General features: G+C 44.5%; 2 protein-coding genes across 2 annotated transcripts in view; both read left to right on the forward strand.

Moving 5' to 3' along the window:
* Positions 1-15,283: 15,283 nt before the first annotated feature.
* LOC123347827 (cytosolic phospholipase A2 gamma-like) lies at positions 15,284-51,530 on the forward strand. Its single transcript, XM_044985017.1, has 15 exons — positions 15,284-15,316; positions 15,645-15,749; positions 17,505-17,647; positions 19,283-19,478; positions 21,196-21,313; positions 22,031-22,171; positions 26,501-26,554; positions 32,108-32,227; positions 32,625-32,750; positions 40,210-40,332; positions 41,099-41,224; positions 44,742-44,837; positions 47,450-47,604; positions 48,671-48,839; positions 51,364-51,530. The coding sequence occupies exons 1-15, from the start codon at positions 15,284-15,286 to the stop codon at positions 51,528-51,530; spliced, it is 1,872 nt and encodes a 623-aa protein (XP_044840952.1).
* Positions 51,531-58,305: 6,775 nt separating this feature from the next.
* The window catches only part of LOC123347828 (cytosolic phospholipase A2 gamma-like), a 57,228-nt gene continuing 43,444 nt past the window's right edge, over positions 58,306-72,089 (forward strand). Inside the window, exons 1-2 of the mRNA XM_044985018.1 lie at positions 58,306-58,648; positions 71,065-71,177. Coding sequence (XP_044840953.1) covers positions 58,306-58,648; positions 71,065-71,177 — 456 coding nt within the window. The remainder of the gene's footprint in view (positions 58,649-71,064; positions 71,178-72,089) is intronic.

Raw genomic sequence — 72,089 nt, forward strand, 5'->3', positions numbered from 1 at the left:
ATGACTTGGATTATGGAGTAGAAAGGATGTTTATAAAAGCTGCAGAGGACACTAGGTTGTGATTAGTATCCTAGGGGGAGCCTTCTGAGGTCACTCAATTAGGGTGAATTGCAAAGAATGGGGCAGATAATCCCCAAAACTGGTAGATATTCCAATACTTAGATTTACCAAATCAGCATAAAATAGATTCTATAATATCTCACTGGTTACACAGAAGCCAACGACAGAGCTTAAAGTAACCCAGCCTCAGGCCTCCACCCAGATACCCAATTCATGTATAATGAGGATAAAGGATCGGACACATTACTTCCCAAGGTAAATGAATATTCCAGATCTTACCCAAATACATGCTTACAGCCAATTCTTATTAACTAAACTGAAATTTATGAAAAAGAAAAGAGAGAGAGTGTTGGTTAAAAATCAGTATACATACAGGCCTGAATATAATTCTTGTGGTTCTGATTTATAGCAGAGATGGTGAACTTTGTAGTTGCACGGAGTTCTTTCAGAATTGACCCATAGGTTTTAGTCCAAACTATATTCAGGGGGGTCCATTCAGAGCTGGGATTTCAATCTTGTGTCTTAAGCTTCCCCTGAATTGAAGCATCAAGTAGATCTGAGATGACAGAATCAGGACCCAAGGGTCTTTTATACAATGTTCTAGCAACCACTTGACCATACAGGCCTGGGTGGACAATAGGCCTTTGATGAAATCTGTTTCCTAAACCTCACTGGTGTTGTGGAAAAATTCACCCATGCATCATTTTTAGTTCAGTATCAGAGGGGTAGCCGTGTTAGTCTGGATCTGTAAAAGCAGCAAAGAATCCTGTGGCACCTTATAGACTAACAGACGTTTTGCAGCATGAGCTTTCTTAGGTGAATACCCATTTCATCGGATGCAAGTAGTGGAAATTTCCAGGGGCAGGTTTATATATGCAAGCAAGAAGCAAGCTAGAGATAACGAGGTTAGTTCAATAAGGGAGGATGAGGCCCTGTTCTAGCAGTTGAGGTGTGAAAACCAAGGGAGGAGAAACTGGTTCTGTAGTTGGCAAGCCATTATGGCTTGATAACAGTCTTCACATATCTTAAGGGATCTTATAAGGAAGAGGGGGATCAGCTGTTCTCCATGTCCATGAGTGGTGGGAAAAGCAATAGGCTTAGTCTAAAGCAAGGGAGATTTAGGTTAGATATATGGGAAAACTTTTAAACTCTTAGGCTGTTTAAGCTCTAGAACAGGCTCCAAAGGGAGATTGTGGAATCTCCATCACTGGAGGTTCTAAAGACCAGGTTGAATAAACACTTGTCACCTTTGGTCTAGGTTTGCCTGGTCCTGCCACAGCACAGGGGGCTGAACTAGATTCCTCATGAGGTCCTTTCTAGCCCGACAATTTCTAGGATTATATGACTAGGTGTCAGAAAATTAGTTATGGCTCCTTTCCCCTTTATGAGGCGCTGACCCAGACCTGGCCCCATTGTGGTGCACTGTCTGGCTCATGTAGGTGGGGAATGGGACATGGACCTTTTTTTCTCTACGGGGTGGCAGCTACCATCTGGCCCCAGGGCAGGGCACTGGCTGATTCATGGGCAGACATGCCGAACCCACAAAAACCTACAGAAATCGGGCTTGTTTTTGGCTTAATTGGCTTGTGGGCTGCTTGTTGGCTAGTTTTTGGCTTGTAGCTTGTTGCTTTTTCTTTTTGTTTTGATTGGCTCCTGGCAAGCAGGTGCAAGATTTAGGTGAGAGATTCAGAGGTGCACAGCGGGCCCACCTCAGTCCCAGACTGAATGCGGGGGGCATCTAGTCACACAGAGTGTTGAGGTTCTTAGGGATTGGCTTGCTTTGGTCTTGTTTTGAAATGAGGTTAGCTTGATTTATGGCTTATTGTGAAAGTCGGGCTGCTTATTTACTGCGTGATAGTTGGCAACTGTGCTCATGGGGTGGGGAATTGGTTAAAGGACTTTTCCTGTCACCATTACAATTTGGCCACAAGTTGAGTGGCTCAGTGAGGCTTCGGGGGTGTGTGTGTCAGGAATGTCTGATGAACTTTTGAGTGAGGCATAGCGGAAACCCCTGGGGCTGCCCTGCACCATAAATCCCCTTAATTCCAGACCTCTGGGAGCACTTCATCCTTCCCTCTAATTCCCACCTCAGTTCGCCCTGGCTCCCGAGGTCTCCCTCTTCCCTTCTCCCCAGATGGGGCTCACTCCGTGCCCTGTCCCCTGATTTGCCATCAGCTCCTCATGCCTTTTCACCTCCCAAGCCCCATGATCTCATCCTGCCCTCCCCCTGGCCATTAAACAGCTCAGCGGGATGGGCTTTTCCCCTGCTCATCTGGCCTTTCTCCCTCCTTTGTTGCCAGGGCCTCCAGAGGCTCTTTGTCAATGTTTCCTCTAGCTTCTCCTCCCCTGCAGATTGCAATCAAAGGCTGAAATGGAGCCCAACTGGTCTGAGAGCCAGGAGGAGACAGTCAACAAACAAAGCTAGTCATAAGAATTCCTCAGAACAGGGAGTAAAAGAAAATAACCTGTCAGGTGGACTGGGGAGTGGAAAATTGATAGGGGTTGTTGGCCAAGGTGTGGGCTACAAACTGCTCTCCCGATGCCACTCACTCCTGGCTAACCCAGTCCAAAGCTTTCTCCATCCCCAGCTATGACAGTGCCCTGAACCTCTGTCCCCTGGTAGCCCTGATCTTCTTCCCCCCTTCCCCAACTCTGCTGGCAGCCATCAACTCTGACACTCAGCCTCTTGTTATCTGGGTCTCCCCAGTCCCCACATGTTGAACAGTAAGAGGGTCATGTTAACCCCTATGACTCACTGAGCCATTATATTCCATCTACATTAACATGGTCCTGTGCATGGCAGCAGGTTCGGGGATAAACAAGTGTCAGAACCATAGTGGACTCTGCAGTGTAGACACACCCTGTGTGACACTGCATTAGCCACCCCGTATCTCTGTGCCTAGGTTTAACCCTCTTCAGAAAGGGGTTAAAATCACACTCCCTTTGTCACTGCAAGGCCTTTTGCAGAGCCAGGGGAAAGACCTCCGTGGATTTCCGTGGTTTGCCAAGGCAGTCAGTGAGGGCTAGAGGAGAGGGACCTGGGCTGGGATCAGGCCTTCACCTGTCCCACCCACTGCTGCACCCACAAGGAAATGCCTTCTGTAGGGGATTACTTGGTGTGAGGAGGTCACTCTGTAGGGCTAGCAGAAACGCACATTGAGCTGATCACGGTCTGAGGCTGTGCTGCCATGTTTGCCCAGGGGTGGATTCCAGATCTGAGCTCTTCCTAAGAGGATGAGATGAAGAGTCTTTTTTGGAGACAAAAAACAGTCCTGAGGCAGCAGAGCGATCCCAGAAGACCTGTTCCTGCTTAGCCATTAAGTCTGGTTTGTGGGGAATGGATCACTCTAGTGGGGCCCAGATAAGCGCCTCAGCCCAGCCCCTCAGCCCTGGTTCTGGCCTGTCAGACAGGGGTGCTGGGCCCAGAGCTCAGGGCTTGGTGTGTAAATCAGGGCTCATGGCTTTCATTCCCACTGGGCTGCAGGGTTCAGCTCTCAAGGGCTTCACCTCTCCACACTGATGGGCTGGGGACATACAATGGCCATAGGCTGGAGGGTGAAACCCTCTCATCTGTATCAGACTGTTTGCATTGAGCCCCGACTGACCTGCAGAGCGTATGAGCATGGACAGCTCAATGTGACTCGCACAGTGAAAGGGGCATCCCTGCAGAGAGCCAGGTAGTGAATGGAAACAGTTCTCAGAGTCAGACATTAGGGTGCTCAAGTGGAGCTGTGTGTGGGGATTGAGGAGCCCCAGATAACAGGGGTTTGAGGGTCCGGACAGAGGGCTACCTGCAGAGTTGTGGCAGGAAGGGAAAGGCTGGGCTAGCATGGGAATGGGGGTCAGGAGAGAGGGGCACTGCCCGGGGCTGGGAGAGTCCAGGGCTGGGATAGCAGGGGTGTGGGTTTGGATTGAGTGGCACAAGCAGAGCTGTTTGAAGCCCGCACCTTGGGCAACACACCTTTCATTTTGCCACTCCCCAACCCATCTGGCAAGTTATTTCCTTTTACTCCCAGTTCTTAGGAACTTCTAATGAATGGCTTTGTTTGCTGAATGTCCCCTCCCATATCTCCCTGGCTCCCTGGCCAGCCAGGCTCCAAATAATGGATACCAGAGTGGGAGTAGCCTCAGCCACACTGATTTCAACAGAGATGTTGATCCATCTTTCAGGCAAGGATTATTGGAAGTGACAACCCAACTGGGGTCAGGTGCTGAAGTGTCTCCAATATTCAGCTTCAGGATCAGCAGGTGTTCTTCAGAATTCAAGTCACTAAAGCTGGAGAAGCTTGGAACATTTTGTGCTTATCTTTATTGACTTTCAGATTGTTGATTTTAGACACCCGGGGTGGTTTTCTACTCTCTGTCAACAACAGTTGTTAGGCCTGATGTACTCACTACACTTATCACATTACAGTAGCACCTTTGAGTTGCAAACTGACTAGTCAACCACATACCTCATTTGGAATTGCACACATGAAATCAGGCAGCAGCAGTGATAAAAAAAGAAGCAAATACAGTACAGTAGTGTGTTAAATGTAAACTACTAAAAAAAAGGAAAACAGCATTTTTTCTTCTGCATAGTAAAGTTTCAAAGCTGTATTAAGTCAATGGTCAGTTGTAAACTTTTGAAAAAAAACACCATAACATTCTGTTTAGAGTTATGAACATTTCAGATTGAAGAAGAACCTCCATTTCCAAGGTGTTCATAATTCTGTGGTTCTACAGTATTGTCATAATCTGTATCTAACAAGTGTCACGTACAGTCTAGTATACAAAGTGGTAAAACACAGGTTCCACTGCTCATTGCGTGATGGGCGTACATGGTGTTTACAGAGCAATATAAATAGGGCCTATGAAATTCACTGTTGATTTTGTTCAATTTCATGATCACAGGATTTTTAAAATAGTAAAATTTAATGGTTTCAGATTCCTAAATCTGAACTTACACAGTGTTGTAACCATAGGGTTCCCAAACCAAAAGAGGGTCATGGTCGGGGATTGCAAGACTATTGTATTGGGGTTGCAGTATTGCCACCCTTACTTCTGCACTATTGCTGGTGGTGGCATTGCCTTCAGAGCTGGGGAACCAGAGAGCAATGACTGCTGGCCAGGCACCCAGCTCTAAAGGCAGTACCATTGCCAGCAACAATGAAAAATGAGTGTGGCATTGTATGGTGGGATCCTCATTTTGGGGGGATCAAAGCTGGCCTTATGGGTGGGCAGCCACCCAGAGTGCTATGGTTGGGGGGGTCAACCCCCTTGTGAACTCCCAATACATACACATGCAGAGCCAACCCATGCCCCCTTTAACCGCTGAGTGCCGGGAGGCTGGGCCTAGAGCCAGGGAATGGCAGGGCTGGGGCACCCAGGCCAAGGGCTCCTACTATATGTCATGCTCCAGCCTCTCATCCTGGCCAGGCTGGTGAGATCCACCTCCAGGAATCTTCCCTGGCTACAGGACGCTCTGCGGCTGTTGACAGAGAGCTCAGCTCTGAAGTCAGCAGCACTGCTGGCAGCAGTGCAGATAAGAGTGCCATAGTATGGTATTGCCACCTTTAATTCTGCACTGTTGATGGCTGCCTCACTGCCTTAAGAGCAAGGTGGCCAGCCACCAGCTGCCGCTCTTCAGCCGTCCAGCTCTGAAGGCACTGCAGAAATAAAGGTGGCAATACTGTGAATCCCAAACAATATCCTTGTGCCCCTCCCCCCTCCAACCACCTTTTGGGTTGGGACCACCAGTTTGACAAACGCTGGTCTCCCCCGTGCAATCTGTATAGTGTAGGTTAAAAGTACACAAAATGCCAGATTTCATGAGGGAGACCAGATATCCTGGTCTGTGATGCATTTTTCACGGCTGTGAATTTGGTAGGACCCTAAATGTAAACATATGCTGGAAACCTGTCCTGAAAGTGTGTTTGGCACATGAGGTTGAAGTCACCAAGGCCTAGGCAAAGAATTATTGACCCGGCTGCTCGAATGTGTCTCCAATAGAAATTGAGCCAGGAGAGACAAAGAAAGTATATTTACATAAAAAGGAAAACAAATCCATTAAACTAGCAAGCGTGTGCAGTAGCCACATAACTAACACAATGGCTGGAGGAGATGACAGAAATTAACCTGGTGCAAGTGCCTGGATGGATACAGCAAGCCTGATTTTGAAAACAAAGACAAAACTTTGAGGCTATAAGCAGAGAGAAAAAAGCTATATTTTGCATCCTTCATCTGAGCAGATAAAGAAAGCCAGCTCTTTGAGCTCCCTGTGTTGGCTCCTGGTTAAAGGATGGGCCAGACATACTGGAAGAAAGACTGTGGTTAGAACAACTTCTTTGAACCTCAAACTCTAATCTGTTGAGATTTAGTCTTAGGGGAGTATTTTGACTTTTGTTTGTTTGTAACCATTTCTGTCCTTATTCCTTATACCTGGTTTCACACTGCCCGGAGTGTCTCAGGGGCGTGAGTACCAACCTCAGGGAAGACTGTCCGAAACAGGGTCCAAACCCCAATGGGTTGTGAGTTATATACTTAGATTTCACCAACCAACTCTCAAGTATAAACTCCTCAGGCACTATGACAGCGTAAACATGGTATCACAGACAGTCACCTTGGGCACTCTGGTCTATCTTGCCACCCAGGCAAGCCTGCCTTTCTGATAGATGGGACCTTGCACCATAAATCACAACAATATTCATGTTATTCCCATTCCTTAATTACCAGTCACTTTCCCCAGGTCATTTGCAGTTTAGATCTTGCACCGAAGACACAGCTTGCAGCTCATCATGTGGTAAACTATCTAAAGATTTGTTAACTGAGAAAAAGAAAGAAGAGAGTTATTGACAAGGTTAAAGCAGGAAACACACACACACACACACCACATGAATTCTAGTCTTTGGTTTCAAAAGTTGATAGTTCTGCTCTTATATGGCACCTCTATATCTCCTCTAGGACTAACCCAGGCAAAACAGCCGGGGATTTTCTGCTTCTGCTGAGAAATTTTGTGCTCTCCCAAATCTCAGGCAGCATAGAGATCACAAATTCCCTTGTCAGGGATTTTTATCCCCTTATCCCCAGAGTCCAAGCTGATGGGACGAGTGCTTTTGCATGTCTCTCCTTCAGAGCTGTTGGGGGAGCAATCAACAAACTCCTTTGTTCTCTGAGGTTTCACAATGGGTCGTTTGATGTCTATGGGCCTTCTTTCACTGGGCAGGGGATAACCCATCCTTGGACAAACTAATATTTTACATCTGATATCGCTTCTGGTTTTAGAGCTCCAGAGCAAACACATTTTAATTACAGAGCAAATATATACATATTCCCTTATCACCTGGGCTACAGATGTAATAAGTGAGATAACTGCATGCAGAAATTTGAAAGCATTTCATGAAGTGTAAACACTAAACACCTTTTAATAAATCCAATACCTATTTAAACTATACTAACACAAAGGGGAGCCAGCCTGGTATCCAGCTGTGCACTGTCAGTGTTCGGTTGAGGCATAGAGGCCTTGGCATGAGCTGGCACCTGGTCTGCCAGGGTCACACTTGGTATCAGTTAAACCTGATCCTTTTGAAATAAACTTGTATACTTTTGCCATATACATGAGCTCAGTGGTTTGATTGCAGAAGAGGGTTTATCAACTTAGTAAAGTTTATAAGCTGCTGAGAACCACCTCTTTAGAGCAGCCATGGACTTGATACGGGTTTTTTTTTTTTTTTTTTGTTGGAGATATACCAGTCTCCTAGAACTGGAAGGGACCTTGAAAGGTCATCGAGTCCAGCCCCCTGCCTTCACTAGCAGGACCAATTTTTGCCCCAGATCCCTAAGTGGCCCCTTCAAGGATTGAACTCACAACCCTGGGTTTAGCAGGCCAATGCTCAAACCACTGAGGGGATGAGCACTAGCAGAAAGATGTTTTTGGGGAGAACTCAGGACCAGAAGGGTGCTGGGGCCACTTTGCAAGGAGTAACCAGGCTGGTAGAAGCCAGGGGAAGGCCATTATGGTGCAAGCAGTTGTTGTGTCAGGGGTCTGAACCCAAGCTGCCTAGCACAAGGAACCCCGGGTTACAGGGTAGGCAGTGACACAACCCTGCGCTTGTGTGGATTGAACCCCAGAGCATCACACAGAGCAATTCTCCAGTTTCTCAAGGTTCTTTAGAATTCTAATCCTGTCCTCCAATGTGCTTGCAACCCCTCCCAGCTTGGTGTCATCCCTAGACTTTATCAGCATACTGTCCTCTCCATTATCCCAGTCTTTAATGAAATCATTGACTAGTACCAGGCCCAGAACAGAACCCTGCTAGACCCCACTAGATACATCCTTTCAGTTTGAAAGCAAACCATTGATAACTGCTCTTTGAGTTCAGTCTTTCAAACCAGTAATGCACCCAACTTAGAGTAATACCATCTAGACCATATTTCCCTAGTTTGCTAATGAGAATGTCATGTGGGACTGTGTCAAAAGTCTGACTAAAATCAAAATATATTATGTTGACTGATTTCCTCCATCCACTATGCTGATGACTCCATGAAAGAAAGAAATTGGCTTGGTTTGGTATCCTTTGTTCTCACCAACATAATTATAAACAATATAACTAACGCACACTAATTTCCTTCTCTTGTGTTGGTTCAGTGTCTGCTCCACCAGGCTCCTGGTTCTGTGTCTCCATGCAGCAGAGATGGAAGACCTGCTAAGGAAAAGGAAAGAGCACAGTATTGTTTGAGTGTGAAAAAATAAAGAATTCCACTTTCTTAGGGGCTGCATCATGGCAAAGTCACAGGATGATACTTTTATTATCTGTTTGTTTGTTTTTTGCACTGGCCTGTTCAGAAGATCCAGGAAGTCATGGTGCAAGCCCATGCACATAATGGTAAGACGTTCATACTACATTCATTTAAAAATCTCCCTAAAAATGATCACCCTTGTGTTTCCTATTGAAGGCTCTGCTACTTGCTTCAGTTTTAACAACCTTTCAGGCAGTACATGCCTCGGAAGACATAAATGTGCTAGTGGGGCCTGAGTGGAGGTGAGAGCTCTTACTCCAGACCAATGGAGGAGTGTCATCGATCTATGCAAAAGAGACTTTTGGGCATCAGGTGACTGACCACTGCATCTATGAATGGAGAGGGCTTGTGAGCTAGGTGAGGTGGTCATAATAAGTATGCCCTGCCCAAAATCTAACTGACCATCTAGAGTGACTCCTCTGTGGGACTTCAACAGGGAGTGGGTGAACAGTCATGCCAAAATCAATGAGATGTTAATATAGGATGGAGATGACTTACAGTCACTTTATAACTGCCCTGCAGTCCTGCACAGCTGGGAGCAACATTGACCACCTGGACAGTATACCATGATCAAAGAGGGATCCAGAAGGCTAGCTCCTTGCTCCACCCATGAGTCCTGTTCTTTCACTACCCTATTTCATCTTTTTCTTCTCGCTCTCCTTTTTTTTCTTTCTGTCTAATAAGAGTCTGCCTTAGCTGGCCAAGACTGCATATTTTGCAACACTGCTGTGAACCTGTGACCATAAAGGCAGCTAAATGGATTGCCCTAAATGCCCTAATTGCATTCTCTTCAAAGCGGGGTTAAAATCATACCCCTTTGTCACTGTAGAGCCTGTCGCATAGCAGGGGAAAGACCCCCAGTGGATTTAATTGGGTTGCCAAGGCAGGCAGTGGGGGCTAGAGGAGTGGGACCTAGGCTGGGATAAGACCTTCACTTCTCCCACTCACTGCCGCACCCACAAGGAAATACCCTTTTCCAGGGGATCCCTTGGCATGAGGGGGTTGTGATGTTACATCCCATATTCTTCATAGAAATATGGTTATGATATAAATATGGCATAATTAAGATATACTTTATGCAAGACGGCTCATGTAAGATATCATTGGAAAGGTTATGATTTACTGAATGTGATTATCCAATTTGTATGTATCCATCATTTCTATATCTATATTTAGGAATATTGAATATGTAACAATTACAACTGAGTGTGTATTTGGGAGACACCCACCAGACAATGAGCCATCACAGCGTTGATGGGCCATTAGGGAAAAAAAACAGTAAGACTGTGAAGATACTAATCTCTCTACTTCCTGAGAGGCATCCTGGGACCTAGCTGTGACACTACCAGGTCAGGTGATAAGATCACCTAATACAAAATACTACCTTGGACACTGCTGGTAGTTTTCCTCTGTAGGGGGATGGGAATCAAACAAAGTTTTCCTGCCATAGGTAAATCCTTTTTATGGCTGGGGAGGGGGTTAATCTGGACTCTACTCCATTGCCTACCCAAGAAGAAGCACTGCTAAAAGTACTTGAAGGGACAAAGGAACTAACCTGAGGGGAAAGGCAGGGATCAGTCCAGACTGAGACAGGGGTCCAATCTGTAAGAAGAAATAACTGGAACTCTAAGCTACAGAAACTCTTCAACTTGCCTAAAATAACATTCAGAGTGAGAAATTACTTTTTGGATCCACTCTCTGTAAGATCTTAAGTTTAGTATGCATGTTTTGTTTTATTTGCTCAGTAATCTGCTTTGTTCTCTTTGCTATCCCTTATAATTACTTAAAATCTGCCTTTTACAGTTCATAAATGTATGTTGTGTATTATTAAACCCAGTTTGTGCGTGATAGGGGGGACAATAAATTGTGCATATCTCTCTTCACATTGAGGGAGAGGGTGAATTTTTATGAGCTTGTGCTGTGCAGATCTTTCTATATAGTGCAAAACAGTATTATTTTGGGTTTATTCACCAAAGGGGATGTGCATGTGAGTCCTGGGTGAATCCTCTCACACAGAGGTGATTTCAGTCTGTGTCTGCATCTGGGTGTGGACCTACCTGTGTGTGTGTGCTGCAAGAGGCCGGAGAGCCTAATTCAGCAAAACAGGGAGAAGGAATCCAGGCTGGTGGAGCAATAGGGGCTCAGTGAAACACCAATACATCCAGGTGGCATCCCAAAAGGAGGATCCAACCCATCACAGGGGTATCCCTGCAGGGCTGGCAGAAACACCTTTAGCTGATCACGGTCTGGGGCTGTGCTGTCATGTTTGTCCAAGGGTGGCTTCCAGCTCTGAGCTCCTCAGAAGAGGATAGGATGAAGAGCTGAGCAGAGAAGGAAATGCTTATGAAGGCAGCAGAGTGTACCAACAAGACCTATTCCTGCACAATAACAAAGGCCGGTGTGTGGGGAATGGATCACTCCAGTGGGGCCCAGACAAGCTCCTCAGCCCAGCCCCTCAGCCCTGGCTCTGGCCTGTCAGACAGGGGTGCTGGGCCCAGAGCTCAGGTCTTGGTTTGTAAATCAGGGCTCATGGCTTTCATTCCCACTGGGCTGCAGGGTTCAGCTCTCAAGGGCTTCACCTCTCCACACTGATGGGCTGGGGACATACAATGACCATAGGCTGGAGGGTGAAACCCTCTCATCTGTATCAGGCTGTTTGCATTGAGCCCCGACTGACCTGCAGAACGTATCAACATGGACAGCTTAATGTGACATGCATAGTGAAAGGGGCATCCCCGCACAGAGCAAGGTAGTGAATGAAAACAGTTCTCAGAGTCAGACATTAGGGTGCTCAAGTGGAGCTGTGTGTGTGGGGATTGGGGAGCCCCAGATAACAGGGGTTTGCGGGTCTGGACAGAGGGCTACCTGCAGAGTTGTGGCAGGGAGGGAAAGGCTGGGCTAGCAAGGGAATGGGGGTCAGGAGAGAGGGGCACTGTCAGAGCTGGGAGAGCCTACGGGTGGGATAGCAGGGGTGTGGGTTTGGATTGAGTGGCACCAGCAGAGCTGTTTGAAGCCCGCACCTTGGACAACACACCTTTCATTTTGCCACTCCCCAGCCCATCTGGCAAGTTATTTCCTTTTACTCCCAGTTCTTAGGAACTTCTAATGAATGGCTTTGTTTGCTGAATGTCCCCTCCCATATCTCATTGGCCACCTGCCTGGCTCGGCTCCATATAATGGACACCAGAGCAGGAGGATGCTCAGCAGCTTTCATCTCAGCAGGGATCTGGATCCATCTCTCAGAAAGGAGTTCCAACCCAGGACAAGGTGAGTTAATGACCCAGCTGAGGTCAGGTGCTGACGGGTCTCCAGTGTTCAGCGTGAGGGTCAGCTGATATTCTCCTGAATTCAAGTGGCTAAAGCTGGAGCAGCTAGGACACAGAACTCCTGGTCTTTATCCCCAGCTCTTGGAGGGGAGTAATATCTAGTAGTTAGAGCAGTGGTGGGGCTGAAAATCAGGACTCATGCCTCTAAAAAAGAATCTGTCATCTAGATATTCAAGCAGAGGGCTCAGCAGACCCCACTGTGATTCCTCTATGGACTATAGGAGGAGTTTACACCATTTCAGATCTTACCTCTGAGCTGCAGAATTTCAAAACACAAAGCAGGTGAGAGGGGTTGTGACAGTTCATGCAAAGGGAGGCTCAGAGCTCAGGCTCTCTGTTCATTTTAAAGTGTCTCTTTAAAGGGGAATAAAATAAAGAGGCTGGGTTGGGAGGACACAACCACCATGAGGCGACATTCAGTGTCCCATGCTGTGCAAATCTGGGTTGACCATCTGACCAGCGCTACTTGCGTCCCCTGAGTGATACTTAGAATACACTGGAGCCTAGTGCATGAGCTGCTACTGCTGGAGGACCATGGACAGGATTTCCTAAAGCCCAAAAGGAGTTAAGGGATCTGTTAGAATCATAGAATCATATGGTCACTTAATCTAACCCCATGCCAACATGAAGGATTTGTTGTGCCTAAACCATCCAAGACAGGTGCATATCCAGCCTCCTTTTAAAGCCTCCATCGAAGGAGCTTCCACGACCTCACGAGGCGTCTATTCCATTGTCCTCTTCTTCTTACAGTAAGGAAGTTTTTCCTGAGATTTACTCTAAATCTGCTTTGCTGTAGTTAGAACCCATTGCCTCTTGTTCTGCCTTCTGTGGCAAGAGAGAACAACTTTTCTCCCTCTTTTTTATGTCAGCCTTACAATTATTTGAAGTCAGCTGTCATGTCCCCCCTTAATCTCCTCCTTTCCAAACTAAACATACCCAGTTCCATCAGCATTTGTTCATAGGGTTTGCATTCCATCCCTTTGATCATCTTGGTCGCTCACCTCTGGAGCCTTTCCAGCTTCTGTATATCCTTTCTATACATTAGTGACCAAAATTAGACACAGTACTCCTGCTGAGGTCTAACCAGTGGCGCTATCACCTCCTGTGACTTGCATACTATGCCTCTGTTAATGCAGCCTAAAATTGTATTTGCTTTTTTTGCAACAGCATCACATTACTAACTCACATTGAGGTTGTGATCCACCACAATTCCCACATCCTTCTCAGCAGTGCTTCTGCCAAGCCAGTTGTCCCCCCACATTCTGTATTTGTGCATTTGTGTTTTTTTCCCTAAGGATAGCACCTTTTATTTGTCTTTGTTGAATTTCATTTTGTTATCTAAGCTCAGTTCTCCAATTTATCAAGATCCCTCTGAATCATACCTCTGTCCTCCAAAGTTTTGGCAGCCCCCCACCAGTTTTGTGTCATCTGCAGATTTGATCAGTATGCTGTCTGTTCCTACAGCCAGTCATTAATAAAGATGGTAAACAACACTGAACCCAAAACAGATCCCCATGGAACCCCACTTGAGACCTCCCTCCAATCTGACATCATTCCATAAATAGTTCCTCTTTGTTTGCAGTTGCTTAACCAATTATGTATCCGCTTAATGGTAGATCCGCCAAGCCTGCATTTCTCAAGCTTACTTATCAGAAAGTTATGTGGGACTGTGTCAAAAACTTTGCTGAAGTCCAGATATATTATGTCCACCTCATTCTCCACCTCTATCCATTTCTTTTGGGATTAGAGCACGTAACTCTTTCAAAATCCAAGCTCAGGTTCCCCATCTGGAAGATTCATAAACCTCTGGGGATCAGCTACGAGGGAGATAGAAATATAATTAAAACCAGTGGTATTCAGAGAAATGCAGAATGGCTTCTTGGAGCTTCTCTTATTCATACCAAGAGGGCATTATTTGTTATTCCATATTAGTGATTTTAGTGTTCAGTCCCAGATTTCTCCACTGTAATTTTCTACTGGAGAGTTGAAATTCAATGTGTGGGTTATTGTCAGTAATTTGACATTCATTGCTTGTTCTAATTTCCCATTTTGTGTGTGTGTGTGTGTGTTATTTGCCTGGAATAACTTCATTTAAATCAGTACGATTAAGGGTTATGGCTAAGGAATTAGGGGACATTGGGGGCAAAATCCCACTTTCATTTACACTTGGGTAGACTTTTGGAGTTAGTCACTGCAATGGGGTCAGGGCTGAGGTCTGATTTCACTCCCCCCCATAGGTAAAAGTTTCAACTGGGATGAAGGGCAGAGGTGGAAGAGCTGTCCGCTGATTTTGAGTAGTCACAAACCAGGGCTATAAAAAGAGCTCAGCACAGCTCAGAGAGGCTTTCAAAGATTATTATTATAGTGAGCCACAGTAATATGTATGTCGCTGTACTGTGCTGTGCCTGGAATTGTTTTTATGCACCCCGATATGCACCTTGTGATGCGTGCAGTGTGTGTAGTAATATAAGATTGCAAATGTACCTATTGCTATCATCTCCGAATGATGTCAACCCCAGACAGCATATGTTGTGAATTAACCAAAATGAATTAAGGTTCCATAACTAGATTTTTATTCCAAACCCAGGCAAACAGAAATATTTATTACTGAATGAAACACTATAAATACAGGGGAAACTATATTTGAACGGGAAAGAACAGTTAGTTCCATTTATTTGGTTATAACTAACTTTATCGGAAGATTAGGCTTGGGAATCTGAGCCATCATTCCTTTCTGTGATAGTAAGAGAGAAATATTATTACTAGGGTTTTCTTTTAAATCTGAACCTAATGCAACACCAACCATTTTTCTCTCTTCTTATTTATGTTTAGAAAGTGGAACTTCTAAACTAAACAAGCTTGATGTTAGCTTATTTTCTTTTACATTTCCAGGCTGAGATTCAGTAGGATTTGGGCTCCTAACTCCCTTAGACTCCTTTACAATTCCCACTCAATCTTTCAAAGCTACTATATTAAATGTTCCTTATCTCTGAAACAACCACAGAAAAAAGAAAACGGCTGTCAGCGGTTGCCTTGGTGCTCCCATCTAGGCGCTCCCTGAAGAGTCCATTTGCCACTAAAGGAAGAACTCCACAACACCAAGAGCTCTACGGGGAAATATGGAAGAAGCTATGGAGAGATTTCTGAGAACGGTAAATTATTTGTCATACAGAAACTTGTCTTGTTCAACCCAGAATAGATTTCTTTCAATTTGACAAAGCTTTTTGCAATTTTTGAATTTGATCAACCCAAACTGATTCTCCTCCCGCCCAATTTCTCAGAAATTCCCATGAACTGAAAAATCAGTCATATGCCCAGCTGTCTCCCCGACCTTGGCTGAAGTTTCTAGCTACAGCCATGATACAAATATAAAGAATGAATCTTTGAGGCACTTGTGATATCTGCATCCAGACACCACATCCACTCCCTCATAGTCTTTGGAGAGATGAGATATTTTATTGGCCTTTTATTTTTTGGCAGGATGATGTTTCCCAGAAGCTCTCAGAGGGTGAGAAAGAAGCCACTAGGAACAGAAAAGCAAAAGTCCTGAAGTGCCTTGAGAGTCTCTGCATTGACTGTAATGAGGTGTGTGTGTGGGGGGGGGAGCGGGGCAATCATGCCCCAGAGCACTAAGGAGAATAATCTAGCATATTAGCCATGCGGATGGTGATTGAGGTGCCCGATACAGTGGGAGGAAATGTCTCCAAAATCCTGCCCCATGGAGATGTTCCCCTTGAAATACAACATTCCCAAAGCACCAGGGGGCAACCAACGGACACAGACATACAAATCTTACGTCCTTTGGCAGGGCTCAAACTTGGGGAACCTTCAGTGCTAAAACCACAGGCCCATATCCCTTCAGCTGAAGGAGTAACACCCTTAGAAGGCAGTAAGGGGTTTTCTGGGGCTAACCTCTAGATGGCTCCATGCTCATGTGAATTCAATCAGGGCTTACTAAAGACCCTTTCCAGTATGTGTATACAGCACTGTGGTTTTGAAGCCAGCCAGGGCCTGAAGCAGAGAACAGACAGGAAGGGGACATTAGAGCTCTCAGTGTGGTGCATAGCTAGCATTGGGTGAGCTATTGATACTTTTTTGACTTAGTAATATCAGTAATGAATAGAGATTATATAACATACTTTCTACATGTATCATAGCCCCCTCTGATAGTAAACCACACAGAGGGTAAAAGCCACCCACTGCTGCCCACCTTCTATGGTTACTCTGTTAGCTAGCATGGTAGAGAAATGTGAGGAACATCCCCGGATCATAACTCATCAATGAAAGGTGATGGTCCTTGGAGGGATGTGAGCTCCTGTGGACTTGACATATTTGGGAACATCTTCCCTCTGAGGCTTTGCAAATGTCAGCCTCTGAGGCTTCCACTGCTTCCTCCTCACAATATTCTTCCTTCACCACTAGGGAGAGTGACCTGGGTGTTTTGGTGCTCAAGGTTCAGTCTCCACTGGTGACTCACTCATCACTAATCTTGTTAGTGCATTAGTACTACAGTGGGCTCACTTTGCATTCAACACATTTTAATGAAAAATTGTTATTTTGTGAACACAGAAATGTCCATTTTTAACAAAAAAATCAAATGTTTTTGAAATAAAGAGCACCTAAAAATCTACTGGAGAGTAGACAGGTGATGGGGTGATCATTTTATGGGGTTTCATGTTTTGGACAGCCCCCACCCCTTAAATTTTTGATGAACAATTTGGTCCTTCCAAAAAAAGAAAGCAGATTTGTATAGGAATAAAAATCATTTCTTGAGCAGCTGCATTTCGTACGTTATTTTTTGGACACAAAGACTAGTCCTCCTACATTACACACATTTGTTCAGATGAACAAACTCACTCCCGTTAATCATGGAGAGTAAGGGGCATGAACACAGAGCACAGTACAGAGCACTAGTAAGTTTGAGCCCTATTTCAAGTCCAATGGAAATCTAAGGGAGTTAGGCACCTAAATTGCTTAGGTGCTTTTGAAATGCCCCCTAGGCCCTTGCCTGCATCCCTTTGAAAATTCTGGTCCTGGTCTGTATGTTGGTGCATAGGATTTTAAGCACAAAGGCCCAGAGGTTCAAAGAGCTCTAAGGGCTACTGGGCAACCACTATGTGATTATGGCTGAAAATGCAGATAAGATGCATTTGCTCTTGGCTCAGGATGGGACACAGGTCACTGGGTACCCGATAAGGAGGCTTCCTAACATCAGGCAAAACAGTCTTGGAACTCGAGGCTTTCTCTGTGAATTTCTTAAAAGGATCTGTACCAATAGCTGAAAAGCAGCGATCACTCAGCATTCCTAGTTCATTTGTCATTCCCTCTTTCCTCCCCCAGGATAACATGCCCAATATCGCTGTCCTAGGATCAGGCGGAGGTCTGCGGGCCATGATAGCCTTTCTGGGAACCTTGGTGGAGCTGAAGAATCAGGGCCTGTTGGACGCTGTCATGTATCTGTGTGGGGTATCGGGTTCCACCTGGTAGGTGCATGTCAGTAGAAGGGAGAATGAGCCAGTTTTCCTGTACAAAGTTGGTGATCACTGGGGCATTCTTATTATTAATTAGCTCTGTACATTTTCAAGGCATTATGAGTGAGATTTTCAGAAGCACCTAGTTGTATGCCTACATTGCAATCAGGGGCTATGATGTAACAGGCATAGACATACCTGAGCTAGCTTTAACCTTGCTAGCTGGGGAACCAATAGCAGTGAAGCTCTGGTGCTACAACATGGGCTGTACCAGACTGCATTAAACCCTGAGTCCGTACCCACGCAGCTCACCCACAGTGACATCCATGCTGCTGCAGCTTCGCTGCAATTGGCACTCAAGCTGGCTTGATCAAATCTAGCACAGGTCTGTCTACACATGCTGCTGTCACGCCTCTGAGTGCAGCGCAGACACACTCTCAATGACTCACCCTTTGACTTGCAATGAGATTTGTGTTCGTAAGTCACTTTTGGAAATCCCACCTTTAAGTAGGCAGGAAATGGGTGAGAAATGAAACAGAGGTGAAGGTCACATGCAAGGTCACACAGCAGGTCAGTGGCAGAGCTGGGGCTAGAACGCAGGTGTCTTGAGCCTTAACCCAGTGCCTGCTCACTGGGCATCTGCCTCCTGGCCAGGCATGGAGATCTGTTGCTGGGGCCTCAAGGTGCTGGGTGACATGGTTAGAAGATGCAGGGACATTCTGGGCAGACTCAAGAGCTGGAGAAGCTCAGTGGAGACTAGAGAAGCGACGTTTACAGCAACCAAGGTGGCAGAGGACAGGCTTCCAGCACTGGGAACAGTGAGAAAAGGGCAATCTGAGGAGCTTGTTAAGGGTTTGCGGTTCATTGGGGTTTACCAAGAGATGGAGAATACACAGAGGGAAGGACAGGGAAGATTCAAATGGGGCCCCAGTATTGGGTCTTGGGAGAAAGGAAGAAGAGTGGAGTTGTCCACGGAGAAAGAGATGGGAAAGGAAAATCTTCAGACGCTTCTAGCTGATCAGCCAGGGCCAGAATCAGTTTCTGTGCCTGCTGCGTAGCACCTCACTCTGAGAGTCACTCAATCGGGGCGAGTGAGGGGGGCAGAAAATGAGATGGGTGAGCGAGAGTGGCCTAGTGAAATGGGCAGTGTGTGTGTGTGTGTGTGTGTGTTACTATTGCCCTCTACTGGGTGAGATCTTAATTGATCCTCCCCATGTCATACACCCTGTATTGGCAAAGTAGTTTCCCCATTGGCTCAAGAAGGGCCGGGTCTGGTCATACTTATAATGACCAGATTAGTGTGCCCACCACTGCTTTCTGTTGGGTAGAGTCAGAATTATTTACCGTGCATCATAGGTCCTACAGAAGCAGATAATGGAGTTTCTCCATAGCTCAGAGTGGCAGGGGCCTTGGCTTTCAGCAGATGATCTTAGCTCTATCCCTGTTATTGCCATAAATTTCCCAGTGGACATGGTGACAGACAGCCATGGATGAAGTCCTCGTTAAGTCACAGATTTGTTACAATGCCAGGATGATAATTAGAATCTCTTGCATGAAAAATAAAGGGTATGACGATTAAAAGGGGGAGGGGGAAGTCCCCATCCTATCCTCTCGGTCTCAGCCATAGCTGTGCTTGTTCATTGAAAGGTGCATGTCCAACCTCTACAAAGACAAAGACTGGACAGAGAAAGTGCAGGTCTTGGAAAAACGCCTGTGTGATACACTTCACAATTCAGTTCCTATTGAAAAGGAGTTTACTATTGCGATAAAGGCAGCTGAAGATGAACTCTTCTCTCTGACTGATGTCTGGGCATCTTTCTTTGTCTATTCTGCATTGAAGCAGGTAGGTTGCTGTTTAACTCCAGAATGGTTCCACTAAAAAAATCACTGGATTTACTTAATATATTCCTTTGTTGTTCTCTCTCTCTCTCTCTCACTCGCTCTCTCTGCTGTACTTGATATTAACTCCTGGTAATATTTTAAAGCTATCTAAACCCTTAGGCAACTTTTTAAATCTCAGCCTCTTACCATGAGCTCTCAAACATCACTGTCGTATCTGAACATTTCTAAAGCAGGTTTAGGAGATTTGGATACTCTTTCCCATTAAAACTAGTGGGAATTTGGCCTCTAAATCCCTTAGGTTGTTTTGAAAATCTCAACCTAGCATCTGATCCCCAAATCCTGACCTTTCCAGAATATGAATTGATGAACAGAGAGCTAGAAGGCATGAACATCTCAATCCTGGCCTTGAATTTTTAATAATGGGCTCTTCAATCTAGCAGAGAAACATCTAACACGATCCAGTGGCTGGAAGGTGAAGTTAGCCCTGGTCTACACACAGCCCCGGGGTCGAACTAGGGTACGCGAATTCAGCTACGTGAATAACGTAGCTGAATTCGAACTACCCTAGTTCGAATGACTTACCCGTCCAGACGCCGCGGAAGCGAACTCCGCGGCTCCACGGTTGACTCCGCCAACTCCTCCTGCTGAGGTGGAGTACCGGAGTCGACCGCGGCGCTTCCGGAGTTCGAACTATCGCGTCTAGATCAGACGCGATAGTTCGAACTCCGAGAAGTCAAACTCGCCGCGTCGACCCGCGCGGTAAGTATAAACGTACCCTTAGAGAAATTCAGACTGAAAAGAAGGTGTACATTTTTGACAGTGAAAGTAATTAACTATTGGAACAACTTACCAAGGCTTGCAGTAGATTCTTCATTGCTGACAATTTAAAATAATTATTGGATGTTTTTCTAAAAGATTATTCAATCCCAAACTATTTTTGGTAGGTCTTAGGTCCTTTTTTTTTTTACTTTTTAAAAATTTAGCTAAATTTTCAAATGAAATATCATTTCAAAGCAAAAAAAAGTTGAAATGTTTCATTTCAATGAAGCTGAAATAAACAATTTAAACTTTTTCACAAGTTTTTTCTCAGAAGAAAGAATTCATCAAATTTGACTTGAATTCACAAATAATTTCAATGCTCTGAAAATGAATTTTTAATTGAATGTACTGTTCACAGAAAGAAAATTGCCTGGCTTTACTGCTCCCTAATTGCTATTAATTTTGATGGAACTGAGGCTGTCTCCACTGGAGCTTGAAGTGTAATTCCCAGCTGGAGGAGACACACCCATGTGAGTTCTAATGGAGACCCTAGGCTTAATGGAGACCAGCAGGCTTAGCCCCTACCATGCTAATATGGCTATGTCTCCTCAAGCTGGTAATCAGACCTTCCTTCCACAGGATAGATGTATTCTAAGGTAGTGATCTTGCTTAGGTGCTTTCGAAAAGCCCATTATGTGCCAATCTGCATTTTTAGGTGTGTAAATACTTTTTAAAACCTGCACCTAATTCCCTTAGGCCCATTTGAAAGTCTCCACCATGGACTGTATATACTCTGTTGTTTGTCCATACAGAGCACACTAGAATGAGGGAAGATGATGATGGTCTCAACAAAAAGGGTGTTTGTAATTCCTAGCCTGAACTAATTAGTCAGGGATGAATTGCTGGGAACATCACCAAAACTTGTGTCTTTCTGTGCTAATCAATTCTTACCTTTCCAGTATGATGAGACCAAATTATCTCAACATGATGATGCCTCCAGAAATGGCAAAAATCCTTACCCTATCTACGCAGCAATAGAAGCAAACCAATTGGACAAAGCAGGTGAAAACAGCCCAGGTAAAAAAGAATATATATATATATATATATATATATATATATATATATATATATATATATATATGTTTTGCATAAACCTGTCAAAACTCTCTCTCTCTCTCTCTCTCTCTAATTTTCAATCAATTTTTTTATCAATGACTTTACCAAAATGGTTATTGATGTTCTTCATTTTCCAAAAAAACCCAGGTTGGTCAATAAATGAAAAATTCCCATAATTGTTTCAGTAGTGACTTTGAAAATGTTTTCAATAAAATGTCTATCATATACATTTGTGATAGATTGCTCAATACATGTTAAAAAGGATCAGTTTTGAAAATGAAAAGAACTTGGAAAACTTCAGAAAATGTGAAATTGTGTGCCTTTTTGAGTAGCTCTACAGTTAAATTTATTACTTTTGGATTTGACTCATTTTTTCTTTATACCTTTGGTCCAAGTTAGGGATGGGTGGTTGGAGGGTGGATGGAGAGGGGCTGTGGTTGCCACAAGAGGAATTCTGGGATATCCAAGGACAGCACATGCTGACTTAGGAGGGAAACATCAGATAGAGGAAGTCACTATAGAAAATGGCATGAAAATGACCATGGGTGAAGGAACAGGCTGAAAAATTATATGGGATTCACTGGTGGAGTGAAAAAATTGAGGGGGTGAGAACTGAGAAATTATTGCTATCAGCCAAGAAGGGGACAACAAGGAACTGGCTCTATCTATATTTCACAGGGACCTGGTTTGAATTCACCCCCCATGAATCTGGCTTTCCCGGTCTGGGGGCTTTTGTGTGCACTGAAGACTTGGGAAGCAAATTCAAGGATGGGATTCTGAAAGAAAAGAGGGATGAGAAAAATATCTGCTACCTGCAAGGTAAGCTTTGAAGCCGCTTATTCTTAGCCGATTGATAGCTATGTATGTAACCCTTCTGCCAGGTGGAGTTGGCAGTAGCAAGGGCTGGGTTCAATATCCAGGGGTCCCTCTTAACAATATAACACAGAAACTGGCTCAAGCCCCACCCAACAATCTGGTAAAATTATACACCACTTTTGGGCGCTCCTAAAGAGGCAAAACTTCCCCTCCTGCTGGCACCGAGCCTGTATATAGCAGAGAACTTTTAGTAAAAGGGGAACGGAGCCCGGCATTAATTTGGGAAAACACCACCACTGTGATTTGAACACATCTGACCATGAGCTAAACTCCCGCTCCAGAGTAAGTTGGGCAGTGTCCTTGGCCTCTGTTTCAAACTTTGCCATGTGAAAGTCCAACAAACTGATGTTCCTTTAACACACCACTGTCCTCTCCCTCCACCTCACCCTGCTCACAGCTGCTGCCCTTGGTCCCTGGAGACCCAGACTTCAGAGGTGTGTTCACATGAGCTCACCTCCCAGCCGGGGAGAGAGCAGGGTGGGGAATGTGGAGCAATACCTCAGCTGCTGCTGTCGCTGCAACTAGCTCACAGTTGCTGTCCTTCACTCTGTGCCCCTTCTGTCATTCCTCATGCCACAGTTCACTGCACCCCTGCCATTGTCTGCTCTGTCGCCGATGGCCCTGCACCCTCATCATCTGCCTCCCCACTGTGACCTCTGCGAGTCAGTCTCTTGGGGTTCCACCCGGCTCCCAGTGACTTCAGCAGCTAGTGGGGGAACCTCCCTGCTAGTGCAGACTGGGCCGTCTCTTCCCCCAAACACTGTCCCCTAGCAGCCCTAAGGCTCAGCACTTGACCTGATTACCAGTGGTTTAGCTTTAGTGATCACTTACCAAAACAAAACGCTCTCAACTGAGCCTAATCGGCTCTACATTTAAACAGGGGAGAGGGGCAGGTCAAATGTTGCCTAGGACTCTTAGAGCCCACCCCTCTAGGCAGAACCACCTGTCCCCCTCCCACACCCTCTCCCCACTGGGATCTGGCATCAGAACCCCTGCTTAGCGAGTGCAGTTCAGTTCATTTGGGCTTGACCCCCGCAATAAGGGCAGGCTAAGCACAGTTCTGCTGCCCTTTACTCATACAATCACGACAACAGCATTTCATGACCCCTGCATTCAATACTGAAATGATTTGTAACCCAATACCAGACAAAGTTGATCACTTGGGCAGGAAACCTCGGCAGATTGGGTGTGTTTATGTCCTGGAACCTTTTCCCTCCAGCTTATCACTAGCTGCCAGGGGAGAGCTCATTCAGACCTTGCTGATAGATAGATAGATAGATAGATAGATATTGCAGGTCCACCCTGTTATTCGAATGCAGCATATTATAGACCTGCTTGGAATGTTTCAACCCTGTAGGTCTCATCCCAGTCTCAGAGCTCTCTTCCCAGCTGCTTGTATCTACCCAGCTTTTCTTTCCCCCATCTTCTTTCTGTACCCTCACCCCTATTTCCACCTCACTCATGACATTCACTCACATGTAACTGCCTTTGCTCACCCTTAGCCATCATCTCATCTTTTCTTCAACCCAATTAGCTCGTCCTGAAACAGTTAGCTTTTGTATAGCAAATACATCCCATCCACAGATCTAAACACACTTTTCAAAAGTTTGGTGAGCATCAACATACTCATTTTACAGAGAATGAGACTGAGTCATCGAGAGGGGAAATGGCTTTTCTAAGGTCATAAAGGTTGGGAATGGGAAGTAAAAGAATAGAAGTCAAGTATCCTATGTCTAAGCTACTGCCCTTTCAGTAGAACTGGGATTTTCTAAGACATCAAGGGAAATTAGGAAGCCCAATTTGCATTGAATTCCAGTGGGATTTGGGCATCTAACTCCCACAGTCTCCTTTGAAAATCCCAGCGGGGAACATTCAATTAGTTAATTCCTATTAGTTAATATACAGTGTTTGCATGTCTTGGACTTCTATATTTATTTATTTGAATTGGAAATTTCCAAAGGGTCTAAAAGGGTTAGGCAATTGTGTATGTGTGCAGGGATTTTCAAAGGGATAAAGGATAGTTATGTACCCAACTCCCAGGCAAATTCCATGGGCTTTGGAGATGTGATTTGCTGAAAGGACTTAAGTGCTTTAGGAGTCTAAGGATCATTTGAAGTCAATGGGTGATGTCTGCTCCTAAGTTAGTTAGGTACTTTTGAAAATCTCATCCCTTATTCACTTTGAAAATTCCAGCTTCATTAATTCATTCATACACATTTGTACTATACCAATCAAACACAGCCCATCCTAGGCTATGGGTGCCTTTGACAGTACTTCAAAATGCATCTCCTAATGTAAAACAAATCCAGGAATTATCCTTAGAAAACAAAACAAAACAAAAAAACCCAAACAAACAAATAAACAAACAAAACAAACAAACAAAAACAAACATTCTAACTCTAAGGGTAGTGAAGCTCTGGAACAGGTTTCCAAGGGAGTTTGTGGAGCCCCCATCACTGGAGATTCTAAAGAAGTTGGACAAACATCTGTTAGGGATAGTCCAAATTTACTCGGTCATACCTCAGTGAGGGAGGATGGACTAGATGACAGCTCAAGGTTCCTTCCAGCCCTACATTTCTATGATCCTGAAATAACAGTAAGCCCAGCAGGATTTAACACACCCACTGTCAAGACCACCACTGCCTCCTGAGGCTGCCCTGTCTCACCTAGCTCTCAACTCACTACTGGACAGGAATGTTACAAATGTTATCAAACGCTCTGGGCAGGGACTGTCTTTCTGCCTTGTGTCTGTACAGTGCCTAGCACAATGGGGTCCTGCTTCATGGCTGGGTCACCTAGGCACTGTGATACTGCACATACCAATACTCACTATTAGGACTGGTTGAAATTTGGTATATCCTTTCCACAGGAAATTTGGACATTAGTTTCTATTCCGAATCAGGACTAAAACACAAAATTTCAACCTTTCTGACAAAATGATTTTCATTTCAGGTCAATTAAAATGTTCCATTCTATAAAATTGAAATATTGTCTTCCTATTTCTACTTTTGAAATATTGTCTGTTATAGTTTCATTTACACTGTATTATGCAATCCAATCAATTTGGAAATGAAAGGTCATTTCAAAATGAAAAAAATATAGAATCATAGACTATCAGAGTTGGAAGGGACCTCAGGAGATCATCTAGTCCAACCCCCTGCTCAAAGCAGGACCAATTCCCAGCTAAATCATCCCAGCCAGGGCTTTGTCAAGCCTGACCTTAGAAACCTCTAAGGAAGGAGATTCCACCACCTCCCTAGGTAACCCATTCCAGTGCTTCACCACCTTCCTAGTGAATTTTTTTTCCCTAATATCCAACCTAAACCTCTCCCACTGCAACTTGAGACCATTACTCCTTGTTCTCTCATCTAGTACCACTGAGGGTAGGTCTACACTTACCGCGCGGGTCGACACGGAGAGTTCGACTTCTTGGAGTTCGAACTATCGCGTCTAGATTAATGACAATGTAAAAAAATACAGTATTTTGTTCATTTAAAGTTAAGATTTTTCTGTACATTTTTAAAATTTACATTTTTTTATACATTTTGTAAACTTTTGTATAAGTTTATAAAACCGAAAGCATATAACATTTAGGAACTTACGTCACCACGTGCTCCGGTCGACTCCAGAACTCCCCCACTGTAAACGGCAGTGGCGGAGTCGACCTTGGAGCCACGGACTTCGATCCCGCGGCATCTGGACGGGTGAGTAGTTCGAACTAGGGTACTTCGAATTCAGCTACGCTATTCACTTAGCTGAATTTGCGTACCCTAGTTCGACCCCCCTTCTTAGTGTAGACCAGGCCTGAGAATAGTCTAGGTCCATCCCCTTTGAAACCCCTCTTTCATGTAGTTGAAAGCAGCAATCAAATCCCCCCTCATTCTTCTCTTCTGCAGACTAAACAATTGAAACGTTCTGTTCTGATAAGGTCAACTTGATTCATTTCACATTTATTTTTAGAATGAAATGTCAAAAATCAACAAATTCCCATGGAAAGTTCAAATTTTAACAAATTTGCTGATGCAAAGCATATTTCATCAGAATTTTTTTGACCATCTCTACTTACAATAAACTTTTTCAGTTATGGATCAATTTGTGAACTAAATTTCAAAAGCACATAACCCATCAGAGACTGGCCTGCTAGTGCCCTCTTGACTTTTCTGCTAATGGGGCTCCTGTCCAGGCAACTCCTTACATTGTATTAAAGGGAAAGGCCTTGATTCTTTCTTAGCTGCATTATGGTAAATAAGGTCTCTTCCTTCTTGTTTTCAGGCTTATGGGGAAGCGCCCTTGGAAGGATGGAGGAAAACATTAACTATTTAATAGGTACAGACATTTCTGTGTGTTGAAGGCAGGGTCGGGTCATCGATGGAATCGGAACAGGTCCCCAATGGAAGAACTACCACACCATTCTGTAGCAATGATCCCAATGCCCGACTCTTTATCACAGTGATACTGTTGTGTGTCAAACAGTCCCTGTATTAGCAGTAGCCTAAAGTAGCCCATGGGTGACTGCCAGTTGTGGATGGGTTGGATAGTCAAGGATGCAGAAGGGAGACTGAGCACCCAACTCTCATTTTTGCCTTTCATAATCTCCAGCATTCCAGATAATTTCCAGATTATTATAGCTAGGGCTGAGGTTTTCTTAACTGATGAGGGGATTTGGATCCTAATTTCCATTAATGTTAATAAGAGTTGGGCACCATCTAATCTCATGCTTCGGGGCTTCAGCCAGTCACTGGCAGCAATCAGGAAGGAATTTCTTCCCTGATGCACAATTATAATCTGTTTTATTTATTTAGTTAGTTATTTTCCCACCACTAAAGATGGGATACAGCTGGGGTAGGTCAATGTTCTGATGTGGTACTGAGAATTCTCTTTCTAGATGCCTGGTTGGTGAGCCGTGTTCAGAGTCCAATTAATCACCAGATTTGGGGTCAGGAAAGAATTTCCCCCCAGGTTACACTGGCAGGACCCATGGGGTTTTCTTAACATTTCTCAGCAACATGGGGTGTGGGTCGCCTGCTGAGGTTATATGAGCATGTCTCACCTAGTCATTCTCTGCCATTGCCAGGATCTCTGCCTCAGGTGCGCCTCAGTCTTTCCTGTTCTCTACCCGTGGCACACAACAGCTCAGTCTCCTGAGCAGTGCCTTACTTTAACTGAGGTCCCTGGTCTCAGCCAGAGGTTTCTGTGTGAAATTTCATGGCCTCTTGGTCTCAAACTATATGAATCCATGAAATTATGAAATTCAACTCCTTTATGCATCTTTGAAACTCTCAGTTTAGAACAAATCCAGATTTCAAACTTCAATCTGATTTTGCAAAGGTTTAGCCTTTGGGGCAAATTCTGGCCTCACTTACACCTGCACATATCAGGAGCAAATGATTAGCAAGTGGTGGAATTACCTCCACTTCATACCTGTGTAAGTGACATCGGACTCATTGTATGGAGGTATCAGGGAAATACAAAACTAGATGATCGGTTACTGATGATTGTAAAGGGAAGCAAACACTCAAGGACTGCCCTCAAGATTTGTGGTGGTGATTTGAAAACAATAGTGATCAGATAATATCTAGGTTACAAAGCCCAGATAATGATAAATTCTAAGGCTTGATTCTTGTTTCAGGCTTGTTTTAACTGGTTTAACCTCACAGTGAGAAATTGTGTCATCATTTACACTACCATAAATCAGGAATAATGCCAGTGAAGTCAGTGGAGTTAATTTGGAATATAGCCACATAATAAATAATAAAATAATACACATTTTGACTAATCAGTTTTCCACCAGAAAATCATAATAAAAAAGTTTTGTGGGAATATATTAATTTTGATATAATTTTTTATGGAAAATTTTTAAAATGCTACAAAAAAACAAAGTGGAATATTTTGTTTTGACTTTATCATTTTATTCAATTTTATATTTTCATTTGGTTTCACCTTATATTTATTTTTTAGCTAGGTCGCTAAAAATATCACATATTACCCAATATTTTATATTATATATTTATATAAATTTCTATTACATTATAATGCTTCACTGTTGTTGAAAGAAAATATTTTAGTAAGGTCATTTTGATAATTCTGAATTGAAATATTTCACAATTTCAGTTCTCCAAGATATTTTGATGTTTTGACTTTTTTGCACCAATTTGAGATGAAAACAAATCCCAGAGGTTGGAAATTCTGTTTTACACCATTGCAAATCATATGAAAATCAGCTTTACATTTCATAACTCGTAATGTGATTTCCTAGATTATATGGTTAGCGTCCTTAGCTATGAGAAATGACTAATAACACGTGTTCTGTTTTCCATTGCTGAGACCTTCTTATGGAAATATTCCAGAAACTAAGAAAATACATGTATGCAGTAAATGAAACAGGTGGGTCATTGTATTTCTGGAACCATGGACTGTTTTTTTTTAAAAACTCACCCTGGGTTTATCTTGACATTACTCCATTGCACTACAGCCCCACCTAGTGTAGACACAGCATACACTGACAGAAGGAGTTTTTCTGGTGTTATATGATGAGTACTTCCCTCAACAACATTAGCTATGTAGACAGAATTCTTCCATCTTCATAGCTGCGTCTACACTGAGTTTTTGGGCAGGGGCAGGAGTGGATTTGGCATAGTAATGTGCGTGTTTTTTTCACTCCTGTGACCAATGCCGGTATGCCTTATAAGCATAGGGTATGTCTACACTACCCGCCGGATTGGCAGGTAGCAATCGGTTTATCAGGGATCGATATATCGCGTCTCATCTAGATCCCTGAACGTGCTCCCGTCGACTCCGGAACTCCACCAGGGTGAGCGGCAATAGCGGAGTCGACAAGGGGAGCCACGACCATCAATCCCGCTCTGTGAGGACGGGCGGTAAGTCGAAAGAAGATACTTCGATTTCAGCTATGCTATTCCCATAGCTGAAGTTGCGTATCTTACATCGACCCCGCCCCCTAGTGTAGACCAGGCCATAGATCGAGCCAGAGAGGAATCAAGCCTTTTCCATTAATGACATATGTGATTTTCATGGGTCTCAATGAATGTTAATACTCATAGTCTCTGTTTGACAAATGCTTGCAAGGAAGAAAATTACCCTGAAACCTCATATGTGATCTTCTCTACATGGGGAATTGTACAAGTTACCCAGCTATAGGTATACCAGAATAACCTTCATGTGGACACTCTTGTTCTGGTTAAGCATGGCTTTCTCACATTAGCTTAAACCATTTCCTGTGAGATATATGCTAAACCAAAAAAGGCAAAACTAACTCTTCACAAGAGAGTCATAGCCTACAAGATCAGAAGGGAACACTGAGACCAAGTAGTCTGGCCTCCAGTATAACAAAGGCCAAAGACCTTCCCCAAAATAATTACTAGAGCAGTTCTTTTTAGAAAAAAAATCCAGTCTTGAGTTAAAAATTGGCAGAGATGGTGAATCCACCATGATCCTTGGTAAGATTTCCCAGTGGTTAATTACTCTCACGGTTAAAAAAAAATGTATTCTTTATTTACAATGTGAATTTGTCTAGCTTTTATGTCCAGCCATTGGATCTTGTTATACTGTTATAAATATCTGTAAGTAACTACATTGGGAGCAAATCCCAGATGAGTCCAGAAGTTCTCTTATGGCCTGTATTATATGGGAGATCAGACTAGATGATCACAATATTCCTTCTGGCCTGAGAAGCTATGAATAGTAATGAAAGAGACCTGCTGTCCTTCAGATACTTCCTCACCCACCTAGTTTCTCTCATATCCTGGGCCAATATGGATATAACAATACTGCCAACAACAATGAATTTTAATGCAAATGGATATATTTTAAAAGCACACTGTTCTGAAATTTAGGCATATTAGTACCTTAAAAATCCTGGTCAAGTGTCCAGTTCCCACTGGTGCCTTTGAAAGTCTTCACTCTTAAGTCATTTGGCTGTGATTTTCAAAGAAGATCAAGAATTAGGTGCCCACATGCCACTGACCTCCATGGGTACCTAACTCCCTTAGCATTTGTTCTAAATCTCAGCCTATGGTCCAGATATTTAAAGATATTTAGGCACCAAATGGGATTTTCAAAAGCTCCTCGGTGATTATCTCTCATTGAAATCAATGATTCTGAGGCAGTTAGGAACTTCTGAAAATACCACTAGGTGCCTAAATATCACTAAAAATCTGGGCCAAACTGATTACCCCAAGGCCAGACAGGGAATCAGTGAGGAGCCAGGAAAAGAGGCCAAATGTTTTTCTGATCTCCCTGTGGTGGGAGGTTTGCAAGCAGAAGGCATTTCAAAGGTCTCCCTGTGAAATCCATGGTTGAATGTTCTGCAGAAGGAAAATTCTGACTTTTCAAAATTTAATGAGCATGAAACCAAACAATTTCAAAATGTTTGAAAAAAAATTATTTACAGGTCAATCAAAGTTTTCCCTCTGTTCTGATTTAAACTTTTTAAAATGTGACTTTATATTCTATATTCATGTTGGGGGCTAAAATTGAAACATTTCATTCTGATAAGGTACATTTCAACCTATCAAAACACTTTGTTTCAATTCTCTTTTCACCAAAAAGAAATGTCATGAAAAGCAGTATGTTCCAAATTTCAACCGAAATTGATATGTTCCAGTTTGTCAAAATCAACATGTTCCCATGAAAAGTTGAAATTTGAATAAATGGCCATTTCTGATGCAGAATGTGCTGTTAGGAAATTTGAAACCAGGTCTACTGTGAAGTCATGAAGTACAGACTTCCTTCCAAGCCCTCATGACCAGACCTAATGCCAGAGTTCAATTTATTAACTTCTACCCTGCAAACCGCTTGCTGTATCCAATGGAAGACATTTCCTTAGATTCACCAAGTGTCCAGAACAGAATAACCATTCACTAGTGAGATCCAGCAACTGCAGGATTGGCAGTGTAGTCTGAGCTGTGACTTCTTATGGGCTCCATCCACCATTGCAACCCAACTCCACGTGGAGTTTCTGAAACTGGGATCCTGAACTTCTTCTAGGAGTTGGCCAGGGTGGCGTTATGAGTGAGGAAGAGAAATGCAAACTTGATGCAAGGGAAAGCTAAGGGGAGGGGCCAAACAGGGGTGCTGAACTATTCTGGTGGACAGGTGAGGATGCCTGAATTTTTGATGGGTTGGAAGGTGTGTGAGGTGGTAGACAGGGAGATGGGAATTCAACAATACTAATGGGCTGTTTGTTTGCCTTTTATAGGAGGTCTACGAGGACCACCAGGTTCTGTGCCTTTCAGCGGTAGGTGGACTTATCCCAGTAGGCACAAATTGCCTCCTCAGAGCTTAGTCAGCATGAAACTCCAAACCAGCTAACACTTGAGCATGGGGGAATTTCCCCCTGCCCTTCTCTGCTTGTACCTCTGGAGAATCCACTGACTGCAGGTTTGGCAGCGTGGCTGTAGTTACTTCCCCACCTCCACAGCCTGACAGATGGAGCTGAACTTTCCTTTAGAGCTGTAGGTCCAGGACCAGATGGGATGATGCTTAGTAGTGGTGGGTGCATTTGTCCCAGGAGGCCCAAATGAGCTCCTCAGAGCTTAGTCAGCACCAAGCAGCTGAAACCTCAAACCAGTTGCCAATTTGGTTGAACAACCATTTTTCATTCAATAAATTAAAAAAATTGTGAGACGCCCACATCAGCCCCAGATAGCTCACACCATAAGCCAGGTATCATTGGGAGGTGAGTTCTAACTATTGACATTCTAGGACACCAGGTACAGACAGATTCAGCAGCCAGGTGTCTGACCCTACACTGGAGAGTCTTTGGGCACTGGGGACATGAGTCTCACCTCTCTTCACCTCCAGGGGCTCACAGGACAAACAACTGCCTGCTGACCACATTATGTTCTCTTTCCTCCCCAGGTACTGATTGCACTTGTGCACATTGTCAGGGTGTCCACCACCTCTTGGAACTTCTTGTTCATGCCTCAGCAGGGAAAGACTGCGAGGGAGTCTTCAGGCAGCTGAAGGAAGTGTTGAAAGGCAAGTGGACCAGCAGGACTAAATTTACCACCTCTCCTTAATTATTTAGAATGGGATTTTCAAATGGGGTCCAAAGTCCAATTCCTTTGGTGTCTTAGGTAATGCCAGATATCATGAATTGCTGTGAATGAGTGAATTAATTAATTGTGGTATGCTCATTTCTATGACAACATACGTGTATTTGCCAATATTTTCCCAAATCCCTAAAGCTGTTCCAACAGACACAGGCTGAGGTTTTCAAAAGGGCCTGAGTTAATTAGGACCACCAATCCTATTGCTTTTCAAGGGGACCTGAGCACCAAAATTGCCTTGAACATCCCTGTATTCCATAACATATCTAATGAGTCTTCCATTCCTTGTCTCAAATCTAACATCATTTCACCCATTATTTATGCAGAGGAGAATAGCAACAATTCCTACCTGAAGTGCTGTGAAGTGAGTGAGACCTGGCATTTGAAGACCTTGGAAGAAAGGATTACAGAGTTCGCTCACCTCATCAGGATCTTTGAAAATGAAGTTGGAGGCAAGTCTTATAGAAAATTTTCTCAGTTAGATGGGGCTTTTTAAAGCCATCCAGCCCATCAATTTTCCAAATTATTGCTCCAGATGTAGGAGCAAAGAAACAGATTCGTTCTAAAAGGAAGAAAATGTAACTATTTCCTGCATAATTCATCATTTCAAGTGTTTCAGTTCTATCTGCTACTATTTTCCCCCTCACCTTAAAAGGGAAAACAAAAATTTATGATCATTCTTATGTTAAAATGACTGCATTTGAATATAGTGCTAATCCATGCTGAAGAAGAATGCTAGGAAAGTAAATAATTTTGCATCTTCTCTTAATAAGTTTTAAAAATGTATTTATTTTTTATTTTGGTTTCTGTTAGAACAAAGAAAGGTCTGAGAACCATTGACAATCATTCCAAATATATAATAATATGGAGTGACTCATGCAACATGCCATTGCTAACTGCTTTGCAATAATGAGCTTTGAAGAAGGTCCCACTTTAGTCTAGCTATGGGCACAGTTGGGTGCTAAACCTCAGAGACACCCCAAAAGGATGCTGAAAAATTCAAAAGAGTTCAGAAAAGAGCTACAAGAATTACCCAAGGCCTTGAAAAAAAATAGCCTCTTAAAGAGAGACTAAGGATGTTCAGTCAATTTAGCTTAAGAAAGGGTATGTCTACACTACGGGATTATTCCGATTTTACAGAAACTGTTTTTTGGAAACAGCTTGTATAAAGTTGAATGCATGAGGCCACACTAAGCACATTAATTTGGCGGTGTGCGTCCATGTACCAAGGCTAGCGTCGATTTCCGGAGCGTTGCACCGTGGGTAGCTGTCCCATAGTTCCCGCAGTATCCCCCACCCATTGGAATTCTGGGTTGAGATCCCAGTGCATGATGGGGCAAAAATAGTGTTGCAGGTGATTCTGGGTAAATGTTGTCAGTCAACTCCATGAAAGCAACAGCAGACAATCATTTTGCGCCCTTTTCCCTGGATTACCCAGGCAGATGCCATAGCACGGCAACCATGGAGCCCGTTCAGCCTTTTTTCACTGTCACCGTATGTCTACTGGATGTTGCTAACAGACGTGGCACTGCAACGCTACACAGCAGCATCCCCTTGCCTTTTGCAAATTAGCAAAGATGATTACCAGCCCTACTGTACCGTCTGCTGCTTTGCAAGTTGAAAATGATAGTTACCAGTCACATTGTACAATCTGTTGCTGTCAAGGGTGCTCCTGGCCAGCCTCGGTGAGTCGGTCGGGGGCTCATGGACAAAAATGGGAATGTCTCCCCAGGTCATTCTCTTCTTTAAGTTTTGTCTAATGGAGAGTCAGTCCTGCCTAGAATATCAGGCAAGTCTACTAAAGAACCAGAGAGGCAAACAGCCACTCTGGGTCAGAGCCCCAGACATCCCGCAGAAATGATGAGCTGCATGCCATTTTAGGGGGTGCCTCTGCAACAATGCCACCTGTTGCTTCCCTCCTCCTCAACCCCTCCTGGGCTACCGTGGCAGTTATCCCTCCATTTGTGTGATGAAGTAATAAAGAATGCATGAATAAGAAACAACACTGACTTTATTGCCTCTGCAAGCAGAGATCAAATGGGGAGGGGAGGGCAGTCTCCAGCTGCTATGATATTCGAGGCAGGAGTGAATCTCCATTAGACAAAGCTTAACAAAGAGAATGACCTGGAGTCATTACCATTTTTACCCAGGCGCCCCTGGCCGACCTCACCGAAGTCAGCCAGGAGCACTCATGGGATGATGATAACAGCTATCAGTCCTACTGTACCATCTGCCGTCTTCAAGGCCAAGGAAGGAAATGGGATGCTGCTGTGTAGTTCTGCAGCATCACATCTGCCAGCAGCATCCAGTAGACATCCAGTGATGTTGAAAAAAGGCGAGAAAGGATTTTTTCCCCTTTGCTTTCACAGAGGGAGGGAGGTGGTGTGGGGGACGACGACATATACCCTGAACCACCCGCAACAATGTTTTTGACCCTTCAGGCTTTGGGAACTCAGCCAAGAATTCAAATGGTTGTCGGAGAGTGCGGAAACTGTGGGATAGCTACAGTCGTCAGTCGCCCCTCCCTCCGTGAGCGTCCATTTGATTCTTTGTCTTTCTGGTACGCTTGTCTCAGGTCCTTACGTTTCATGCAGCACTGTGTTGAGTCCTTGTTGTGGCCTCTGTCCATCATAGCCTTGGAGCTTTTTTCAAAATGTTTTGGCATTTCGTCTACTGGAACAGAGTTCTGCTAGAACAGATACATCTCCCCATACAGAGACCTCCCGTACGGTCCATGCTGGAGCTCTTTTTTGATTCTGGGACTGCATGGTCACCTGTGCTGATCAGTGCTCCACGCTGGGCAAACAGGAAATGAAATTCAAAAGTTCATGGAGCTTTTCCTGTCTACCGGGCCAGTGCATCCGAGTTCAGATTGATGTCCAGAGTGGTCACAATGGTGCACTGTGGGATAGCTCCCGGAGGCCAGTACCGTCAAATTGTGGCCACACTAACATTAATTCAAAATGGCAATACCAATTTCAGTGCTACTCCCCTTTGGGGTGGAGTACGGATATACATTTGAGAGCCCTTTATATTGAAATGAAGGGCTTCATTGTGTGGATGAGTGCAAGGTTAATTTGGTTTAACGCTGCTAAATTTGAGATAAACTTGTAGTGTAGACCAGGCTAAAGAGAAGGCAAAAGGCTTCTTGACTACAGTGCATAAGCATCTGCCTGGAGAGATTTCTCAGAGCAGATAGGTCTTTTATTTAGCAGATAATGGCAGAGCCAGCTCCAGTGGCTGGAAGCTGAAGCTAGACAAATGCAGGTTAGAGGTATGGTGTGAAATTTAAACAGAGGGGGGATTCAATGCTTGCGAATGTACCTAGGTGTGTGGTGGATTCTCCATCAGCTAAAGTTTTTAAATATAGAATAAAAGTCACTTTTGCAAAGATCTTTTCTATTTCAACCCGGATTTATGTGACAGATGCAGGAGTTACTCTGTGAAATTCACTGACCTATGTTGTGCAGAAAGTCAGACTAGACATGGCCCTTTATGGACTTTCTATCTATCTATCTATCTATCTGTCTATCTATCTATCTGTCTATCTATCTATCTATCTATCTATTTGATAAATCTTTCTAAACATCTCCTTCTTCATTGAGAAGTTACATCATAAGTTCCTCCAACAAACACAACTGTGTCAGTATGTCATAGAGCAGTACTTTCTCAGCTACATCTTATTGCATTTTCGTCCTTAGCTGTGGAAACCAATGCCTCAAATTCTTCCCTAGAAATCCCTAGACAGTCAGTGGACATCCCAGAATCCTCATGCAATGTGCTGAAATTGGATTTTCCAGCGTAACAAAGAGGTTGCTGAATTCTACAACACTTTCAATTTCTGGGTGGATTTAATATGTAACCCCGTAGAGAGTGCATTCCAATAACCCAATAGCAAGGTCTAGATTTGCAATGGGGACATCCAATGGAATGGAACATAACCATCTATCCTGGTGTAGTTGGAAAAGAGATGGAGATAGTTGCTATGAGAAGACCAGGTAGCAGCAAGGCTATTTATAGGCTTGATAGGATTAGATATTTATTGGTAAACATTGATTTCACAATACACACACAAACCAATGAAAAATATTTCCATCGATGATAATCAAAATTTTCAGATAGGAAGCATAAGAAAAATGCTTCTTGAAAACTTATTTGAGTCAAGATCTAGTGATTTAGACTTTTGAATTAGGCTTGGTACAATAAATGGAGTTACAATTGAGTAGTAAAAACAGGTGTGATTTGTGGATTTAAGGATATTTACTTTGTATATTTTGGCAGTTTGCATTTTAACGGTTTATAAAGTTTTAACTTGCTGACTCTCCACAACTGCTGCCATTAAATAGTTGTCTCTCTCTCCACATTTTTTTAGAGCTGTGAAAATTTAAATAGATATAAATCTAAAAGAAAACCTATCAAATTCTGCTAAGCCTAAATATTATTATTAATAATAATGATACCTTTCTCTGATGTAGCAGTTTTCATCAGAAATCAAAGCACTTTATTTGAAGTATTTCATTATTTCCGTAGCACATCAGGAGAAGCAGACATATAGGACAGTGAAGTAACATGCCAAGTGTGAGATTGGGGGACATATAACCCAGAGCATTTGAGTACTACTTTAGTGCTCAGATATTAGGCCACTCTGCCTCCTTAGGTCATTCTATTAAGGGGCAAATTTCGAAGGCATTTAGGGGCATAAGGCTGCAGGTAGGCCCCTATTGGTATTTTTAAAAATGTTTAAGCCGCTTAAGTACCCAACTCCCATTATATTCTGTAAAAGGTAGGCCTATGCATGTTTGAAAATCCCACTAGGCACCTATATCCATCTTTAGGTGCCTAAATACTATTAAAACCCTTCACCTAGGTCCTTAGATTTCAAATAAGAACATAAGAACTGCTCTCCTAGATCAGATCGATGGTTCATCTAGCCCACTCTCCTGTCTATGACAGTGACCAGTACCAGACCTTCAGGAGATTGTACAGATTAGGGCAATTTTGGAAAGATCAACCCCTGACTTTCCGTCCTGGGTTCTGGCAGTTAGAGGTTTACGGTTGCCCCAAGAATGGCGTGTCATATATTTCACCTCTACTGTGAACTTTAGGGTACAGATGTGGGGACCTGCATGAGAACCCCTAAACTTAATTACCAGCTTCGCTCAGTATGCTGCCACCACCAAATGATTTAAACAAATTCATGGGAGAGTCATTTGGAAACTCTGTCTTCCCCCCAGATATTTTCCCAGTCTTTATCCCCCCTTTCCAGGCAGGATTGAGACTGATTCACCTCCCACCAATTCCTGGTGATCCCAGATCCAAAAAACCTTTGGATCTTAAAACAAGGAAAAAATCAATCAGGTTCTTTAGAAGAAGACTTTTAATTAAAGGAAAAGGCTGAAACGAATACCTCTGTGAGATTAGCATGCAAGCTACTCTTACAGACAACAGATTAAAAAACACAGAGGATGTCCCTCTGGGTAAAAACCTTAGTTACACAAAGACACCCAATTTGATTCTCCCTCTTTTGCAAAATGAAGTCACAAAAGAAAATAAACATAATCTAATACATTCCATCTCTAAACACTTACTACTTCTAAGAAATGTTAGATGGCTGATTCCTGAATCCTTCACTCCAGCACAAACTTTTCTGAATAGAACAAAGGAAAAACTTCCTCCTTCCTCTTGAAATATCTGGTCAGGTGTCAGCTAGGCTAGGTGAATTTCTTAACCCTTTACTGTCTGTTTACACCCCTGACAATCTTGACCTATCCTTCATGAATTTATCTAGTTCTTTTTTGAACCAGTTGTCCTTTTGGCCATCACAACATCCCATGGCAATGAGTTCCACAAGTTAACTGTGCAGTATATGCAAAAAATATTTCCTTTTGTTTGTATTAAGCCTTCTGCTTACTAATTTAATCGGGTGGCCCCTGTGTTGTTTGTTTTCCATTGCGGGAAAGGGTACCAATGCCAGAAGAGACTATTGTGATCATCTTATTTGACCTCCTGTATAACACAGTCCAGAGAACTTCCCCCAAAATAATTCCTAGAACAGATCTTTAAGAACATAAGAACGGCCATCCTGGGTCAGACCAATGATCCATCTAGCCCAGTATCCTGTCTTCCAACAGTGGCCAATACCAGGTGCCCCAGAAAGAATGAACAGAACAGGTAATCATCAAGTGATCCATCCCCTGTCATCCATTCCAGCTTCTGGCAAAAAGAGTCTAGAGACACCATCCCTGCCCATCTTGGCTAATAGCCATTGATAGACCTATCCTCCATGAACTTATCAAGTTCTTTTTTGAACTCTGTTATAGTCTTGGCCTTCACAACATCCTCTGGCAAAGAGTTCCACAGGTTAACTGTGCCACTGTGTGAAGAAATACTTCCTTTTGTTTGTTTTACACGTGCTGCCTATTATCTTTGAGAGAAACATCCAATCCTGATTTAAAAATTGCCAGTGATGGAAAATCCAGCACTATCCTTTGTAAATTATTTGAATGGTTAATTACTCTCACTGTTCAAAATAGACGCCTTATTTCCAGTCTGAATTTTTCTTGCTTCAACTTCCAGCTATTAGATCATATTACATCTTTCTCTCCTGGCTTGAAAAATGCATTATTAAATATTTGGTCCTCGTGTAGGTACTTACAGACTGAAATCAAGTCACCAATTTCTCTTTCTTAAGGTAAATAGATTGAGCTGGCTGAGTCTGTCACTGTGAGGCATGTTTTCTAATCTGGACCACTAGGCCTGACTGCCCACATCCCTGTCCGAGGCAAAAGGGGTATAAAAAACTCACATTTTTAGAGGTATTTATGCCTTGCTCTGATCACTGTTCCAAGGCCTAAAGGCCAGATTTAGATGGCTAATGATGCTGATAAGAATTTAGTGGCATTTTCAAAAGTACCTAAGCAGATAAGGTGCCTGGCTCCCATTGGAAGGTAGGTGCTAACTAACTTAGGCACTTTGAAAATGCCACTAGGTGTCTATCTGCACTTTTAGGCATCTGAGTAGATTTGACCATCTACCATGTGATTTAGATGGCCAAGTCCCATTTTAAAGAGTGAGAGTGACTTAGACCCAGATTTTTATTTAGTGGCCTAACTCACATTGATTTCAATTGAAGTAAACGCTTCATATCTTCATGAATCACATCCTTAGAAGCCCAAGTCTCACGACCGTGCAACACTGATTTAGGAACACAAAACCCATTTATTTTAGAAAGCCATTGACAAGATGCCTTACCAGAGGCTCTGAAGCAAAGTAAGGAGTCATGGGATAAAAGGGAAGGTTCTCTCATAGATCAGTATCTGTAGCCCAAACCAGCTAACACTTAAGCATGTTTGGGGAATCTCCCCCTAGCCTTCTCTGCTTCTACCCCTGGAAAGTCCAATGACTGCAGGTTTGGCAGCGTGGCTGTAATTACTTCTCCACCTCCATGGCCTGACAGATGGAGCTGAACTTTCCTTGAGAGCTGTAGGTCCTGGACCAAACGGGATGATGCTTAGTAGTGGTGGGTGCATTTGTCCCAGGAGGCCGAAATGACCTCCTCAGAGCTTAGTTGGCCCAAGTATTTGATTGAACAACCATTTTTCATTAAATAAATAAATAAAATTGTAAGAAGCCCACATCAGCCCCAGGTAGCTCACACCGTAAGCCAGGTGTCATTGGGAGGTGAGTTCTAACCATCGCCCTCCTCCTTCCACTGACGTGGGGCCTGACATTCTAGGACACCAGGTACAGACAGATTCTGCAGCCAGGTGTCTGACCCTACACTGACTGTTGCATCCCTGCTCTCGAGAGTCTTTGGGCACTGGGGACATGAGTCTTTCCTCTCTTCATCCCCAGGGGCTCACAGGACAAATAGCTGCCTGCTGGACACATTATGTTCTCTTTCCTCCCCAGGTACTGATTGCACTAGTGTACACAGTCGGGGTGTTCTCCTCCTCCTTCTGGAGCTCCACATTCATGCCTCAGCTGGGAAAAACTGCGAGGGACTCTTCAGGCAGCTGAAGGAAGTGCTGAAAGGCAAGTGGACCAGCAGGCAGGGCCGGCTCCAGACCCCAGCGCGGCAAGGATGCGCGTTTGGCGGCCCTTTCCCGGGGGGGCGGCAGGCTGGGCCGGCGGACCTCCTGCGGGCATGACTGCGGAGGGGGCGCTCGTCCCGCGGCTCCAGTGGACCTCCCGCAGGCATGACTGCGGACGGTTCGCTGGTCCCGTGGCTCGGCTGGACCTCGCGCAGGCATGCCTGCGGCAGCTCAAGCAGAGCCGCCGGACCTGCGAACCGTCCACAGCTGCGGGAGGTCCAGCCGAGCCGCGCGACCAGCGGACCCTCTGCAGTCATGCCCGCGGGAGGTCCGCTGCTCCCGTGGCTCCGGGGCACCTCCCGCGCATGACTGCTTGGGGCGGCCAAAAAGGTAGAGCCGCCTCTGGCAGCAGGACTAAATTTACCACCTCTCCCTAATGATTTAGAATGGGATTTTCAAATGGAGTCCAAAGTCCACTTCCTTTGGTGCCTTAGGTAATGCCAGATATCATGAATTGCTGTGAATGAATGAATGAATTTCTGCATGCTGGCTTGCATGACAACATCCATGATTTGCCAATATTTTCCCAAATCCCCCGAGCAGTTCCAACAGACACAGGCTGAGGTTTTCAAAAAGGCCTCAAGGAATTAGGACCCCAAATCTTATTACTTTTCAATGGGACCTGGGCACTGAAACTGCCTTAGTCCCCCTTGAACGTCCCTGTGCTTGTCCCAGATCTAACCTCATTTTATCCTTTATTAATGCAGAGGAGAATAGCAAGTATTCCAATCTGAAGTGCTGTGAAATGAGTGTGTCCTGGAATCTGAAGAGCTGTGAAGATAGGATTGCGGAGTTCGCTAAATACATCTGGACTTTGATAAAGGAACTTGGAGGCAAGTCTTATAGAAACTTTTGTCACTTAGATGGGGATTTTCAAAGTCATCCAGCCCACTGACTTTCCAAATTATCCCTCCAGATATGGGAGCAAAGAACCAGATGTGCCCTAGAAGGAAGAAAAATTTCATTTAAATATTTCCCTCCATAATTTATCATTTCAAGTGTGTCAGCTCTTTCTTCTACTATTTCCCCCCTCACATTAAGAGGGAAAAATAAAAAGTTAACCAGTATCTGGTTCAAGGTTAGAGAAACAAAGACTAGGAATAAATAGTCACTTTTCACAATGGAGAGAGGTAAATCGTGCAGTCCCCCAAGGATCTGTGCTGGGACCAGGGCTGTGGAACATATTCATAAATGATCTGGAGAAAGGGGAAAAATGTGCAATGGCAAAACTGGCAGATGATACAATATTCAAGATAGTTAAATCCTAATCAGACTGGGAAGAGTTACAAAGGGATCTCACAAAACCGAGTGACAAGGCAAGAAAATTACAGATGAAATACAATGTTGATAAATGCAAAGTAATGCACATTGGAAAACAGTATCCCAACTCTATAAATACTAAATGATGGGGTCTAAATTAGCTGTTACCACTGAAGAAAGAGATCTTGGAGTCTTTGTGGGTAGTTGTCTGAAAACTAACCATCCACTCAGTGTGCAGCGGCAGTCAAAAAAGTGAACAAAATATTGGGAATCATTAGGAAAGGAATAGATAATAAGACAGAAAATGTCATATTGCCTCTATATAAATCCATGGTACACTCACATCGTGAATACTGTGTGCAGATTTGGACACCCCATCTCAAAAAATGCATATTAGAACTGAAAAAGGTTCAGAAAAGGGCAGCAGAAATTATTAGGGGTATGGAACAGCTTCCGTATGAAGAGAGATTAAAACGACGGGGACTGTTCCACTTGAAAAAGAGATGACTGAGGGGAGATATGACAGACATTTATAAAATTGTAAATTGTGTGGGAGAAAATGAATAGGGGAGTGTTATTTACCATTTCACGTAGCACATGGACTTTACTCACCCAATGAAATTAATACGCAATACGTTAGAAACCAACACAAGAAAATATTTCTTTACACAATGCACATTCAACCTGTGGAACTCATTGCCAGGGGATGTTTTGAAGGCCAAAAGTGTAATCAGGTTAAAAAAATAATTAGAACAGTTCACACAGGCTAGGTCCATCAATGGCTATTAGACAAGATGGTCAGGAATACAACCCAATGATCTGGGTGTCCGTAAAGCTCTGACTACTAGAAGTTGGGACTGCATGACAGGAGATAGATCATTCAATAAATTGCCCTGTTCTGTTCATTCCTTCTGGCCATTTATATGTTCTTATGTAAGGCCCTCAGGTCCTTTGCCACCAAAATCCTATTGAAAGTCTATGAGGATGTGTCTCCTAACACTGACATTCAAAAAGTTCAAGCTTTATAACCATTAAAACACAAATCAACAACATCACATGTCAAAATATATAAAGTAAATATACTTAAATCAAACCCAAATGAGTTCTCAAGCAGCATTTTTCATGTTTTGCCTCTGTAAATTTCTATCATCATAGATGGGATTTTTTTTTTATTCATTTGAATGTCCTATGAACAGGGCCGGCCCTAGGCACCAGCAAACCAAGCACGTGCTTGGGGCGGCACATTTTCAGGGGCGGCATTCTGGCCATCTTTTTTTTTTTTTTTGCTTCGGGCCACAAAAGCCTAGAGCCAGCCCTGGCAGCAGCAGCACGTCCTGTGCCGGGGGTGCCCTGGGGCTGCTTTGTTGCGTGCCGAGGGGAAGCAGCGCCCACACCATGTGGCTGGGCAAGGCAGGCTCCGAGCGGGGGACACTGAGGCTGGGGGCCACCCCACGGGGCACATGGAGCCGTCTGCAGGTGCCACAGGGTGGCCACCCCCCAGTGCAGCAGCCGGGGCTGGGTGAAGAAGCCCTTGCCACCCAGGGACTGTGGCAGGGCGGCCAGAAGCAGCGGCAGCACCGGGGCCATAGAGAGCAGGGCGCTGCTGTGCGGGGCCCCTGTCCCGCTCTCCGGGACTCCGATCCCTCCAGGGCTGCCCTTCCCCAGCTCCTCAGACCCCTGCCGGGATGATCCCCTGGCTCTGCCCTTACGGGTCCCAGATGGTCCCGGAGACAGGAGCCCTGGCTGGAAGGATCCTGGGCTGAGGGTTTACCCAGACCCTGGTAGCGCCGGACCAGCTGGAGGAGAGGGGATTGCAGGCAGAGCCAGCACTGGTAGGGGGGAGCCCAGTGCTGGGGTGGCAGGGGGTGCAGGTGGGGGGTGGCAATAGTGGTGATGGAGGGTAAGAGTCCAGGGCTGTGGTTGGGGGCAGCCAAAAATCTTTTCGCTTGGGGTGGCAAAAAAACAAGAGCCGGCTCTGCCTATGAAATTGACATTTACTGATAAAAATCTCATCCTTCCAAGCATAGTAATAGTTAAGAAATAAGGAATCCCAGAAAAGAAATAGAGATGCTGAATAAGAGCGTTTGTCAGTTTCAGGGCCATATTTTTAAAGGATTTAACACGGGAGTGGGATTTTTGAAAGCATCTAGGCACCTAACTCCTACTGATTTAAAAATCCCACTAGGTGCTTAAAAATATGGAACTATTATTTTTGGCCCTGAGGGACTTTGCTGTAATTTAAGAGAACACAAGGGCATTTAGAACTTATCCTGAAGTAATACAATATGAAGGAGTGTGGCAGTTAAGTATCTAGCAGCCTTAGGTGTTTTTGAGTAAACCAAGGCTAATCCTACCTTTGGACAAAAGTTAATTTAGTTACAGTATTAACTTTGTATTAACAATCAACAGAATTGTTGACAGTACAATTTATTTATTTATTTTTACAAGCATAGCAAGAAGCACAATGTCAGGTGTTCTAGGTCTGGTAATTCAACCAAGGTAAAGAGTTATTTCTAAAAGAGAATATTTTCCATCAGTTAATCCATTTTGTTCTTGATTCAGAACAAACCCCAATATTTCAAATTTCTCTGTGAAAAGACCCTGGAGTTGTGGGTTCCCCCTGATCCCAGGCAGTCTTCTGGCCAGCCCATTCACTCCCGACCCACTGCTCTCTCCTCAAACCCCAGCCCCATTCCAAGTCCTGTCATAGCAAAACTGGTCCTCAGTTATGCCTGTGAAAATGCAAAGAAACATCCATTGTCAGTGGGGGCTGCACCCACTCCTAACAGCCCAGCAAGTGGGAGTCCCTGCACCTGGTAGCACAGTGTCTGTCAGTGGGTCTGGGAGCTAGAAAATCAGACATACTGAGTCCAGCAGCCCCGAAGCAGAATAACCTCTGTGTTTATTGCAATTGCTCTTCAAGGGGCACTGGGCTACCTGAGTGCCTTTTGATCAACAAATACTGTCTCTGCCCTTACTCACACCTAGCAACTGATAGGAAGAAAGGAATTCAGTCTGCAGACTTCCCCTAGCTATTTCTTTGTACTTATTTTCAGCTTTGATTTTTATTCCATTTTTCTTGCCTAATAGGATGTGTATGGAGTGTATGGCAATTGTTATGGAAAACCGTGACCTGTATGTGCCACTGGACATGGGGGTGGACCAACAACTTTCTGTACACAGATAGTAAGCAAAATCCATTTGAATTGCATTTTCCACATTTGTTTCTACAGCCGTGGCATGAATTTCCTTGTTTTTCCAGGTTCTGTTTTGACAGAGAATAGATTAAATAGAAAGTAATTAGAAAAAGGCAGCCATGCTGTATAATGGGCAAAAAACTCAGCAAAGGGTGAGAAACTGTGTAATGGGTCGCTGGGGACAGCAGACTATGAGAACAAAAGAACGGCCATACTGGCTCAGACCAATGGTCCATCTAGGCCAGTATCTTGTCTTCTGAAAATGGCCAATGCCACGTGCTTCAGAAGTGATGAACAGAACAGGTAATTACCCATTCCCAGTTTAAAAGGGTGGGAAGGGGCAGCTATATTGTACAATGGGCACTAGGGGGCAGCAGAGGGTGGAGATGGGAAGGGGAGACTATATAATGGGCACTGGGACAGCAGAGTGTAGGGGCTGCTATAATGTATAATGGGTGCTAGGGACAGCAGGTGGTGAGGGGCAGGGAAGCGGCGGTTATACTGTATAATGGGCACTAGGGGCAGCAGAGGGCGGGGGTGGGAAAGGGGTAGCAGTGGGGAAGGGATTGGGGAGGAGCAGCTATCTTATAGCCCACAAAGAGCTTTAAAGATAGTGTCATGAAAATTATCACAAATTCTGTATCTAGTAACCTGTTTATCAGCCTCCACGTTACCATATTACCTGAGTGTCTAGTGATAGCTGAGAATTTCCTGCAAGGCAGAGAACTGTTGTTATTCCCATGTAACCGATGGAGACCTGAGGTGCAAAAATGAGAAATGACTTTCTCAAGGCCCCAGAGGGAGGATGTTGAGGACTATTAGAATTATCACAAACCTATGAAAATTCTTGGGCACAGGAGAGACTAAAAGCAGCAGTAAAAATAGAATTTCTGCTTTTTGCACCAACAAACTTTTCTGAATATTTGGTTTGGTTTGTTTTGCATTATCCACTGACCACTGTTTGAGAGCCAGTGTGGCAATATATTTTACAAGGTTTTATGACGATCAGATTGCAAGGCATCCCCAATCATCATTAAGACAAGAGGTTTTCTTTACAGTCAACATTTATCAAGTGATATTTTTTATTCTGAGTGGAAAATAGCCATTTTCAAAAATCAACTTTTTCACAGAAAAAAAACCACAGGGAAATTATTGGATTAAAATCTCTGTTGTTGTTCATGAAAAACAGAAAATGAGTCAGCTTCCATCCCTGTGGAATGAAACAATTTTGAAATTTCAACTCTCTTTTTGCGGAGGGGAGGCAGATATTTTTCATTTTTTGTCTTTTTGAGTGTTCATGGGAAGTAAAATTAAGGGATTTCACATGAAACCTGAAGGGAATGTGGGGCTTTTGTTTGGACAGGTGATTGTCAGTGCGTTGTTGCTGTGTTTGCCCCCACTCTGTTGTGAGCTACTGTCAAAACAAACAGTAGAAGTGCTGGGTATTAATATGATTCGGAGTTTGCCCTGAATCTGAACTTCTTTATAAGGCAGCCGGGATTCTCCTAAAATGGAGACTTACCAAACGCTGGCTCAAATATGTGTTTGTTGATGATGCCCATGTGTCACTGAGCTGGTTTAGATACTAATTTCACAAAAGTAGAGCTGAGGTTTTTCAAGGAGGCTCAGGGCAAGGTTTTGGTGCCTAAAGATATTGATAGACATCTGAGGTTAATCGGATTCAGACACGGAGACCCAGATTGTTAAAGGTATTTAGGCATCAATGTGGTCAGCATTGCAACATCAAACTGATTTAGGACTATAGAAGGCCAATGGGATTTTGGTTCCTAAGTGCCTAAATCCCTTTGAAAATTTGATATTATGCTCCAAAATCTGTTAGGTGCTGTGGGCAGAAGTGTCTAAACACCTTTATCAATGTGGGCACTGGGCACTTCTGAATACCCACTGGGCCTTTCTTTGTATCTTTAGGCACCGAATCACCTTTGCAAGTCTGGCCCCTTGTGGTAATTACAGAAGCATGCAAGCAGGGTGACTAGGATGGGGGTCGTCATGCCTACTGGTTAGAGCAGGAGTCATGCCAAGTGGTGACACCAGGCATCAGTAGCCAGGAATTGGTGTTGATGGTCAGTGCCAGAGTGAAAGGCAGGGGACCAGTGCCAGAGTCAAATGCAGTCAGAGGCCAGGAATCGGAGACAGTTACTGGGAGCAAGACAAGGTGGAAGCAAGATAAGGTGGGAGCAAGGCTGGGCACAGGGCAGGAGCAGGAGCTCTCCCATCCAGGGTTGAATGCTTTGAGCTGCCAGCACCCTGCCACTGGTCATAAGAGCAAGTTTGCAGATCCCCAGAGCCAGTCAGATCTTTGGGCTGATCAGGTGGCTCAGCAGGGCCCCAGTTGTGCTGGTTAGACTGCTGAGGGGGAGGGGGGCGTTAAGCTAGCATGTAAGCAGGCTAGGTCTGGGTCCTTACTCCTGACAGGGTCTAACCTGCTTTGGTGCCCTAGGAAATCCCACTAGGAGTTTATCTGCCAGTTGAGGCAACTTTGAAAATGCACATGGCATTCAGGGGGATTTGGGCATCTCACTTATTGTGACCCCTTGGAAAAATCACAGCCTAAAAGAATATGTGGATGCACTTTTGCAGGAAAAGCCCAATCCACTGGATTGACCAACGAAGAATTCATCTGCTTGATCGATGCCGGCCTTGCCATAAATTCCGCCTACCCCCTCGTTCTGCGCCCGGAGAGGAAAGTGAAACTGATCCTCTCCTTCGACTTCAGCGACGGGGATCCTTTCGAAGTAAGTTTTATTATTTATTGTGATATCTCTGAATGCCCCAATCATTGATGAAGCACTGCACAAATACCCAGGACTTGGCCCGTGACCCAGTGAGGTTACACTGTTGTTAGCAGCAGTCATTTGGATTCCCAGAAGTTGCTGTGGGGATCACAATTTGAGATGTGTGGGCACATAGGATCCACTGGGAATATTTACCTTTTTCCCTGCAAGGTTACTTGGGTTTGGGGTAAGGGCGTGTGACCAGTCATGACCTTTCTTTCCCTTTGGATATCATGGAAGAAGAGGAAATTCCTTGAAGTTCAGTTTTACTCTGTAAAAATGGCAACTGCTTACTCCACAGATACGCCCCTGTGTGTTTCACAGTCCTAGCTGATGTGCTAAATGACAGTCATTAGGTTTGACCAATTTTTATTTCTGTTAGCACCAAAGAGCCAAGAGTGCTCTAGCAGGAGGAGACGGGGTCAGTAGAAATGTGAACTAAGTTCCAATAACTCAGTTAGAACTCTGCAAACTCGCTAACCTCAGCCTGACATATCACCAGTGCTCCATAGGTGATATTGTCTCCCTCTAGTAGCTCCAGCTCCTATAATACTTTGCTACTTTGTTTACATGGAGCAAGAGTTTTCCTGTAGGTGAATTTTTAAAAAACAAAACAAAACAAAACAAAACAAAAATCAAACTTGTGCTTTTGGAGCTGAAGCTCTGGGTTTTGATTTCTGTTCATTACCATGGGCTGAGGTTTTCAAAGCCACCTAAGGGATTAATTTTAATGGGAACTGGGCATCCACATCCCTTAGGAGCTTATGAAAACCTCAGCCACAGTATATGCATTGTTATATGAAGATTCTGGCTACACAGATATAGAAACAGGGTCATGTCTGGTTTCCATGGAGGCCCTTGATTAGTCAGTTCCTTAGAGGCTCCTTGGAATGTTTGTACACTATAGGTTAGGAGTATTTTTAAAACTCTAGCCTGGCCATATTAGTGACATCACGTTTTATTAGTGGGAATGATCATTTTATTTATTTATTTATTTATTTTAAAATCACTTTTCCCTCCTTCCCAGACCATCAAGAAAACTGCCAAGTATTGTGAGACAAATAACATCCCATTTCCTGAGATAAACCCAGAAGAGACTAAGGACATTGATAAACCATCTGACTGCTACATCTTCAAAGGAAAAGATGTTCCTACCGTCATGCACTTCCCTCTCTTCAACAACAAAAATTGTCCAGGTAACTTAATTGTACATCTCTTCTAAAACTCTATGGGCTAGATTCACAAAGGGACTTTCGTGCCTCATTGCCGGTTTAGCCAATAAAATGTTAGAATCACGCCTCACTGGGAATCACAAAACCCCTGCTCAGCTGCCACCAGACTCTAGGAACCTATACTTGCTCAGGGCCTAAGATTTGTGGAAAAGTTCTCTCAGTGTCTGGGTTTCTGTCTCTGAGCATGACCACTGGTGCCCCATCCCAGGCTTCCAGATGCATGCAGAGAGGCGTTTCTCTGCCTCACTTGGCTGTGGCAGATGTGCTGAGGTGTGGCCTGCAGGATCAGGCCCCCCAAGTGCCCTCCTTCATCATTTTTAGCCCAGAGGTTATGGCACAAGGGCCGGCTCCAGGGGTTTTGCCGCCCCAAGCAGGCAAAAAAAAAAAAAAAAAAAAGCCGCGATCGCGATCTGCGGCCATTCAGCAGGAGGTCCTTCACTCCGAGCAGGAGTGAGGGACCCTCCTCCTATTTGCCACCAAATAGCTGGCCGTGCCACCCCTTCCCCCCCCCCCCCCCCGGAGTGGACACCCCAAGCATCTGCTTGCTAAGCTGGTTCCTGGAGCCGGCCCTGTATGTTACTCACCTGGGATGGGGCGGCCTGTCAAGGTCTCCCTCTGCCTGAACGGGAGAAGGGATTTGAAGAGGGATGTGCCATCTCTCAGGCGAATGCCAAAACCACTGGCCAAGGGGATATTGTGATGTGGGAATCCTTCAGTATCCCCTGTTGTAGCTGTTCCACTTTGGATAAATAATTGGAGGGTCAGCAGAGCAGGAGACTGGATGCTGGGCCCCCCACAACCCGTGTAAGTGCTATAACCACCAGGCTATAGAGTGTCTGTCATCACAGCTGAGAACCCCAAGCAAAGACAAGTGCATCCTTCCAGCCTGGACTTGGGTGCTGAACTCCCTCAGTGCTTAACGCAGACCCCTCTCCTGGGCATCTCCCATGGGCTAGCTTTGGTGTTTACCAGCCTAGTGTGCTGGCATTTGTGGATCACTTTCCCAGGAGCCTGTCTCTCTTCATTCATTGCACAGGAGCCTGGGTGCCTAACTCAGCCTGTGTGAATCCCAGTGATTTTCTAGGGGTCTAAAATTAGGTGCCGTGACTTGCATACTATGCCTTTGTTAATGCAGCATAAAATTGCATTTACTTTCTTTGCAAAGGCATCTCATTGCTGACTCGTATTGGGGTCATGATCCACCACAACTCCCAGATTCTTCTCAGAAGTGCTGCTGCCAAGCCAGTTACCCCCCATTCTGTATTTGTGCATTTGGTTTTTCTTCCCTAAGTGCAGAACTTTACATTTGTCTTTGTTGAATTTAATTTTGTTGTCTATAGCCCAGTGCTCCAATTTATCTTGATCCCTTTGAATTTTAGCTCTATCTTCCAAAGTCTTGGCAACCACTCTTTGTGTTATCTGCAAACTTGATCAGTATATTCTCTATTCCTACATCCAGATCATTAATAAAGATGTTGAACACAGAACAGATCCCTGTGGAACCCCACTTGAGACCTCCCTCCAATCTGACATCATTCCATTAATAGTTACTCTTTCTTTGAGGTTGTTTAACCAATTATATATCCACTTAGTGGTTGTCCTACCAAGTCCGCATTTCTCCAGCTTACTTATGAGAATGCCATATGAGACTGTGTCAAAACCCTTGCTGAAGCTATATTATGCCCACTGCATTCCCCCTATCCACCAAATCAGTTACGCTGTCCAAGAAGGAAATCAAGCTGGTTTGGCGTGATTTATTCAAAGGTAAATCCATGCTGGCTGCTAGAGTTCCCCTCTTTGTCCTCCAGTTATTTTCAAATTTAATGTTTTAGACATTGTTCTAGTAGCTTCCCAAGTTCCCTGGCTCTCTCTTTCCCCCCTTTTTAAAGATGAGCTCATCTTCAGCCTTCCAGGACCTCTCCTGTCATCCATGAGTTCATAAATATTATTGCCAGTGGCTCCGAGATATCTTCAGCTAATGTCAGGTGAATAGCATCAGGCCCTGCTGATTTGAATTCATTCAAATTGTTCAGAACATCTGTGATGTGTTCTTTACTTATCCAGATCTGCACCGCTTCCCCTTTATTGTCTATGTTCCTAGTCATCTGGTAACATGTTATTTTTTTGTGGGGGGAAAAACTGGGAAAAAACTTTCTAACTCTCAGGGTAGTTACACTCTGGAATAGGTTTCCAAGGTACTTAGTGGAATCCTCATCTGAAGATTTTAGGAACAGCTTGGACAAACACATGTTATGGTTGGTCTAGGTTCACTTGATACTGCCTCAGCACAGGAAGTTGGACTTAGTGACGTGTTGAGGTCCCTTTGAGCCGCACATTTCTCTGATTCTATGAAAACCTCAGGAGTTGGCCATGTTGTTCCTCTGCCTCTTTAGGTACCTGGATTTTATGCTTCTGAGAGCAGTAAAAGTGTAAAAGCAGTACCATTGTTTTCCTCTCTTTGTCACTTACTCACCCCTTTTATTTCTAGGTAAAATAAAGGACTTCAGAGAAACATTTACCACCTTTACTTCATCCTACTCAGAGGACAATATCAAAGTACTCCTCAAAAAAGCCAAGATGAATGTATCCAACAACAAGAAGAGAATTCGGGAGGAGATCCAGCAGATTGTGTCCTCCTCCACCAAGGAGTTTTAAAACCACATCACTGTTTGGCTCATATTCATGAAGGGCAGAAAACCTTACTTGGCTCTGATTTGCACATTTCCAGCAAGGCTGTTCACTGTGACCAATTAGAACTTAAGTGCAGCAGGGAGGGGTTAGTTTCCCTGTGTTAGGTGCCTAAATTCCTTTGTGAATCTAACTTCCCTGTAGGTGCCTGAATCCCAGAGTTAGACACCGCTGGGATTCACAAAACTCTTGCTCAGCTGATGCAGAACCCTGTAGCACCTAAACTCCCTCAGCACCAAAGTTGTTTCAGTAAAATTTCCCTGGGTGTCTATGTTTCAGTCCTGGGGCATGTGCACTGAAGCCACCATCTTGGTGTCCAGATGCCTAAGCCCCAGAGTGATTCCCAACCTGGGAAAGACAGCTATTCCTCTGCCTACCTCACCTGTGGAGCCTGAGCCTTGGTGCGAGAAGGAGGAAGATGTCCTCCCTCAGAACTGTTAGCCCGGTAGTCAGCGTACTCAGCTGGCATGGAGGAGACCCCAGGTCAAGTCCCCTCACTGCCTCAGAGGGAGAAGGGATTTGAAGAGACATCTGCTACCTCTGAGGCGAGGGCCCTTGTTACTGGGCAGCGGGATAGTGTCATAGTGCAGGAGTGTCAGCTTCAATCCTCCTGTTGAAACTTTTCCACTGCTAATTAAAGGGAAATTTGGCCAGAAAGAGTTACAGAACAAGGGTGAGAAGCATTATGGCTGCAGCACTCCCCTCTGAGTTCACAGACCTGGGCTCTATTCCCCCGGCTTACAACCCGCAGTGGCGGGCCCCAGAGGTGAGCTATGCAGAGGAACACCTGTCTTCCCCCAGTTAGTGCATTGCTGTGGGGTTTAGGCATCTGTATGCCTAGAGGAGGGCAACTGTGTGCATGCCGAGAGGCACCTAGGGAACTCTTACTGCCAAAACATGGTGTAGACTGAGATAAGCATCTTCAGGATTCAGCAACAGTTAAGTGGGGATTCGGTGACTCCTAGTGGGGCCTGATGCTGTACTTCTGGTGTGTAATATGGCAGCTAGGAGCCAAGTCCTTTTGTGAATGTAGCCCTGGCTACAGGATGATGAATTTGGTTAAATGTTCCTAGATAGATAGATTAGATAGATAGAGGTGATTATTAGACTCAATGGCAGATATACAGCAGATAATGATGACGTAGCTTGATAGATTCATACACAATAGTTTGTGATGATAGATAGATTCATATACAATAGGTTATGATACATAGATAGTGATGATTATTAGACACATAAGTAGATATACAGTAAACAATGATGACGTAGTTAGATAGATTCATATACAATAGTTTGTGATGATAAATAGCTTCATATACAATAGGTTATGATAGATAGATAGATAGATAGATAGATAGATAGATAGATAGATAGATAGATAGAATTTGTAAGACACATACATACATGTTGGTTTGTCAGTGCTCACATGGCACCAGTGAAGGTTGACCAGACATCCCAATATTATTGGGACCGTTCCAATATTAGGGGCTTTGTCTTATATACACAACTATACCTCCACCCCACCAAAAGAAATGTTTCAATTTTTCACACTTGCTATTTAGTCACCCATCACTAGTGTCACACAGAAATTTACACTGTGCTGAATAATAATATTACAGTTGCCTGGCACACAAATGTGTCTGCAAGATTTCTCTGTCAGTTCTCCTAGTTTAAAAAAGGAATGGAAGTAAGAAAGGAATTTTGTGCCGAGCTGTGATCCATGCTACAATCTCATTTACATCCCTGGTAAATGTGGAGTAACTTTACTGAAGCTGATGATGTTACTCCACATTTACACAGAGGCTAGTGTGGAAGCCACTGGCCTGTTATTTATAATGGTGAATTTTTTATTGCTTCTTAATTTACAAATTTTTTTTTCTTGTGCTGTGTGTGACAATAACATTTTACAACTCTCTTTCCTTCTGTGTGATGAATATTACATAAATAAATGATAATGTCCCATCATTTTTCACCTCGTGTGCCCCAGTGCTAGAAATAGCCTGGCTTTGTTCCACCACCGGCTGATTGTTCCACAGTAAGTGAATGCACTAAGGACTAAATTCACAAAGGGACGTAGGATATGTCAGCACTTACAATGCTACGGCAGCACATTTGTAGGGCTTCAGTGTGGGGACACATTGCAGTGATGGGAGGGGTTCTGTAGGCAATTTATTCCCCCTCCCCCCGCCAAGGCAGTAGCTAGGTTGCTGGAGTAAATCTTCTGTCAACCTAGTGCTGTCTGCACCAGGGGTTAGCTGGGCATGGCTACACCTGAGAGTCGTAGCGCTGCTGATGTAAGTTTTCAGTGTAGACTAGCCCTTAGGAGCTGAGCATCCCCACTCCTAACTCTTAGGTGCCTAGAAAATCACTGGGATCCACAAAGCCTGAGTGAGGTGCCCAGGCCTCTATACAATGAATGAGGAGGGATGGATGCCTAAGAATGGGATCCATAAAAGCCTGCCCTGCTGGGAGGTGACCAAGCTAGCCCATGGGAGATGGCAAGGAGGGGGCTGTGTGCTAAGCCCTGCCCCTCTTGCCTCTTTGTGAGAAAAAATTACTTGCCTGAGTAAGGGCCGGCTTTAGATTCTCTTGCTCACACTGAGTTGCACTTTACACCGAAAGTCATTTCAATGGCACTCTGTGTGGAGCAGCATGCTGCTCAATGACAGCAAGGGGATCAGATGTCTGTTGGAACTGTAACAAACAAACAAGTGTCCAGCACTCAGGCAGCTGTGGAAAGAGGTGGACACACGAAACAAATAGTGCTCATCTGTGGTTAAGAATTATATCCTAGGTTATTCTCCTGCTATGTTGGGTTTAATCCCGCCACAAAGACTTTGGTTCTTGTGAGCTGCAGTGATCACTACGCAGAGGATTTTGCAAGAATGCAAGAGTAGGCTAGTGCCCAGAATAGAGCAGTGATATTCACTGCTCTCTGAGTTAATAGCCACAGAAAGAATGACCTATTGCCACAGAAAGCAATGACATGCATTTGAAGACATTTGGACCTCCAGATATATTTGGTTAAAAACATTGAGATGGCTCAAGGAATGCCTGATCTCCCTTCCACCTGCCCTCTCTTCTTTTTCCCTTCCCCATCCCCGGTCATCTCCTTTCCGCCTTTCTCTATTCACGTGTGTCTTCTCCTCTTTCATTACTGTCCCCCACCCACAGATGTCTATGTAGCATTGTCTGCCTTTGTATTGCCTCACCTGGCTGCTTCGAGACGTTGTAAAATTGTGTAATCCCATAGTTCTACTGCAGTAGAGCCCTGTGCCTGACTCAAACCTGATGGGGAGAGGGGTGCCTGGAGGTGGTGTCTGTAGCTGGGTTGGGTGGCAAAAGGGTGGCCAGGCAGGGCCATGTCATTTTGGGTAGGGTTAAGAGGGCTGTTTCTCCTCCAGGGAAAGAGGTACTACTGGTTGTGTAAAAGCAGCTGCACACACAGGCACCAGGGAGCCAGGCAGGCAGCTGATTTGGGTGGGCAGGGTGGGGGAGCAGTTTCCCTGACCATGCTGCTCCCTCAGCCTATCATGTGTCTCCGAGGCTAAGGTGGGCGGTCTTCCCCATCACCTCCTCCACATCCACTGCCTGAACTCCGTCTGCACCTCAGATTCCTCAGCGCACACCCACAGTCCCAAACCTCAGTGCACCATTCAAGGCAACCTGAACCCAGCAGTGTCCAACAACAAATGCTGAGCTAGGGTCAGATCAGGTCTGAAAACAGCTTGACACTCATGGGCTGGGCTCTGGTTTGGACTGACTGTGCTTTGACCAAGTTTGGGCAGGGCTTTAGAATTAGGTTTGAGCAGGCTTCTATACTGGAGACCCCATGCAGCATGTGGTATTTGGAAATATATACAATTTGTAAATCACATTTACCTTTTTGGAAAGAAAGAAAGAAAGAAAGAAAGAAAGAAAGAAAGAAAGAAAGAAAGAAAGAAAGAAAGAAAGAAAGAAAGAAAGAAAGACTGGAATCTCTCTAGAGCCTTTTCATCATTAAAGTTTTACCAGATTAATAACCTGTTTGAGATTCACATGTTAATTTTGCTTATGCAACAGATATTTCAAAATGGTAGCGGAGGGAGTTGTTCTTCCTTTTCACTGAGGCAGTCAAAGCAATGCACAAAAAGGATCAGGAAGAAAACAATAGCAATGAATGGAGAAAAGGCATATAACTAGATAGTAACACCAGCTAAAAGGTGTTGTATGTCGCCAAGTCCCAGCTCCTCAACATTGGATTGACTGTGAGGGCCATGGGAGAAGCCTGCACTATCTTATGAATACTTTATGTTCTATTTGTTCATCGTGTGGCTTGCTACAGGGTTACTAGGAAGTTAATTTCAGCAGGCATGGAGGCCACGTAGGCTGGAAAGCAGACAGTAATATCTTGTACTATAAGGACAGTCCTGGTGTCAGTGCCTTTTAAGTTTTAACACCACCACCGGGCTGGTGACTGCGGACAGGAGGGCCGACAGGTGGGAAACTGAAACAAAGAGCTCTGGGAGTGATTGAAAATCCAAGCCATTGGAGCTCAGAGGGTGCAGGGATATTGACTGTTTGCTTTGGGAACAAAACCCCATTGTTGTGTTGTGCTTTGATTTCTGCTGTTGAGATTAAACGATACTTGGTTTAAAAAAGGCTGGTTCGGGACACTATGTTCACCCCTGGTCACAGGTCCTCATGGTAAATTTTGCAAGAGCAGTTGAACCTGGTTGAGCCTGCTGGTAAATGAGGATGTAACCTGGGTACTGGGTCTAAGGACTGGGAGAATGTACCTAAATAATGGGAGCTGCAGTGCCTTCTGGGAGTTGTAGTTTATTCCAAGTGTCCCCATTCTCCTCTACAGGCTGGGCTTCCTCATCCATCCCTCATAATGCATCATGGTCTCCCATCTTAGTAAGAGGTAGCTGTGCAATATGGAGTCCCTCTTCCTGTTGCGTTATGGAAGACGTAATCCAGATGGGGAATCCCAGCTTCTTGAGAATGGAGACATGAGGTACAAACTACATATCCCAGGAGGCACTGCAACTCCAAATTTTGGGCAAAATCTCTCTTTTCATAGAATATCAAGGTTGGAAGGGACCTCAGGAGGTCATCTAGTCCAGCTGCCTGCTCAAAGCAGGACTAACCCCAAGACAGATTTTCACCCTAGATGGCCCTTTCCAAGATTGAACTCAGAACGCTGGGTTTAGCAGACCAATGTTCAAATTTCTGAGCTATCCCTCCCCCCAGATACCATAGGGGGAACGTGTCCGTCTGCCTGACCAGGGACTTGAATCCTGGACTCAGATTAAAAGTCTGATACTCCACCAACTGAGCTAGCCAGGCTCACGTAATATAATATATGGAGATATACCTACCTCATAGAACTGGAAGGGACTACTTCCAGGGAAAGATTATTGAATCTGGTACCCTGCCTTTGCTAGCAGGACCAAGTACTGTCCCAGACAGATTGTGGGTTTGTTTTTTTTCCCAGATCCCTAAATGGCCCCCTCAAGGATTAAACTCACCACCCTGGGTTTAGCAGGCTAATGCTCAAAACACTGAGCTATCCCACCCCATTGTTGGCTAAAAGCTTAAAAATTTCCATGGAAAAAATGTTTTGGACCAGTTTCATTAAGACCCCATTATGCCAATTCAATGGGAGTGGAGTGAGAATCTCATCCATATGTGCTAGGTATGTGGCTGAAGAAATTATAGGTAAGTCACTCTGGGGTTTGCTGACATACGCCTCTGTTATTTTTTTCTCTTTACAGAAGTAACAAAAAATGCCCTTCTGTGAAGTTCTGCAGTCTTGTTAGCAGATATACTATAGTGTTGTAACAACTGTCTTATGTCATCAGGTCAGGTAAAAAAGTATTATACACTAAGGGTCAGATTTTCAAAGGTATTTAGGTCCCTAAAGATGCAGAGAAGTTCCTAGCTGGGTTTACTAATGCTCTTAAACAGATTATGGGCCAAACTTTTTTAGGCATTTCAAGCCAAGTGGGACTTCAAAAGCATCTTGTCACGTAATATCTGTTGAAATCAATGAATTTTAGGTACTGAGGTGTTGTAAAATCCCACTAGATTCCTAACTAAGGCTATGGCTACACTACACACCTTACAGCCGCACCATTGTAAGGCAAGCAGTGTAGCTGCTCTTTGTCACCAGCAGAGCTCTCTCTCGGTGACAAAATAAGCCTCCCCTCCCATGAGGGGCGGTTGCTTCGTCAACGAGAGAGTAGCTCCCACCGACAAAGCACTGTCCACACTGGCAGTTTTCGTCATTAAAACTTTTGTCGTTCAGGAGGATGTTTTGTTCACACCCCTGTGTGACAAAAGTTTTAATGATGACAGTGCAGTGTAGAGAAAGCCACAATTTTTTTAAAACCTCTTCTTAAGTAAATACTGAATAAAGTTAAAAGGGATGGTAGAACAAGGACATATCTGGAGGTCTGGTGAGAGAAGATCTGGTTTCTTTCTTTCTTTCTTTCTTTTTCTTTCTTTCTTTCTTTCTTTCTTTCTTTCTTTCTTTCTTTCTTTCTTTCTTTCTTCTTGTGATTTGATCTGAAATAGAGCGCAACACACTCTCCAAAAATATCAAATTCAGTTTGAAGATTTGATCTTTTCCAGACAGACTTTAAACGTACCCAGAAGGACACGTGTGGAATAGGGTGATGTCAAAATATGAACATTTAACTCCTTGCTTTCCAAATGATCCTTCAGAGTTTGTTTGGTTTTCCCCTAGACAAAACCCATGGCAGATGCAGAAGGGGGAAATAAAACTTATGTCACAGAATTCATCCTCCTGGGATTCTGGAATACTCCAGAGCTTCAGACCCTTCTCTTCCTGCTGTTTCTGGTGATCTACATTGTGACCATGTCTGGGAACCTTCTGATTGTTGTGCTAGTTGTGACTGATCAGCAGCTTCACACCCCCATGTACTTCTTTCTGGGGAACTTGTCTTTCCTGTATACTTGCTACACCTCAGTCATTGCCTCCAGGTTGCTGGCTGGATTCTTGGTGGAGGACAGGACAATGTCCTTCAGGGACTGCATCACGCAGTTATTCTTCTGCGAGGAGAGATTACAAAGACTGGGTCTGTTCAGCTTGGAACAGAGGTGACTAAGAGGGAGTATGATAGAGATCTATAAAATCATGAGTGGTGTGGAGAAAGTGAAAAAGGAAGTGTTACTTACCCCTTCACATAACACAAGAACTAGGAGTCACATGATTAAATTAATAGGCAGGAGGTTTAAAACAAACAAAGAAAATGTACTTCTTCACACAATACACAGGTAACCTGTGGACCTCATTGCTAGGGATGTTGTGGAGGTCAAAAGTATAACTGGGCAAAAAAACCCGAGATCAGTTGGGGGATGATAATGGAAAACAAATGTTACTGCTTTTTTAAACCTTTACCACCATTAACTGAAAGTGTGCAAGTCACTTAGACGGCCAGTCGGAGCAAAAAAATTAACAAATTTGTGGAAAAATAACAATAAGTGGTAAAGCATCAGGTCATGACATGGAGCGCAGCAGCACGTGGTTAACCACAATGTTGGTGCGTGTCCGAAGGCCTAACTATAAAAATAAACAAGAGCCAGGGAACCAAAGCAGGAGAGAGAGAGGGAGTGAGAGAGAAGACACTGATTGAGAACTGCTAGCAAGAGCCGTGGTCACAAATGATTCTCCCCAGATGACCTGCAGATGACTGGCCATCGGAAGCTGCCCATTCAGCATTACCTCTGATTGTATGTCACTGCGGTTTGAGGTGCTTCTAGCTAACTGCAATAGGGATTTTTGTGTTAATAAGAGGCTTTGTGTGTTTGAACTGCTTGTGTCAGTCACTTATGAGACAAAGGTGTCGGGTCCTCAGGGAATTCCTGAGACCATCCCAGTACAGTGAAACCCTTGGAAGAGTAACAGAGGATGGAGGCCATCAATGGCTATTAGCCAGGATGGTCAGGGATGGTCAAGGAGGCACCTCAATTGCAAGAGGTGATGCTAAATAAAACCCTTCTGTCCTTTGCACATGATCAAGGACCATTGAAGCAACCCAGCCTTCATTTATGGAGATTATTTCTGATGTACATTTTCATGGTTTACATTTTTAAAAATGCCATTTACTTAATTTCCATCACTAAATAACTATCATCTCTGTGATACAACGTATGGAAAGATTTAAGTAATTGTATTGATTATTTATTTATTTTTTGCCTGAATGCCTTGCAGAGTAAGAAACCCTCCTGTAAAAATAGTTTACAGGAATGTGAATTGTGAAGAAATAAGTCCCCAGGGAATAGCAGTATTAGACAAAACCCTCATGCAAAGTAGGGCTTTAAAATACTAAAATAAAATGTAAGAAGACCTGTTAGAGCTTTCAAACTGGTTAAAGGAGTTCTTTTAAAATAGTGTTACTTTAGTTTTTTTAAGTTTTGCCCAGAATACAAGAAGATAATCCAGCGATACTGCTCTGCCATTGAAAAATCCAAGGTACAGTTACAAACCCCACAATTGAAGGGTTTTACAATAAAAACATGTATCTTTTTCAAGAGACAAAAGCCACAGCTCGAGTGACGCTCAAGTTAGGCCACAAACTAACGCTGCAGTGAAGGGTGTGTCTGCACTGCAATCATGGGGTTTGACTGCAGCTTGTGCACACACGCCTGAGTCAGCTTTAATCTAGTTCGCTCAGGTACCGGAGCAATGGCGCTGCAGCACTGTCTGCTTCAGCGTAGGCTGGAGGAGCCCACTCGGAGTCCTGTGATCTTCCTTGCATGGCAAGTGTGTGCTGAAGTGTGTGCTGCCGTGGCTTTAACGCTCCAGCACTTGGTAGCTAAAGTAAAGCGCGCTGGGGACTGGCCACACCAGCTGCAATCACACCGCGTGATCCCAGCGGAAACTGGCCCAAAGGCAAGCTCAGAAAACGTAATGAGATGGTCTGAAAAAAGGGATGAGAATGGCTTAAGAATGATGAGCTATAAACAAAACAAAAGAAAATATACAATGTTGGGTGGAGGTTTATTCATCTTCTGGCTCCTGAGCATGTAGGGGTCACTTTTCCAGCTTTTCTCTCCAACCACAAGGGCTAGAATCCTACTTCAGCTCCCCAGCTGGATTAAATCATCGGCTTCTTTGGAGTCAATTGGCCAGATCCCCCATCTGGTGTAAAATCAGTCTGGCCTGGTCTACACTAGGCGTTTAAACCGGTTTTAGGAACGTAAAACCGATTTAACGCCACAACCGTCCACACTAGGAGGCACCTTATATCGATTTTAATGGCTCTTTAAACCGGTTTCTGTACTCCTCCCTAACGAGAGGAGTAACGCTAGTATCGGTATTAACATATCGGATTAGGGTTAGTGTGGACGCTGATCGACGGCATTGGCCTCCGGGAGCTATCCCACAGTGCACCAGTGACCGCTCTGGACCGCAATCTGAACTCGGATGTAGTGGTCAGGTAGACAGGAAAAGCCCCGCGAACTTTTGAATATTTCCTGTTTGCCCAGCGTGGAGCTCCGTTCAGCACGGGTGGCGATGCAGTCCGAAATCAAAATAAAAAAAGAACTCCAGCACGGACCATGCGGATGTGATCGCTGTAAGGGCAGGCAAATCCGTTCTATCAGCGCTCCGTTACAGAAGATGAAATTCAGAATCCTTTTTTAAAAATCTCCAGACAGACGCCATAGCAGGGACTCAGCGCACTGCAGCGTGACAAGCGTAACGGAAAGCCAAAGAATCAAATGGACGCTCATGGACTGGAGGACTGAAGCTATCCCACAGTTCCTGCAGCCTCCGAAAAGTATTTGCATTCTTGGCTGAGCTCCAAATGCTTCTAGGGTCAAACACAGTGTCCGCGGTGGGTCAGGGCATAGCTTGGCAATCTACTCACCCCCCACACACACCCCCAGAAGCGAAAGGGAAAACAATCCTCTGACTCTTTTACATGTCACCCTATCTTTACTGAATGCTGCAGATAGACACGATGCTGCAGCCGTCAACACCAACATCATCACTCCCCCCCTGCCATGGGTGGCTGATGGTACAAAAGGACTGGTAACCGTCCTCGTCATCAGCCTATTGGCACATGGGGCAGTAATCATGCTGACTAGCATCCGTCAGGTCGATCAAGGGCGCCTGGCCCTAATTTTTTCTGGTGGTGGATGGTGCAATATGTCTGGTAACCATTGTCATCATAGCAACAGGGGGCTGAGCTCCATCAGCCCCCACCCTTCATGTGTAAAGAAAAGATTCAGTTGCCCCTGGACTAGCAGAGGGATGCTGGGCTTCTCTCCTACACACTGCTTAATGTCCTGTCTGGACTATCATAGCAGCTGGAGGCTGCCTTCCACTCATTTCTCACTAACAAGTCACCATGTCTTATTCCTGCATTCTTTATTACTTCATCACACAAGTGGGGGGACAATGGTATGGTAGCCCAGGAAGGCTGGGGTAAGAACGGAATGAACAGGTGGTGTTGTTACAGGAGCACCCCCTGTGAATAGCATACAGATCATAATTTCTGCAGGATCTGACACAGAGCAGCTGTGCTCTCTGGTTCTATGATACAGTGGTTATCTAGTACACTTGCCTATATTCTAGGCAGGACTGATTCTATTTTTAGATACCAAAAAGGAGGGATTGACTCAGGGAGTCATTCCCAATTTTGGCTTTTGCGCCCCTGGCTAAGAGCAGCCAGGGACACTTATGACAGCAGCAAATGGTACAAAAGGACTGGTAGCCATGATCATCTTAGTTCCAATTTATGGAAGGGTTTGGATGGTGCAATATGGCTGGTAACCATCTCTGCTGTCATGCAAAAGCAAAAGCATGCTTCTGTGTAGCGCTGCTGAATCGCCTCTGTGAGCGGCATCTAGTACACATACGGTGAGAGTCACAAAAGGCAAAACAAGCTCCATGATTGCCATGCTATGGCATCTGCCAGGGCAATCCAGGGGAAAAAGGCGCGAAATGCTTGTCTGCCGTTGCTTTCCCAGAGGAAGGAGTGACTAACGACATTTACCCAGAACCACCTGCGACAATGATTTTTGCCCCATCAGGCACTGGGATCTCAACCCGGAAGTTCCAAGGGGCGGCGGGGGAGGCTGCGGGAACTATGGGATAGCTAGGGAATAGCTACCCACAGTGCAACGCTCCAGAAGCCAACGCTAGCCTCGGACCGCCGACGCACACCACCGAATTAATGTGCTTAGTGTGGCCGCGCGCAATCGATTTTATAAAATCTGTTTTACAAAACTGGTTTATGCAAATTCGGAATAGTCCCGTAGTGTAGACGTACCCTCTCACTCCACTGAAGGCCAATGGATGAGCCAGTGTGTAGTGTAGACCTGCCCTGATATGGCATGAGAACGACTATCTAGCCTGGTGGTTAGAGCACTTAGCTAGGAAGGGAGGGCCCCAATATCCTGCCCCCTTTCCCTTTTGTTATTCAGCCCCAGTGGAACAGCTTCAGGAGGAGCAACTGAGGATGCTCCGTCTCTGAATAGCTCACAGTCTAGTGGTTCCAGCAGCCACCTGAGATATGGCAGGTCCCTGCTCAAATCCCTTCTCCCCAGCAGGCAGAGGGGAGCTGGTCCTTTGTTTTCTCACTGAGCTCATATCCTGGCCTCTTATTTGTAATGGGATCCTCTTCTTTTGCTAATTAATTTCTTTATCACTAGCCCTGGGAGGTTTGTAATAGGTGGAGATATACCAATCTCCTAGAACTGGAAGGGACCTCGAAAGGTCATCGAGTCCAGCCCCCTGCCTTCACTAGCAGGACCAATTTTTGCCCCAGATCCTTAAGTGGCCCCCTCAAGGATTGAACTCACAACCCTGGGTTTAGCAGGCCAATGCTCAAACCACTATCCCTCCCCCCCATAACATGGCACAACCTTCTTTTATGCTGTCCATTGAACAGTCAATAAATAAAGCCTACAATGCATTAGAAATCTCCTGGGTAGGTCTCATGGCTTCCTAATAGTTCACAGTAAATGGGAACAAAATGGGATGGATTTTCAAAGATGCCTAAATTAGAACTTTTTGAAAAAGTTCTGAGAAAGGGATTTTCACAAAAATATGGATTTGTCAAGAACAAAATTTCTCCATCGTAGAGTGATTTCAGGCCCTCTGCAGACTCAGGTAGATGTTACTGCATCAGACTCAGGGACGCTTCCCTCTCAGGGAGATTGGCTCTGGGTCTCTGCAGACTTCAGGGAGATGCTATTTTTTAGTTGCTCTTGGTTCAACTTTTCCAGATTTCTGCACAGCCATAACATTCATAAATGTATTCACAAACACTGCACTGATTTCTAACTAATCACAGGAAAGACATAAAGTAGCCTGGTGGTCAGAGCATTTAGCTAGGAAGGGAGGGGCCCAGAATGAGGTCCCAGTAACCTTTTGTTATTCAGGCCCAGTGGAACAGCTTGAGTAGGAGCAACTGAGGAAGCTCCATGTCTGAATAGCTCACAGCCCAGTGGTCCAGGCACTCCCCTGAGCAGGGCTGGCTCCAGGCACCGGCGGAAGAAGCATGTGCCTGGGGCAGCACATGCTAAGGGGCAGCATTCCGTCCATTCTTGGGGCGGCACAGTCTGGGCGGCTTTTTTTTTTTTTTTTTGCTTGGGGCAGCAAAAATGGTAGAGCCGGACCTGCCCTGAGAGGTGGCAGATTGCTGCTGAAATCCCTTCTCCCCCGCAGACAGAGCGGGGACTTGAAGAGGGGTTGTCCTGCATTCCCACGAAGTGGTCTCAGCTGTGGCACAGGGGCAGTCCTCTTCCTCCCACCCCGGCTTCTTGCTAGAAATACGCTAGGCTTCGAACTCAAAGAAAGGGCTCAGAACTGAGCATCCTAAGCAAAGGTAGGCGCTGAACGACCTGAGAGGGGCAGAGACAGCACACTGCCCCCTCCTTGGCATCTTCCATGTGCTACCTGGGTCAGCTCCCAGTGGGTGCTGGCTTTTATGGATCCCATTCTCAGGCGTCTATCCCTCCCCATTCATTGCATAGGGGCCTGGGCACCTAACTCAGGCTTTTTGGATCCCACTGATTTTTAAGGCACCTAAAATTTAGATGCAGTGATGCTCAGCACCGAAGTGATGGTCTACGTGGAAAACATATATCAGCAGAGAAGTAGCTATGCTGATCTAACCCCTGCTGTAGACAGTGCTAGGTAGATGGAAGAATTCTTCTATTGACCTAGCTGCTGCCTCTAGTGGAGTTGTGCTGCTGTAGCATTTTCAGTGTAGAAATAGCCTACGTCCCTTTGTGAATTTAGTCCTTTGCACTCTCACTTACTGTGGAACAATCAGCTGCCAGTGGAACAAAGCTGGGCTATTTCTAGCACTGAGGCCCACAAAGTGGAAGGAAAGACATTGTAAAGTGTTATTGTTACACACAGCACAAGATAAATTATTTGCAAATTAACAAGTAATAAAAAACTCACCATTATAAATAACAGGCCAGATTCTAACCTCCATGTAAATGTGCAGTAACATCATCAAATGCAGATCTTTTTTAATGGGTCTGCCAGGCATCCTTCAGACTCATCAGAAGACACATATAAATCAGGCTACATGGGAAATGGTTTTCTCATTTTGCAAGAATTTTGGAGATTTCCAACATTTTCCTGTCTCAAATCGAGACAAATAGTCAAAATCTCAAAATGTTTTGCAAATCAACATACCTCACCACAATAATCAGTTCAGATCCATTGAAACATTTCATTTCAATTCATTTGAAATGTTTCATTTTGATTTTGAACTTTTAAAACTTTTCCCTTAATATAAATTACATTGAATTTCAAAAACGAAAGGTCATTTTCAACTGAAAAAAATATGATTTTTTTATTTAAAATACTCCAAACCAGAATTTTTCAACAATTTTGAAATTTTTTTCCAACTTTTTTTTAGTTGGGGTCTTTTTTCAGTCATGGTGCCTCCAGTCCACATCTGTAAGGCAGGAATAATCACATTATCACAGCTGAAATGGACATTCTGAAAACAGTTTAATCGATATTGGTGAAGGGGTACAGAAACTTTCGTAAAGGGCACGACAAAAAACCTTACACATAAATAGGGCTAGTCCAGAATGACTTTATCCAGAGCAGAATTCTGTCAAGAACTGATGACATGAGAATTATTATGCCCCCTCGCAATTTCATCCTTGACTACTTGGACAGGATTCTAATTCTGTTCCTGGCTTTGACAAAAGCTTTCTCTGTCACATTTGAGAAGTCGCTTTGGCTGGGCTATGTAAGGAAGTTATCACTCATATGCCAGTGAAATTCAGTTTTTACTTGTTTAGATTCTGTTGAATTTCCCAACTTTATTTCTGATTGAACCCTCAGTTTCCCATCCTGAATTTTCTTAAGGTTCTCAGATACTTTGGTGGTGACCATCAGAGAGTAGCTTATACTAATAATGAAATATGAGCTTCCCACAAGGCTTTGGTCCTCAGCACGCACTCAGCAAACAGACAACATTACTCATGAGGATAATTTATATCATTGACAATCTGGATATGCTTATTCTCTCAGGCAGGAGCAGATCAGAAGCAATTCCACAGCTGTCAATGCAGCCAGGGCCAGTTTTAGGCCAAACCGTCTGTAAGATCTAAGCTTCAAATTCCTTCACCTGAGCACCTCAAAAGCAGCTGGGTGCGTGGAACTGTAACATTACAGATTTAATCAGTTATCTGATTGTCTCAGTCTTTCTATCTGTCCATGTCTGTACTGCCACACACCTTGAGAAGGCATTGTTCACTAGAAGCAGACACTAATTTTCGACTGGTAGCCTCTGGTAGCGGGGATTTCAAGTCGATCTGTGTGATTTAGGTTGGAGCATTTCCCCCAGTGGAGTTCTGCCTCCACTTACTGATACTTTCCAGACTTGATAGGTAAGACAGGAGAGTACCTAGTCCTAACATCTGCAGACACCCTCGTGCAAAATGATGTGTCAGTGTCTTTTCATACCCCAGGTGTTCTGCTGCTGCATTATCATGAGCACCCTCCAGTATTGTTCTCTGAAAGCTTTCTGGCAGGTCAGTTCTGTTACCCCAGACACCAGCAAGTTGGTAGCTGGATCAATGGACTGTGTTGAGCCGGCCCACTCCAGTCTGGGCCTCCTTCGGTAGATTTGGTGGTACCAAACATAACTCAGGGACCCTAGACTGGTCTTGCCACACGTCCTCCCAAAACCAGCCTGAGCCTATTCTCACGGCCCTCACCCCGCTGAGAGTGTCCACAACCACAGCTTGCTTTCCAGGTTTATGGGGAGCTGTGCATGTGAATTAAGAAAGTTTGTGAATCCATCTCCACAGGCATCCTGGGTTCTGCTTGGTAAGGGGCTGCTAGAAGCCACTGGTCTGTGTGTGCTCTGAATTCCATGCACAGACCACAGGGCCCTGGGATTATTCAACCCATACCAGCACTGTATGAGTGCCTGTGCCAAGCAACATCTCTGCTCCACAGCCAGAATGGCTGAGAGGATCAGGGCAAACCCAATTCCATTGCTATTCATAGACTTCTTCGACCACCCAAGAGCGCACTCCTCAGGGAGGCCGCCATTGTGGGCCCACTTACCCTGCCCATATTTCTCTGTAACATCGATGTGGCGTGAAGAAGCAGTGTTGATGCGCTTAACTTTGAGGCATATAGAAAATCAGTGGGTCTCACCAGGCCTGAGTTCAACAATCAGGATCTCTGAACAATGAATGGTGGGAAATGGGCACCTCAGAATGGGATTCACAAAAGCCAGAATGCTAAGCAGCTCCGCCACCAGGTTGCTCAGCGCCCAAGTGCCGGCCGGCACCCGTCTCTGAGCTGTAAAACCTTCGCTGGCATTAGGCAGAGATGTCACTGCTATGCTACACCTTGATCATGCTGCCCCGGAGGCTGGCCAGTCTCCCTGACTGATTTTCTACTTGACCCTCATGATTGTTTATATGTTAACAAAAAACAACCAGCTGAGGGCCTGTAACAAAGTGTTCTCTGTCTGATGCACTGGACTGACACCTCTGCTCAGTCCCCTCCTACAGAGCCTGAGAAACAAAGAGATAGAGCAGGCCCTATGGATGCCAGTCCGTACATTTCAGACCTCCCATAGAAAACATCGCTGGTTTTGGTTTGGATAGAACAAAATGGAAGTGGTTAGAGTTGATCTGTAGAGGGCCTATGATTCCTTTAGACTCGCCATTTGGCTAATCCAGGTGAAAATGAAGCAGTGTGGCTGAGTGATTAATTTGTATTGATTTGTTCATTCGAAAGATGTCACCTCCTTTTTCCATCTGAATGGCTGATGGAATAAATTATGATCTTTTCAACTGTATTTGTTATTCCACATGAATCTCTGTTTGGGTGAATTATGCATTTAGAGACAGACTTTCAGGCTCCATAGTCGAGGTCAGTTGTCCTGAAGGGCCTGGCTCTCATTTAAGCAGCACAATGAGTGAGCAACCTTTCAAAAGTTAGGGTTAGAAAGTGAGTGTTGCAACAGCAGAGATGCCAGCTCATGCAACTTTATCTTGCTTCTTTTGGTATTTGCTGTTCCATGGTAAAGTTGTAGCACCTAGATGCACACAATTATGTTAGAACCTCTCCAGGGAGTTAGGAGAGAATACCTATCCCTGTGCAATATAAAGAAGGGACTTGAACAGGGTCTCCTACCACTCTTGCATGCCCTAACCACGACACTGTGAAGTCTTTCTTGCTTTATATCTGGCCTACTGCATATTTAATTATTTACATGCAAGAGAACAACTTCAAAAGGAGGGACTAAGAGAATAGTCCATAGCTTGGTGGTTAAGTCATGACTCTGGTAGTTAGTCTGAGACCTCATAGTTAGAAAGCTTTTTCCTACTATCTAACTTAAATCTCCCTGGCTGGAGATTAAGCCCATTACTTCTTGATTTTTCTCCTCAGTGGACATGGAGAACCCTTGATCTATGTCCTCTTTATAAGCCTGTAAGATATTTGTAGACTATCAGGTGCACCCCCAGTCTTCTTTTCGCAAGACTATACATGCCAAGGGCTTCTTTTTTTCCCCACCTTTTCGCGTAGGTCAGGGGAAGGTCTCAAGACAGCTCAGCAGAACTTCCCTTTGTATTGGCATGAGAAACCTAAGGAAATGCCCATGCCTTCAATTTACCAAAACCTACAGCCTTCTCTCCTGCTTCAAATCCCTTCTCAAAACCCACCACTGCAAAACAAACAAACAAATGAACAAACACAACAACATTAAAGGTTTAAAAACTGAGGCATAGAGAGAAGAAACAATATCAACGTGAAAGGAGTCTGATGCACAGTCCTGGTTGCCCCAGCTAAAAAAAGATATAAAGGTACAGAGAAGGGCAACAAAAATAATTCAGGATATGGAAGAGCTTCTTTATGAGGAGACAATAAAAAGACAGGGACTGCACAGCTTGGAAATGAGATGACTGAGGGGGTATATGAGAGAGGTCTGTAAAGTCATGGCTGGTGCAGAGAAAGTGAATAAGGATGTGTTTACTCCTTCACATAACACAAGAACTATGCGTCACTCAATGTAATTAACAGGCAGCCGGTTTAAAACAGGGTGACCAGATGTCCCGATTTTATAGCAACACTCCCGATATTTGGGGCTTTTGCTTATATAGGCACCTATTGCCTTTCACCCCCGTCCCGATTTATTACACTTGGTATCTGGTCATCTTAGTTTAAAACAAACATAAGGAAGTATTTCTTCACATAATGCACAGTCAACTTGTGGAAGTTGTTGCCAGGGGATGTTGTGAAGGCCAAAAGAATAACTGGGTTCCAAATCCAAAGTCTTGGACCAAACTTGGGACTTCTAGATCAGGTGTTGGAGATGATGTAATGGGGTTCACTCACCACTGGAGTGCTGCCTTGTGGCTGGGTCTGAGGATTAGCACTCACTTTGTCTGGCACCCCATCCCAGCAGTTGCTCTCGCCATGGCCTCTCTGTCTCTCTGGGTCTCAAGGTGCTCCTCGTTGTGACTCAACCCTATGGCCAGGTCACTATGTAGTCCTTCTCTCTGGGGTGTCAAAGTCCCACTGGACAAGCTGTCTGTATGCCATGTCAGGCAGTCTTCCAGTCCAAGCCAGGTCCAGAGCCACTTTCCCAGTAGCTGGTAAGAGGAACCTGCAATGCACACTACTCCAGGTTCCAGCCCAGGGACCCTATGACCAGCAACCATGGTCTGCTCAATCTCAGATCCTGTTGCTGATACTCTGGGCTATTTCCTACCTCACCTTTCTATCTCCTGGACCACCTCTGAGTTCACCAGCCTGAGCTTCCTCTACTCCCCGTGTCTACTTCAGCCATCTGTTTCTCACCAGACCTTAGACCTCCTCTTTGTCCTTAGCCAACTCCCTTTCTCTCTGCGGAGTGACTTCAGATCTCCTCCTAAAGACCCTTCTTGCTCTCAACTTCCAGGCTTGGTAGAAACCCAGCCTGGCCCAGCCTGTTTCCAATAACTCACTGTGCGAGTATTAGAGTATTATTGATACTATAGCAGAGGTCAGGGCCCCACTCTGCCAGGTCCTTTACACAGACAGTAAGAAACAGCTCCTGCTCTAGAGTAGTTTATAATCTAAACAGGCAGGAGGTGGGGGACTAAACAGAGGCAAAGGAGCCATTAGAACCCAGGTCTCCTGACCTGCACTCCAGTGCTCTATTCACTCACTCCCACTGCCTCACAAATTATTAATGTGAATAATGGCTCTCTGGCTGGAATAAGGGCATGACAGCCTTGTGCTTAGCTTGTTTCTTCATGTGGCATGGTTCTCCTGACTGGTTTGTGCATTCCCCACATTAACTGACCAGGATGCCTGTTAGCAATCCCGAGGGAGGCATGCCACCTCATTCAAAAGGGGCTGTTTGAATGAGGTGGCATTGGAATGGTTTAATTCAGGGATCGGCAACATTTCAGATGCGGCTCACCAGGGTAAGCACCCTGACGGGCCGGGCCAGTTTGTTTACCTGCCACGTCCGCAGGTTCCCACTGGCGGTGGTTTAGTGATACAGGCCAATGAGGGCAGCGGGAAGTGGCGGCCAGCACATCCCTCATACCGCGCCACTTCCCAAGACCCCATTGGCCTGCAGCAGTGAACTGTGGCCAGTGGGAGCCATGATTGGCCGAAGCTGCCGATACAGCAGGTAAAGAAACCAGCCCGGCCCGCCAGGGTGCTTACCCTGGTGAGCTGTGTGCCAAAGGTTGCCGATCCCTGGTTTAATTCCTTTAAATCCTTTGCCCTTTTCTGAAAGTTTGCCCTGCGGAAGGGCCTCAGGTTTTCTTACAGGTGAAAGCATTCTATTATCACCATTTGGGACTGTGCTGAAAGATGCTGCCTCATTCTTGCATAATGGTGTGCATGTCAGTTGGCTTTCTGAACCACAGATCAGTGCAGCTGATATGGATAGCTGAGGAAATCAACTTCTGAAAAAAAATTAGAAAATTGAAAGCTGAGACTCACTTTTTCTCATTAATTTCAGCATAAAGATTTTTTTTTTGTCAGAATGTTCCCAGGATCTCAACACACTACCATCTTCAACAAACATTCTGTCCACAGTGGATAGACCTGACCTAGAGGACATGAATCTTGCACTTATTGATAATCTAGATACAACTGTGAGTGTTGTCTCCATGACTGAATATAGGACTGGAGCAGGCAGACCAACTTGGAAATCTTCATAGATGGAAGACTATCTGGATTCCTAGGAATTATTGCTTAAAGTTCTTATTTAACTAAAGGGGGGATATTGTAAAGATCAGTACATCTTTATCTTAGTGCTAAATTGCTTTCTGGCATGTTATTTTGGGGTTGTATCTGAGCTGGGGGGGGGTATAGCTGCCTTAGTGTGCTGGAGTTGGTCCTTGCACTGTTCCAATAACTCCCTGTTATTGTATTGGAGTATTATTGATACTATAGCTGTGGTCTGGGCCACACTCTGCCAGGTCCTTTACATAGACAGTAAGAAACAGCTCCTGCTCTAGAGTAGTTTATAATCTAAACAGGCAGGAGGTGGGGGACTAAACAGAGGCAAAGGAGTCATTAGAACCCAGGTATGCTGACCTGCTCTCCAGTGCTCTATTCACTCACTCTCACTGCCTCACAAATTATTAATGTGAATAATGGCTCTCTGGCTGGAATAAGGGCATGACAGTCTTGTGTTTAGCTTGTTTCTTCATGTGGCATGGTTCTCCTGACTGGTTTGTGCGTTCCCCACATTAACTGACCAGGATGCCTGTTAGCAATCCCGAGGGAGGAATGCCACTTTATTCAAAAGGGGCTGTCAGATGTTTAAATTGAATGGTTTAATTCCTTTAAATCCTTTGCCCTTTTCTGAAGCTTCGCCCTGTGGAAGGGGCTCAGGTTTTCTTCCAGGTGAAAGTATTGTATTATCAGCACTTGGGCCTGCACTGAAAGATGCTGCCTCATTCTTGCATAATGGTGTGCATGTCAGTTGGCTTTCTGAACCACAGATCAGTGCAGCTGATATGGATAGCTGAGGAAATCAACTTCTGAAAAAAATTAGAAAA

Source organism: Mauremys mutica, chromosome 13 (assembly GCF_020497125.1).
Source record: "Mauremys mutica isolate MM-2020 ecotype Southern chromosome 13, ASM2049712v1, whole genome shotgun sequence".
In the NCBI taxonomy this organism is placed as follows: Eukaryota; Metazoa; Chordata; order Testudines; family Geoemydidae; genus Mauremys; species Mauremys mutica.

Excerpts from the sequence above, each read along its gene's own strand:
- LOC123347827 (XM_044985017.1), top strand. The coding sequence starts at position 15,284 with ATGGAAGAAGCTATGGAGAGATTTCTGAGAACG. Across the intron at positions 15,750-17,504 it reads TCTGCATTGACTGTAATGAG|GATAACATGCCCAATATCGC; the intron begins GTGTGTGTGTGG and ends TTCCTCCCCCAG. Across the intron at positions 32,751-40,209 it reads CTTTGAAAATGAAGTTGGAG|GTACTGATTGCACTAGTGTA; the intron begins GCAAGTCTTATA and ends TTTCCTCCCCAG.